This window comes from Prionailurus bengalensis, chromosome B4 (genome assembly GCF_016509475.1).
Source record: "Prionailurus bengalensis isolate Pbe53 chromosome B4, Fcat_Pben_1.1_paternal_pri, whole genome shotgun sequence".
Taxonomy (NCBI): Eukaryota; Metazoa; Chordata; class Mammalia; order Carnivora; family Felidae; genus Prionailurus; species Prionailurus bengalensis.
In genome coordinates, this window is record NC_057358.1 from 74,004,344 (window position 1) to 74,076,432 (window position 72,089).

At 43.9% G+C, this 72,089-nt stretch overlaps 1 protein-coding gene and 1 long non-coding RNA gene across 3 annotated transcripts; one reads left to right on the forward strand and one right to left on the reverse strand.

Moving 5' to 3' along the window:
- The first annotated feature begins 24,967 nt into the window (after positions 1–24,967).
- Positions 24,968–39,202, forward strand: PCED1B (PC-esterase domain containing 1B). 2 transcript variants are annotated; one of them, XM_043563602.1, is made up of 2 exons: positions 24,968–25,504; positions 37,563–39,202. In XM_043563602.1, the coding sequence occupies exon 2, from the start codon at positions 37,611–37,613 to the stop codon at positions 38,907–38,909; it is 1,299 nt and encodes a 432-aa protein (XP_043419537.1). In that variant the 5' UTR covers positions 24,968–25,504; positions 37,563–37,610; the 3' UTR covers positions 38,910–39,202. The 2 variants fall into 2 exon arrangements, with proteins under 2 accessions (XP_043419537.1, XP_043419536.1); XM_043563601.1 differs by lacking the exon at positions 24,968–25,504 and adding an exon at positions 30,214–30,345.
- Positions 25,510–29,976, reverse strand: LOC122473285. The gene is made up of 2 exons (XR_006294636.1): positions 29,287–29,976; positions 25,510–26,471 (listed from the first exon to the last, which is right to left on the reverse strand). It is a non-coding gene; the product is annotated as an uncharacterized LOC122473285 (long non-coding RNA).
- Positions 39,203–72,089: the final 32,887 nt, after the last annotated feature.

The window sequence follows — 72,089 nt, forward strand, 5'->3', positions numbered from 1 at the left end:
TCTCTGCCGCTCCAGGCCTGAGAGCCACAGAAGAGAGCTCTTGGGTTGGCTCCTCCAGCCCCAGCTGGCACTTGTCTCAGCCGTTCCCCACCCACATACCCACTTCAACACAATGTGCTCAGAAAGGTGCTTGAAGTGCACAGACTGGTTCAATGTCATTTGCAGGAATCTCTGAAACCCCACACAGAAACACAATGACAAGACCTCATGCACACAGTATTTTGTTGCAGAACAATATTGTCATACGCATGAGTTCGTGTAATCTTGAGTTGGACTTCTCGCCCAACAAGCAGAAACGCCTAAACTCAGATCAGCGAAAGCTGTCTATCCCAGCCTGTCCTTTTCTGTGGTTCAGGTTGGTTCATGAGAAGGCAGGAGCGAGAGCCCTGCTCCATGGGGCCCCATTCTCTGGGTCTCAGTCTCCAAAATGGGTGCAGATGTCCCCCCAGTTCCATTTGTTCTGACCCACTTCTTCCTCGCCCTGAACCCCGAGCCTGTGGCCTCGACACCTTCCCTCTGGCTCCTTTTCTTCCTTCCAGCTCCCTGCAGGCTAAGGGTGACAGGCTTTCTCTCAATGCCCTTCAACTTCTTCAACTAGAAACCTTTAGGTCTCCACCAGTTTCCAAGGCAAATCTTTATGAGCCGCCACCTAAATCCTGAGGCTGGGATACAGGATTCATTCACACAGAACCTTTATCTCTTTTTTTTTTTTTCAACGTTTATTTATTTTTGGGACAGAGAGAGACAGAGCATGAACGGGGGAGGGGCAGAGAGAGAGGGAGACACAGAATCGGAAGCAGGCTCCAGGCTCTGAGCCATCAGCCCAGAGCCTGACGTGGGGCTCGAACTTGCAGACCGCGAGATCGTGACCTGGCTGAAGTCGGACGCTTAACCGACTGCGCCACCCAGGCGCCCCACCTTTATCTCTTTGAAACAACAGTTACATTAACTGATGCCTATTCCTGTCTGTATGATAGCCACGGCATTCTGTGCTTTATGCGTATTCTCCCGTCTCATTCTTACAACAAACACGTAAGGGGGCTACGAAAAGTATGCCCATTTACAAATGAGGAAGCTGGGGCGCCTGGGTGGCGCAGTCGGTTAAGCGTCCGACTTCAGCCAGGTCACGATCTCGCGGTCTGCAAGTTCGAGCCCCGCGTCAGGCTCTGGGCTGACGGCTCAGAGCCTGGAGCCTGTTTCCGATTCTGTGTCTCCCTCTCTCTCTGCCCCTCCCCCGTTCATGCTCTGTCTCTCTCTGTCCCAAAAATAAATAAACGTTAAAAAAAAAAAAATAAATAAATAAATAAATAAATAAATAAACAAATGAGGAAGCTGAGGCTGAATTTAAGCCGCTTTCCCAAAAGGACCCAGCTGGCTTCACAGCCATGTGCTGTCTGTGTTCAGACTCGCTTTACCTCCTTATCTTCTGATAAAGGTCTGCTTGAAATCCCCAGGTTTCTCCTTAATGCCATACCCCAGCATTACCATTCAACGATCTACCAGATCTCAGGGGGGCGCCTTCCCCAAACCTTCAGCTTGCGCTTCCCCAGACAAACTAGCATGTTCACAGCCCAAGGCATCTAACTTACTCTCATCCTAGGCAACGTGGAGGAAGCCACATTTTCTTTACAACCCAGAAGAAGAAATATTCACCCCCAGGCCTGCAGCTCTCCACAAACACTGTGGAAATATTCGGGGCGCCTGGATGGCTCAGTTGGTTAGGCGTCTGACTTTGGCTCAGGTCATGATCTCACAGTTTGTGGGTTCGAGCCCCACGTCAGGCTCTGCACTGACAGCTCAGAGCGTGGAACCTGCTATGGATTCTGTGTCTTCCTCTCTCTCTGCCCCTCCCCTGCTTGTGCTCTGTCTGTCTCGCTTTTAAAAATAAAGAAACATTTAAAAAAAAAAAAAAGACGTGAAAATATTCATCATCTAGTCTTTGCCCTAAGGCAGAGGTTTTCAGCCCTGGATGCACATTAGAATCACAGGAAGCTTTCCTACAGCATGGATCCTTGGGTTCCCAGGCCCAAGGCAACTGATACAGGATCTCTGGGGGTGGGGCCTGGGTGCAGGTGGATTTTTCGTTTGTTTGTTTTTACTACCACGTAATTCTAATGAGAAACCTACATGGCCTTCTCTTTGTGATCCATATTCATTACATTTTCCTTTTTTAAAGTTTATTTTATTTATTTTGACAGAGAGACAAAGTGTGAGTCAGAGAGGGGCAGAGAAAGAGAGAGAGAGAGAGAGAGAGAGAGAGAGGGTATCCCAAGCAGGCTCAGCAATGTCAGTGCAGAGCCTGAGGTGGGGCTCAAACCCACAAACCGTGAGATTGTGACCTGAGCCACAGTCAGACACTTAACCAACCAGGCGCCCCTCGTTACCATTTTCTATAGCTGACTCAGAACCATCAGTTGATATATGGGGCACCTAGCACTTGCCAAAGAGGTGACAGTTCGCTCTCCGTATCTCCTCATTAGCTCCTGACCAATAGAACATCCATTCGCTCTGTCTCCTCCTGTGAATATATCCAATCTATCTAATATCATTGTGGAATATCTATCCATTGTTATAGAACTACTGTTTTCTCGTTGCATATAGATTTGCTTTACTTAAACAAACTGATAACTATCTCAAAGATGTAGACTATGCTTTATAATCTTTGCTTCTTTCCACAGGGCCTGCAAATAGCTTCGAAACCACAATAGGCAGTAAATGAATGATGATGATAAGAAAACCTATTCTTTTTGCTTTCGTTTCCCTTTGATATGAAAGGCAATTAAATAGGCTGCAGGGAACAGGGTGTTTAGAGGCTGAAATAAGAGAAATATGTAGCCTGGACAAAACCAGAAGATGTCCAGGAAGCAGAGACAGATAAAGGCTCAGAGAGGTTAAGTAATTGGCTCAAATGTGCACAGAAAGTAAAAAGTGGAGTCCGTTTTGCAACCAGGCATTAGACTGTCCCTATTCTGTGTTGGCATCACCATCCATCCAGTTGTCCAAACCACTTCAGAAACCCGTATTCAGTTAATGGGACAAGGAGGCCTTTAGATTGAAATAGCTTTTAATGCCATGGCAACCTGTGTAAGCAAACTAAAATCTAAGCCTGTAAATGCCTCAAGATTACAAAGTTGAAACCTAAGGGTAACCAATCACAACCGGCCAACTAGGCTTTAAGCTAGAGCCAATCAATGACTTCCTTGCTTTACTTTCACCTTTTCTCTACAAAGAAAGTCTCTCTGGGAGCTCCTGTTGGTGGAATTCTCCTGACCACTTCTGACTTGGTGCTACCCCATCAGAACTGATTTTTTGCTCAAATAAACTCTGAACAATTTTAATATGTCTCAGTTTATCTTCTAACACTGGGAACCATTCTCTACAATACTTCTCTGGCCATGACTCTTGTACCCTCCTCCAATTCCGCTCGCCATTTGGTTCATCAGTTTGCCCCCACCCCTCTCGATCACCACCGTAATTCAAGATTACTGCCTTCGCACGCCCAGATTACCCCGGTAGCTAGAGTCGAAGATTTGGAATACTGGCTGACCTCCAAAACAAAAAGATTAAACATTGGGAATGACTTTTATAAACTGTGAGCATTTCTTCTAATCTCTTTTAGAGACACAGACCTACTTCTGTACATGTAGTCCTTAATGGCTTAAATCATGGTCCACTGGGAAGTTACAATTGTCTTTTCACCCACTGACATAAATTTTGGTGTGAGGGTCAGCGCACCTGCTCTAGCCCTATACATCCCATTGAGGCAACCAGATAGTCTCGGAGATTCTAGTCTTGTTTGCTGATTGCATTTCACCAATGTATTTCATTGTCCGCCATTTAGGACATAACTGTGATGACTGCATTTGGTGTCTTGAGTTGTGGTTGCTTTTAACCCACTTCATTCCTCGGTTTCTCCATGGCTGGGGCCTTGTGTTGCTCTTGACCTCACTAACCTGAATTCCCGGGTTTCCTGCCTACCTATCACTGAATAAATATCCCATGCCGTGATACTGAAGTGTTTTTTTTTTTTGCTGTACTTTGCCACCTGTAGGGGCATTTGGTCAGGCTGCCTTAAGACCTCTCTGCACCACTAACTGCCTGCCCTTTGCTGCCAGCGTCCTTCAGATAACTTTCTCTATTGCCCCTCAAACAGATCTGCCTCCCCGCTGCCTTCCTCATCTCGGAGGTGGGTCTCCTCACAAGCGTGGGAACTAGTTTAGACCCATAAGTGTCCCTTTGATATCTACTTATTGCAAACACAAGAGAAACTTCTTCAGGGCAAAGGGAGCTGGTCATTTTTGGCAGACTGCTCAGGCTGTTTCAACAATGAAGCTTCTCCAAATATTACGGTCTCCTGCTCTTCTGGGAACCATGGAACAAAGTACTCTAGTTAATATTCTCAGCTGACCTGCCAAGAAGGAAGGTCACACCGGTAGGAGTTCCATATACTATTTAAAGAACAGACGTTCCTGAGATGGGAGAACAGCAATATATGGCCAGGATTTTAATGAGGCAGGGAAAGGTGGGATGTGGCAAAATGAGATAGCGAATGAAAATTCCCTTCGACCTTCACACTGGCCATTTATTCTGTTTTGTGATTCCATTTAAACTTATTGTCTTCATTGGGAGTATTGTGCATTATTAGCATTATATATTTAACCTGTTCTTTGAAGAAATGTGTACTTGTATGAGATAAAAGAAGCCTGCTTTAGTCTTTGGGAATTAGTCTTCGGGAGTATTCGTAAAAATTGGAGCTGTGCCTCAAGAGAGAAAATGAGGATGATGAGGATATGAAATGATCTCTCTCCGTATTCATTGTTTACATTTCAATTCTGTCTCGTAATTGGTGGTTATAAGGTTATTCCTTTCCCTCTACCTATGCTTCTTCCTCTCTGATTGTCTTTCTAAATTCATTTAGAGGCAGAAAATCCCCCCAAAAAACTACATGATCGTAGGTAGAGGAGAGTTGAGCATTACACTAGAGGTGTAGTTCTTGTAAGCAACACGATGCAGTGAGAGTCAGAAAGACGATTGCTCAGGGCAGCTCAGTCCAGTGTAATATCAGACATGGAGGCGAGTCAGGCAGATCAAAGAAAGTGGTACCTGAGTCCGTCCGAGTTGTCTCACCCACTTTTCCTATTCTCCACGTCTTCAACTTCCATTCACTTTTTTGCGTGTGTCGTTAAATACTTATTATACGCTTTACTATACTCATGCAAATAGCATTCATAATTTAATATTGCGTGCACTATGATTACTATTAAATTTCCTTATCATTTGCTTGTTCCCTGTAGTTAATAATTGTCTTTAAAAAAAAAAACTTCTTCGATTTCTTTCCCCATTACACTTCTTCCCACACCTTCTAATATTCTATCAGACCGGTTTTCCACAAGATTAGTCAAACCAGGGAATGTATCAATTCCAGTTCCAAAATAAATGAATTCTTTTAAGTTTGCGAGGAAATTTGAAAATCCTGCCATTTTTGAAATGGAGTCTGTACGAGTGTCTTTTTAAAAAAATATGCAAGGGGCGCCTGGGTGGCTCAGTCAGTTAAGCGTCCGACTTCGGCTCAGGTCGACTTCGGCTCAGGTCATGATCTCACAGTTCGTGGGTTCGAGCCCCACGTCGGGCTCTGTGTTGACAGCTTAGAGCCTGGAACCTGCTTCACATTCTGTGTCTCCCTCTCTCTCTGCCCCTTCCCTGCTCATGCTCTGTCTCAAAAATAAATAAACATTAAAAAAAATTTTTTTAAATAAATAAAAAAAATTAAAAATATGCAAACCACAAAAAATATAGGTAGAGCAGGCCATCTGCAAGTGGGAGCACTTCATTAGGGGTCAGTAGAGCTCAAGGGCTAAGTTTCTGGCATCAGAGTGCCGCTCTTCAAATCCTGGCTCTGCCCACCTGAAACAAGTTACTCACCTGTTTGTGCCTCAGTTTCCTCATCCATAAAATGGAGATAATAGTACCTACCACAAGGATTGTTTCAAGTTTAACTTAAATAATGTATGTAAGTCTCTTTATAGGATGCCTGACACATAGTAAATTATCAGCACATGTGAGGTATTATCTACCACAACAACAAAGGAAGAAAGTTAAACAAAATCAAGACTTTATTTAAAGTTTATGCATGTATATCTAAGACTAATATAATTCTGTACATTAATTATACTGGAATTAAAATGAATGAATGAATGTCGACAAAAAATCCGCATCTAACATCATACTTAACGGCAACTAGATGTGTTCTCCTGAAGATTAGAAATAAGGCAAGGATACCCCTCTTACCACTCCTTTTCAATATTGCACTGGAAGTCCTAAGTAATCAATAAGATTTTTTATCAAGGAAATAAAAGTTATACAAAGAAGGAAAAAATAAGCTGTGTTTGCTTACAAATAACATGACTCTCTGTGTAGAAAATCCCACAGAATCAACAAAAAACCTCTTGTGATAATAGCAAGGTTGCAAGACATAAGTAAATATACCAAAGTGATTGCTTTCCTAACACCAGCAATGAACATTTGGAATTTGACATTTAAAACACAACACCATTTACATTAGTACTGACAAGAAAATAAAAATCCAATGATAAATTTTAAAACAAATGTGCAAGATCTATGATGAAACATACGTGCAACACTCTGATGCAAGAAATCAATGATCTAAGTAAATGGGGGAGGTGTTGCATGGATAAGAAGACTCAATATTATCAAGATATCACTTCTTTCTAATTCGATCAGCAGATTCAACTCAATCCTAATAAAAATCCCAGCAAGTTATGTTTTGGCTATCAACAAATTGATTCTAAAGTTTATATGGAGATGAAAAACACCCAGAATAGACAACCTAATAATAATAATAAGAAGAAGAAGAAATTCAGAGGGCTGACACTATCTGACTTTAATTCTTTCTATAAAGCTGTAGTGATGTGGTATTGGTGAAAAAAACAGACCAATAGATTGATGGAACAAAATAAAGAACCCAGAAATAGACCCCCATAAATATAATCAACTTCTCTTTGACACAGGAGCAAAGGCAATTCAGTAAAATAACGATAGTCTTTTCAATAAATGTTGTTGAAACACTGTACATCCACATGGGAAAAGAAAAGAAAAAAAAAGAATTGACACAAAAATTAACCTTTCACAAAAATTAACTCAAAACGGATCACAGACCTAAAAATATGAAACAATAAAACTCTTAGAAGATAAAATAGGAGGGGCGCCTGGGTGGCGCAGTCGGTTGAGCCTCCGACTTCAGCCAGGTCACGATCTCGCGGTCCGGGAGTTCGAGCCCCGCGTCGGGCTCTGGGCTGATGGCTCAGAGCCTGGAGCCTGTTTCAGATTCTGTGTCTCCCTCTCTCTCTGCCCCTCCCCCGTTCATGCTCTGTTTCTCTCTGTCCCAAAAATAAATAAACGTTGAAAAAAAAAATTTTAAAAAAAAAAGAAGATAAAATAGGAGAAAATCTAGGTGACTTTGCATCTGGCAACGAGTTTTTAGATTCAGTATCGAAAGCATAATCCATGAAAGAAAGATCCGTAAGCAGGACTTCATTAAAATTACAAACTTCCGCTCTACAAAAGACACAGTTAAGAGAATGAAAAGACAAGCCACAGACTAGGAGAAAATATTTATCAAACACACAGGTGATTAAGAACTTACATCCACAAGGTACAAAGAACTCTCAAAAGTCAATAATAAGAAAACACCCTAAGTTTTAAAATGAGCAAAGTTTCTGAACCTCACCAAAGAAGATATAGATGCCAAATAAGCATGGGAAAAGATGCTCAACACTACATTTCATTAGGGAGCTGCAAACCAAAACAAAAATGGCACACCTATTAGAATGGCCAAAATCCAAAAACAATTACGACACCACATGCTGGTGAGGACGTACAGCAACGGGAACTCTTCAGGGTGTGTGGGAAGGCAAAAGAGTACAGCCACTGAAGACAGTTTGGCAGTTTTGTACAAAGCTAAGAGTTCTGCCAAATCTCTATTTTGTTTTTTTGTTTTTGAACGTAAAAGGCATATTGCTAAGTGAAAGAGACCAGCCAGGAAGGAAAGGCTATATATCCTGTGTGATTCCAACCATAGACATTCTGGAAAAGGCAGACTAAGGAGACAATAGAAAAAGCAGTGGTTGCCAAGGTTTCTGGGGGAAGAGAGGGTGAGCAGGTGAAGCACAGAGGATTTTTAGGGCAGTGAAACTTTTCCCGATGATGCTCTAATGGTGGATACAGGATGATATGTGACGCCATGAAACATGGTGGCTACAAATGAACATTTGTCCGAACCCATAGAATGTACAACACAGAGGGAACCCTAATGCAAACTGAGAACTTTGGTTAAATGATGTATCAACATTGATTCATCAATTGTAACAAATGTGCTACACTAATGCAAAATGTAGTAATAAGGGAAACTTTGGAGGTAGAAGAGGAATATGTATAGGAACGTGTACTTTCTTATTCGATTTTTCTATAAACCTGAAACTGCTCTAAAAATAGCCTATTAGTCAAGATACATTTTATATATATCATTTATGTATAGTGATACAACATGTTTCACCTAGGACGCTTCAAAATTACTTTTATATTGCAATATCCACTGTGAGGATGAAATCTATTCTCCACTCAAATATACATTGATACTTATACATTTATATATACAATTTGCGTGTGTGTGTGTGTGTGTGTGTGTGTGTCCTGCTTTAAAACCTTTATTTCCTCCTCAGTGCCCTCTACAAAACAATCCATATTCACTCCTATGCTTATAGAATCTGGCACGGTGCCTAGTTCCTAGCAGATACCCATTAATATTTGCTAACTCAATGTTTGTTGAATGATATGTCGAATATTGGATGTAGATGACTATGGATGCACTAAACTGTGCTATCATGTATCACCTACATATTTCTCCATCTTATTTATAAGGTTATACTGACAGCCATTTCCAACTGCCTTGCTGATATCAGGACACAATGTACCTATAGCATTCCCCTGGTATATCTAATCTCAGCTTAGCTTGTTAGAGTAGGTAGAAAAATAATAAGGACAGGTAAACAGTAAAGGATATATGACATATGGATTAAAAGGCAGAGTTGCTCATTTAAATTCTATTTCTCCAGTTTCTTAAAAACAGAATAGAGAATTGCTGGAAGTTATTTGGAAGGCTTTTTAAACTTCTCGGTAGTATGGTTATTAATACTGCCCTAACAGTATTACTATTCTTACAAATTACATACATATATTATTATATATATATATTATTATTGTTCCTTAACAAAGAAACACGTATTCTTAAGTTCATCTTCGAGTAAACCCGAACTTCCATCTGAAAATGGGCCATGGAGCTCTGCCCAATTTTAAAGAAATATTAAAAAACATTTGGATTGGGGCGCCTGGGTGGCGCAGTCGGTTAAGCGTCCGACTTCAGCCAGGTCACGATCTCGCGGTCCGTGAGTTCCAGCCCCGCGTCAGGCTCTGGGCTGATGGCTCAGAGCCTGGAGCCTGTTTCCGATTCTGTGTCTCCCTCTCTCTCTCTGCCCCTCCCCCGTTCATGCTCTGTCTCTCTCTGTCCCAAAAATAAATAAACGTTGAAAAAAAAATAAAAAAAAAAACATTTGGATCAACTACAATATCAATATACCAGTGTTAACAAATATCTGATTATCTATATTCATTGTAAGCACCACAAACAAAATAAAAACTATACCTAGAAGATACTTATGAAGCATTCAGGCTTTGAGAACCTGATTTCAAGGATCCACAAAGACAAAGAAATGAGCATTCATTAAAAACTCCATACTTCACAGAAAGGTTGAAATCTGGGATGCCTGGGTGGCTCAGTTCGTTAAGTGTCAGACTTTAGCTCATGGCACGATCTCGCAGTTCATGAGTTCAAGCCCTGCATTGGGTTCTGTGCTGTCAGAGCAGAGCCTGCTTGGGATTCTCTCTCTCCCCTCTCTCTGTCCCTCCCCCACTTGTGCTGTCTCTCTCAAAATAAATAAATAAGCAAACTTGAAAAAAAAAAGGGGGGGAGGGGAGTTAACATTTTCCACGGCAGGGAGTTACTGCTCTAAAGCACCATCTCAGCTTCCTTTCTTGGGTTTGTAAGACTCCGAAATTGTGCCAAAGTTGCCTATCAAGAAATGTTGCTACACTGCAGAAGCACGTGAGTTTCCAGGCTACGCAGACTGGATGTTGCCTGGGAAACCGTTACTGGCTTCTGCTACAGCTAGAAGGGAAAATGTCTGTTCCTGAGGCAAGAATGGCATCAGAATTCTCTCTGACCCTTCTGTCGTTTCTGCAATCCTCATGGCTTATCTGTCCCCTGTCCACAGCTCCCATTTGACCTGATTTTGTGTGATTCCTGATTCCCAGATGTTTGCTTGAATTTGACTCTCTCACTCTCTAGACAGAAGCAAAAACCTAATGACTGCAAAGCTGTTTGGTTTTACCTACATGGTGTATTTATTTATTTATTTATTTTGACCGATGTTTAAAAATCAGGATATATCTCATAAAAACCTTTACAGCTTTGCTTTTTGAAAAATTGGAGTACCTGGCAATAACTGAAACCATTTTCTCTCACAGAGCAGTCTGTTAGAACAGAAGGGCTAGTGCCTACTTAAATGGCACGTGTTCTCCATTTCGCCACAATCCCCACTATTCCCTATTGTCCCCGACAATGAGACTGCATATTAAGTTTTCATTTACCACTCTACTTTCGCGCTTTTTTTTTTTGTCTTCATGATCGAGAGGTATTTTTTCTCTTCCATTTATTCGTAAGAAGCGGCAAAATGAGATAGGAGAGGTTTAAGAACTTCAAGAAAAAAATATACAATACATTCTCGGAGGATACAAAGACTATTTCTACATGTTTAATATGGAAAATGAGTATACATCCAAGAACAGATCCTGCTTCACGTACTGTCTTATATCTCACGTCTAATACCTACAGCTATTGGAGTTTGTGGCTCCTGGTATAGTGTTCAGACATCCGGGTTTTCTTAAAGTGGTATCATGCTCTGGATGTATCCCCAATCCTAGCTTGCTGCCTCATTTCCTCAATTTGCCTACAGACCAGGAGAAGTAAGTCATACATCTACAAGTAAAGGTTCTGGGTGGCTCTAATTGCTCCTACTCATTGTCTACAAAGAAGCTGATTTCCACACATGGGCCATAGCGTTTCCTTCTAATTTAGCAATAAATGCTATATAGTCAATGATTCTTAGCATAAACGAATCTGGACGTCCTAGCTCACTGACCCCCTAATCATTTAATCTTTGTAATCGTGGTTGTGTGTAGATTATGCTAGAACAATCAACAACTTTAGCCGATAGTTTTTAGCTAAAGAGAAGGGAAGGGAAGGAAGGAGAGAGAAGAAAGGAAAAGGAACACAAATAGCACTCAACAAATGTTAACCGTAATATTATGCATATTATATCGATGCAGAGTACCCTTAGCATCAGGTTTAGGGTATTTTCCTCTCTTCTTGGTAATTACTTCAGCCTACTGGAGACAAGGCAAAAGTTTACTGCAGTTTTCTGCACTCTCTAATGAATTGATCATTTAAAAAAATTTTTTTAACATTTATTTATTTTTGAGACAGAGAGAGACAGAGCATGAACGGGGAAGGGGCAGAGAGAGAGGGAGACACAGAATCTGAAACAGGCTCCAGGCTCTGAGCGGTCAGCACAGAGCCCGACGCGAGGCTAGAACTCACGGACCGCGAGATCATGACCTGAGCCGAAGTCGGACTCTTAACCGACTGCCTGTCTTCATGATCGGTCGCTTAACTGACCGAGCCACCCAGGTGCCCCGATCATTTTAAAAATCCTAGGGTCGCCTGGGTGGCTCAGTAGATTAAGAGTCTGACCTTGGCTCAAGTCATCTCACGATCCGTGAGTTTGAGCCGTGTGTGGGGCCCTGTACTGACAGTATGAAACCTGGAGTCTGCTTCTGATTCTGTGTCTTCCTCTCTCTCTGTCCCTCCCCCATTCATGCTCTCTCTCTCTCTCTCAAAAATAAATAAACATTTAGAAAAATTGTTTTAATCCTAGGTTTTTAAGGACCTTGTTTGTTGGAAAGGAAAGCGAGGAAACAGACCTGCATGCGGTCACGGGATGGCAGCAGACCACCAGATACCCCAAAATCTCCTTAGAAGGAGCAGACCAAGGTTACCCTGGTGGCCTTCAGGGAAAAAGCTTCTCAGGTCCTAGGTGGCATACCGTGGTCAAAGCATCAAGTACATAAAGGGACCTTAGCCTGAAGATGACAGACCGAGGGCTAAATGGGTTTAAGTCTCTGTCCCCAAAATGTAAAATAAATGATTAGGATAGTCAGGGCTGGTCTGAATAGGCACATTGGATTGGTTCAGATGAAGCAGGCTCGTCTGTTACCACAGATGAGTCAAGGCTAGACACAATTAGGGCCATAAAAGAGGAAGCCCTGAGCCACTTCTCCAGGGCAGTCTGAGGCTTTGGGGACATGCCCTCTGGCTGGCTGAGGCTGCTGCTTCCGTCCAAGCCTGCAGGCAGAAGTGACGGCCCAGCACATCAGCAAGTGGCCAACAGGAGCTCCCGGCTGCCTTTTTCTGCAGGGGTGACAATGTGGCGTGCTTCCTGACCTCTCTCTCTTCCTCCTCTGTACCAAATGATGAAGGGACAGGACAATCAGAAAATCTTCCTTGTGCGAACACGGAAGTATGCATTCCTCATCAGACACAACCACAAGGTAAAGAAACCGCATCAGCCTTGTGGGCTGGGTCCTGGCCCTGGCAGTCAACGACATACCCACGCACTCTTGAAACATCCGCTGAGCGCTCACTTAGACCAGAGGCTTTTGCGTTCCCCTCCCCCCACGCTTGGGGGCTTTCCCATTTGAAGAACTAATAAACTCCCTCTCTAGTTTTCTTCAACAGACCAAGCACGTGACAGGCAAGGTCTCCGATTTTTTTTCTTCGCCTATTTCCTCCTAAAATTTAAGCCCGCAGTTAGCCACACTAAACTGCAAGAGAGTGCGGGCTAACACAGCTCTGTGAAGCATACCCCACGTTTTGTTGTTGCTGTTTTCCCGAGGAGTGCCAACAATCCGAATAAGATTATTAATAAATAAGGTATAAGGAATTTCCCCCAGGACCTCACATCTGCAATTCCACCCAACGTCAAGGACTTCTGAGCCTGCTGTCCCCAAACATATGCCTGAAACCAAAGCAGTGACATGTTCGGTGGTGAACTGGGTGCTGCGTCCTCAGCTCCAGTCTCTCTCTTCCCCTGATAATAAAACACCCTGCTTTACTTCACCACAAAGTTTGAATTGCCCTGTATGTCGCCATTCCCTGTGTGGCACCCCATAGGCGTGGAAGCCGCAAGGATCGGGAGGTGTGAAGGACCCAGTTTGGGGGAGGACAGACTGGGGGTAGGCTGAGGCAGGCTGGGTCTGCAAATTGCTACTTCCTAGCTGACTAGCGTGGCCTGACGCCCTGCAGGGTGGTTTAAAAAGTAACAGCTAATGGACACATATGTCTGGAATGTAAAGGAGCCGCCCAGTCCATGGCGCCAGTAATCATTGTTGCTGATTTTGTAAAAAGGGTTAGTATAAATTGTTAACATTCTGAGCGGTTGATGATGCTCTCAGTGTGCGTTCAGAAGGATCTACTCGGTATGCGCTTGTGATGTATTATTGTGATCTACGGGAACCCAGATGCCTTGTCAATTGGGGAGCCTCAGACCTCACCGAGGCACTGCTGCGTAGGTATTTGCCTAACATGCCTGATGAAGAAAAGGCAAAATGTTGAGTATTTTCAGAAAAATTCTGACAGGATGTAGCCGGTTAAACGCAGCCTCTGAAAGGGAAATGAAATTGTAAGCTACACATCTTTTTTTTTTATGTTTATTTTTGAGACAGAGGGAGACAGAGCGCGAGCAGGGGAGGGGCAGAGAGAGAGGGAGACACAGAATCTGAAACAGGCTCCAGGCTCTGAGGTGTCAGCACAGAGCCCGATGTGGGGCTCGAACCCATGGACCGCGAGATCATGACCCGAGCCGAAGTCGGACGCCCAACCGACTGAGCCACCCAGGCGCCCCCAGATGCACATCTTAAAAAGAGCATAGACTGCAGACAGAGAAGGGGATGGAGGAAGAAAGGAACACCTGTGGGAAGATAAATCAGGAAGGCACGCCCGGGTTTCAGATTCGAACCCAGGTAGCGGCATAGGGAGAGAAGAGGACAGATCACAGAGTGGTCCAGAAAGGAGAATGGACTCCACGCCTGGCGGCTGAAGGCAAGGAGGGAATCACAGACGATCTTGCAATTTCTGTCATGGAGCGATTAAGTAAATATTGACTTCACTTACTGAGAGGAGGAACAAGCTTGGGGACTAATATAATTAGTTTAGAATTTACTTTAAATTGGATACTTACGTCATCGCGGAGTTTATTCAACCAGGAACAAAGAGCCGTTTCTTTCTTAGCTATTTTTGTCATGTGTTTTAAGACTGCCCCATGATTTAACTAGCATGCATCTCCAAGAATAAACGCGTATATAGAAAATAAACACGGTCTTTTGTTCTAATACAAATATATAGGGTGACTGAGTCCACAGTTATGCAACACCTAGAAATCATGACTAAGAAACTAGAACATTGACATAGAATTCAAAGATTTATGATCAGGGGTCAGTAAAACTGGTAATCATCAGATTCAGAGAAGTGAAAGTCATTTAGAGTTCTCCCTTTTCATTTGTTTGAATATATTTCAGAGATTCCACAACCAACTGTTAAGCAAAAGAATGTCCTAAAGGAGAAAGAGGAAGGTAACAAGAAGAAAGCAGTAACACTAGTTTTGTAAATAATAATTTGGAAAAATGTCAAAAAGTCTACTATTTCACTGGTAGAATGGACTAGTGATCAACAACTGATTTATAAAACAAACAATGCAGGGTGCCTTGGTGACTCAGTGGGTTGAGTGACCCACTTCGGCTCAGGTCATGATGTCGCAGTCCGTAAGACCTGATGTCGCAGTCCGTAAATTCCAGTCCCGCATCAGGCTCTGTGCTGACAGCTCAGAGCCTGGAGCTTGCTTCAGCTTCTGTGTCTCCCTCTCTCTCTGCCCTTCCCCCACTCATGCTCTGTCTCTGTCTCTCTCTTTTCTTTTTTTTTTTTTTTAATGTTTTTATTTTATTTTTGCGACAGAGAGAGACAGAGCATGAGCAGGGGAGGGACAGAGAGAGAGGGAGACACAGAATACGAAACAGGCTCCAGGCTCTGAGCTGTCAGCACAGAGCCCGATGCGGGGCTTGAACCCACAGGCTGTGAGATCATGACCTGAGCCGAAGTCGGATGTTTAACCAACTGAGCCACCCAGGCGCCCCTGTCTCTGTCTCTCTCAAAACCAAATAAACATTAAAAATTTTTTTAAAAAAATAAAATAAAATAAAATATAAAATAAAAACAATGCAATTCAGGTCAATCATTATAATTATAAAGTAAATATTCATTTGAAAAGAATCTGACCAGAGGCCACTTTTTCCAGAGCTATTTTCAATTATTTTATTTTTAGTAAAATTTTTAGAATCCCTTTTCAGTAATATAAGTAATATCCCAACATAAGGCCATAATTGCATTTCCAACAATGAATTGTAGTCATCAGCTTCTGTTTTTTCCCTCACTGACTGTGAGCTTCTGAGCACAGAGAACATGCCTCCGTCGACCTTGTAGCTGGATGCCAAGCACTGTGCCTGGGTGTATCTAAGCGAAGGAAGAAAGGGAAATTAGCATGCATCAAAAATATTAAGCAACGTCTGCCTTCCTGGGCAAAGAAACTTCATGTTTAGCAATTTAGCAGTTAATATCTCTTAAAATACTGGAACTTTTTCTTTATAAATAGAGTATGACCAGGTTTCAGACAGCCTTGAAAATAAAGCAAATTATTGCATCCACAATCCCACCATGCAAATATAGGAAGGGTTAGCATTTTGATTTAGAAAGAAAATAAAACTAGCAGTTAGAATTAATCTATAATGCACTTAAAAGCATGCATTTTTTTGAAATATCCAGGTGTTTTCTTTAATTGACTCTGTTGTGGATAGCCCCATATGATGGTGCGCCTGGGTGGCTTAGTTGGTTAAGCATCCAACTCTTGATATTGGCCCAGGTTATGATCTCATGGTCATGATCTCATGGTCTTGAGATCGAGCCCTGCATTGGGCTCTGTGCTGAGTGTGGAGCCCTGCTTGGGATTCTCTCTCTCCCTCTGTCCCTGTCCCTCCCCAACTGGTGCATGCACATTCTCTCTCAAAATAAAATTTTAAAGAATTTTGAAAAATTAATTAATTAAAAAATAAAATGCAAATCATGAATGTGAAAGGAAGATCCACTCAGATCCTTCTGGGTGGGAAAGAGATGATGCTCCCAGCGAGTCTAGGATGGAGCTTCTTTATTTGCACAGTTTATGCCAACACAGATCGAGGAAAAGAAGTGTTGTCCCTCCTAAATAACTAAGACAACTAACCCGGAACATGAAACATCTCAAATAGAGTTTTTGAGAGCTTCTCGCCTGGGATTTGACATAGCTATGTTCTTACACATGGTAACTGGGTGAACTGTGGTGAACTTGGCAATGGGACATTATTCAGCCTTTAGAAAGAAGGCAATCTTGTCACCTACAACAACATGGATGAACCTTGAGGACATCACGTTAAGTGAAATGAGGCAGTCACGATAGACAAATACTGTGTGATTCTACTTGGGTGGGGTATCCAAAGCAGTCACATTCATAGAAAGAGAAAATCCAAAGGTGGTTGGTTGCCAGGGACTGTGGGGATCAGCAGAGTCCTGCTTTAATGGATATAGAGTTTCAGATGTGCAACATGAAAATGCTCGTGCGATCCGTTGCACAACAGTGTTGTGAATATACTGAACACTACCGAACTGCACACTTACAAGTGGTTAAGATGGTAATAAAAAAGACAGAGAAAACTGGAATCAGAAAACTAAGCCAGTGGTTTGGAGTCTTCTAATTAAATTTGATTATTATTTAGAGGTAAGGGACATTGTTACATGAATTCAAAGCCCCATTCTCCTAGGATATTACATTATTCTTTGTGAAAAAGGTTTACAACCTTTTTTTTTTTTTGCCCCCCTGAAATTCATGAACTGTGACTCTGGGACTAGGAGACCAGGACTCAGGAGGCCTGATCCTTAGTCCAAGCTCAGTGGTTAGCCTGGCTGTGATTCAGGCAGTTGCTTGACCTCCCGGAGCCTCAACTTGGCCTAAGCCCCTGCCATCTTCCCCACTTCTCAGGTCTGTTCCTGCAGGGATAGGGGCATACCGGTTCATAGAGCTGTGCCATCAAATGGGGTACTTGCCAGTATTTACATTTTATTCAATGTCATTTAAAGCCTATTTTTTATAACTAAATTACTAACATAATTTACTAATTATTTTATATTACTAAAGCATGGATACATGTATACTAATTTCTAGAGTAAACTGAGCATTTACTTAGCACTTTGCTTATTCAATCTCCTCTGCTGGATTTGGGCCAGAGAGGCTAAGTAACTTTCCCCAAATCACACAGCTCCCAGGTTTCAGACTTGAACTCAACCTTTCTGCCTACAAAGGCCCTGCTCTGAAACCACTAAGCTACATACTGGAGCAGAGTAAAAAACTTGCACAAAACATAAGAATTCCCGGAAAATTTGCAGACAATTTTAAGAAGTCCTCACAGAAAGAGGTCTTTTATAAATTCGCCTCTCATTCCATCCGTCCTGCTGAAACCACCAAGGTGGCTCTTCTCGACCTATAACCTCCCAAACTCCAATTCTAGCCTCACTCCTCAACAACACAGAGATTTGCAGGTACTGACTTAGTGCAGAACTGAATTCGGTTACTAAAGTGAATTTGTTACAAGTTTTAATCCAGTCTCAGAATTCTTAGTACACGATCAGAGAAAACTTCGTGCCTCAATAGAAACAAATTATTCGTATGTGCCTGAAAGTGCTAAATGCAAGTGCCTTGAAGAGAAATTATCGAGAATATGCAGACTGTTGCAAGTCATACAAAGAAAACGCATACTGTTTTGTGGTTTGCCAAATGTGATCCTTTTTTAAGGTAGCCACTCATAGATTTGAGCATAAACACACAGCAGTTTGTTGAAATACGTGTATTTATAAGTACATATTCAGTGGGTTGATTTCGGGCCTGCTTGAAGCACTCCATTCCAAGAAGATAAGAAAAACCACAGTGTTCCTGGAAATAGAAAATGTGAATAAAATGATATCAGCTCATAGAAAGATTAGTTTACTTTTAAAATTTTTTTTAATGTTTATATATTTTTGAGACAGAGAGAGACGGAGCATGAACGGGGGAGGGGCAGAGAGAGAGGGAGACACAGAAACGGAAACAGGCTCCAGGCTCTGAGCCATCAGCCCAGAGCCCGACGCAGGGCTCGAACTCACGGACCGCGAGATCGTGACCTGAGCTGAAGTCGGACGCTTAACCAACTGAGCCACCCAGGCGCCCCAAGATTAGTTTACTTTTAAAAATTGTTTTTAATGTTTATATATTTTTTGAGAGAGAGACAGCACGAGTGGGGGAGGGGTAGAGAGGGAATCCCAAGCAGGCTCCACACCATCAGCACAGAGCGCAATGCGGGCTTGAACTCACAAACCACGAGATCATGACCTGAGCTGAAATCAAGAGTCAGTCCCTTAACCCACTGAGTGACCCAGGCGCCCCAAAAGATCAGTTTAAATTAATCTATGGCCGGAACTGTGAAAGAGCTGTTAATATTAAAAGAACATTATTTCTGTCCTGATATTCATAGTATTTTTCACTGTCTAAAATACTTGGCTTTCATGGGTTTGCTTCTAAATAAATCACAGTTTAAAATACATTATAAACCTGTAATGGCCTATTAACATACATTAATAGAAACCAAAAGGCAAAACCTCATTCCCGACTAAATACAATTTTTGTCTACTCTGCTACCTGCAGCCCACGGGGCCAAAACAGACTAGAGAAAACCAAGCATCCATGCTGAGCACTCTCGGTTCAAATAGAGGCTCGCAGCCCCAAGTGAGCCTCCATTCTGTGTGGTAATTACAGCCTCCGTCATCTCCCAGATGATGATTTCGTATCTTCTCCTCTCATAGCACCTGCCTCGGGTTCACGCTCAGCTGGTGACCTAGACTTTGCTGCCTATTTCACTGAGAAAATAGCAGTCAGGAAAACTTCCCAAGCTTGCGCCCCCACACCTACCCGTACTCCGGCATCGTGCTTCTGTACTCAGCCTGATATCTAATGTGTGCTCCTATCCAAGGCCAACCCATCCACTTAGGCACTAGATCCCAACCCTTTCACCAACATTGCTCCAGTATTCCTCCTGCATCACCTAGTTTTCCCCATTTACTGACTCATTTCTATAAGGATATACACATACTATTACTGTTCACATCTCAAAAAGAAAGTTAAAAACCTCTTAACCATCCTTCCCCCTTCTTGGGGAAGAAAAATTTTACTCTACCCGTTAAGATTCTCCTGGGTGGTATAAGAATGTTAAATGAACATGAGACAGATTAACGGGGTCTGGGGGAATTAGTTCCTACGTACAGAGGTGTCATAGATACGGGACCTAAGAAGTGACCGAGACAGGCAGCTTTATACTTCCTAGACAAAGAAACATAAATTTACGAAGAATGGACAGGACAGGGGCGCCTGGGTGGCGCAGTCGGTTAAGCGTCCGACTTCAGCCAGGTCACGATCTCGCGGTCCGTGAGTTCGAGCCCCGCATCAGGCTCTGGGCTGATGGCTCGGAGCCTGGAGCCTGTTTCCGATTCTGTGTCTCCCTCTCTCTCTGCCCCTCCCCCGTTCATGCTCTGTCTGTCTCTGTCCCAAAAATAAAAAAATAAATAAATAAAAAAACGTTGAAAAGAATGGACAGGACAAAGAAAACTTCTGTTTGGGAATTGTCAGTTAGTAAGGAATCTAAACAGTATTGGGCCGAGGTAGTAAATTAGCAAAAGTAACAAGGTTTGTTTGTGTAGGCTTCTTCAACCTTGAGTTCCCTGTCTCTCATGATAAGGATGTCTCTCTTCCTCCTGGTGTAGGGAGCGTACCTTTCACATGGGAGATTTACGACCTGCTTTGCGGACGGAGGAGGGTCAGACTGTTTTTGTTACACTGGCTGTGTCTTAAATAATCTTAATTTAAAAAAGCATCATGCCATTGTGGCATATTTGGGGGCAACCTGCCCTGGGCTCCCACACTCTCCCGCTGACTTCTCATTCTTTGCTTCCCTTTATTTACAGTAAAACTCCTCCAGGGTGGTACTGTCTCCGATTCTTCTCTTATTCTTTCTTACCCACTCCAATCAACCTTTGTCCGTACTACTCAGTCAAGTCACCAATGTCCTACACTGTCCGTACGCTATAGCCAACTGTCAACTGTCCCGCTTGACTTACTGGCTGTCTCTGACACAGACACTCTCTCTTGAGTCCTCCCTTGAAACACGTTTTCCCCTTGGCTTCCAGAACCTCATACTCTCCTAGTTTTCTTCCCGTTTCACTGACTCTTCCTTCTCTGTGTCCTGTGTGAGTTCCTCCTCAGCTTCCTGACCGTCTACACCTAAAGTGCCCCCGGGGTTCAATTCTCAGACCTCTTTTCTTCTCTATCTTCACCTTCGACACTGGTGACAGCATCCAGGCCAAACTGATAGATCTCCGGCCTGGCCCTTTCCCCTCAACTCCAGACTAGTATATTCACATCACCATTCAACATCTCAGTTTAGATGTGTATAAGGAATGCCGAACAAGCCCCAAATCGAACACTGGACCTCCACCCCCAAACCGGTTTCTCCTAAATTGTCTCCGTCTCAGTAAACAGCAACTCATCTTTCCTGTTGCTCAGGCCAAAAACCACAGGGCTGGACCTGCCTTCTGTCCTTTTTTTTCTCACACCCCATCTTCTCTCCACAGCAAATCCTAGCATCTCCACCTTCGAAATAGATCTGGAGTCTGACCACCTCTCACGGCTCAGCTGATGTCACTCTGGTTCAAGCCTCACCTCCTGGATCATTTGATGACCTCTGAATTGGTCTCTCTGCTTCCACTCCTGCTCCACACAGTCCATAATAAGGTGGTGGACGTTTTCTGCTCAAACCCTTCGTGACGGCTCCCAGAGTAAACACCCAAGTCCTTTCCATGGCCCGCCATCTACCTCCCTTTCTTCTCTGACTCGATCTCTTGTGTCCGACTCACTTGTTCACTCTAAGCCAGTCACACTCACCTCTTTATTGTTCTCTCTGCTTGGAGCTGCCTTCCCCCAGATTTCTACATGGGGTTTCCATCACCTCCCTTCAGACTTTGCTCAAATCTCATCTTCTCTGGGAAGCCTTCTCCAGACCACTGCTGGTCCCTTCTGCCCTTTCCAGGTGCTCAGCTGGGTCTCCGTAACAAAAGGCAGATTGACAAGAGAAGAGCACGCAAATTAGCCTTCAGAAACAAATGACGCCCCCAAACAAGGTTAAGCCGGAGTGTTTTCTTACTCTGGGTTCGATGAAGACCGGTAGGACAAAGGGTACCAGCTAAGGGTGGTGAACTGGGGGAACTTACCCACAGCTGTTTGTTTGGATTCCTTGCTGAGTCCTGGTGTCTTCAGAGATAAGGATGTTACTTTCTTCCAGGTAAGGGGAGGGCACCTCTCCCAAGCGGGCTTTACGACCTGCTTTGGGGGCGGGGGGCTGGGGGGGTCATAGAGTCCTTCCAGCACCTGCCATTTCACAAATTCCTTCAGCTTACACTATTCCGTATGAGGGAGTGCCATTCTGAGGTGATGTATCTGGAACCCTGTCACTACCCTGTTGAAAATTCCAACCCACAGCCCCTGAATCTTCCCCATCCAACAATCACGTTCCTATTCTAGCTAACATATTATTTTACTTATGTTTTTTAGTTGTCTGCCTCCCCCCATCCCAAATGTCAACTCTATAGGGGCAAGGCTTTTATTATTTTTTTAAATGCATTATTCACAGCTGTATCTCTAGCACCAAGAACGGAGTCTACCACGGTATTCCTCCTGCATCATCTAGTTTTCCCCATTTACTGACTTATTTCTATAAGCATACAAACGTACTATCACTGTTCCCATCTTAAAAAAAAAATTAAAAATCTCTTAACCAACTTTCCCCCTTGCTGGGGAAGAAAAATTTACAAAATTTACAAAGTCTACAAAATTAACCATGGGCCACGGTTAATGATGTGGACATATTTTATTATACACTACTATATCCTTGGTGCTCTGGGTGTATTTTCTCATTTAACCATCACATCTATATAGTGGTTATTAACATTTTTTTAGTGTGTTAATTTTTTTTAATGTTTTATTTTGGGGAGAGAGAGAAAGACATTTCATGTGTTGATGTTTTTTTTTATGTTTTATTTTGGGGAGAGAGAGAGAGACAGCATGAGTGGGGGAGGGGCAGAAAGAGAGAGGCAGGCACAGAATCCGAAGCGGGCTCCGGGCTCTGAGCTCTGAGCTGTCAGCACAGAGCCTGACTCGGGGCTTGAACTCACAAACCGCGAGATCATGACCTGTGCCGAAGTCGGCCCTCAACCGACTGAGCCACGCTGGTGCCCCTATGTAGCAGTTATTATTGTCACTATTTGGTAGATGAGAAGATCAAGCCACAAGTCACTTCAGTGACTACCGATGTCATGCAGCCATAAATGACAGAATTAGTTTTCCAACTCAAGTCCGTGTGGGCCTCAGAGTCACTTCATTCACAGTATCGTAGCTCTGGTTTCAATTCACACTGTCAATACACATGCAGGTGCCGTATTCCAAATCCGTATCAAGGTTTAAGTGGTCCCCAGGCAGGGCACGAGGGCCCAAGTCAACTATAGTGCGACACCACAGGGAGGGCTTCGCCTAACTCCTTTAGAAGCTGTTGTGAGTCACAAGTTTTCCGTACCATTTCAAACATCTGGATATTGGGAACAATCTGGGTGATCGGTTTACCAAAGCCTTTCTGCAGTTTAGCATCTGCTCCGAGTGGGTTTCGTATTCGTTCCAGACGTCTGCCTTAAGTAAAAAGGGAAGTTGACTCTTCAAGAAAGAAGGAAGGAAGAGAGAATAAAATACTTCCGAGAGATATAGGTTATCTGTATAGAATATTTCTGGTAGAATAGATAAGCCAGTGACCATATTGCTTCTGGAAGGAAGAATGAGGGATTAGGAAACCAGAAAGCGGGAGGGACTTCTTGCTCATACCACTTGTACCTTTTCAAGTTCTGTGCCATTAAATACCGTCCCAAAATAGGCCGAATAATAACAGCAGGGCGCCCTTTCTGGCCTCCCGCTGAGAGGGCAGCGAAGAGGACACACTGTCATCATCGTGCCCCCGGGCTCTGGGCACCCCGTCAAGGTGACAGTCATTCAAGCTCTCTCCGATGGTCTCGGCTTCACCATCTGCAAGGTGACCATCATAAGTAAAGTTTGCCTTGCTTTACTAGCGGGGTCTGTTGTGAGATTCCAAGTGTAAAACCTTATACACGTGTAAGTGATCACGGCTGTTTAGGAAAAGTGTGGTGGAGAAGAACGCAAGCCAGCTCACCGAGCTACGGAACACGGAATGGGGCCAGAATAGCAACAGTAACGGTCTCCATAGATAAGTTCTTGGAAGTGGGAAAATCTGTAGAAAAGCTGTTGTGTGGTCTCAAGCAGTGTTCTGTTAAATTCAAAGAGTAAAACAAGATTATCATTTGCACGGTGCCGGCTCTAGGCTTGGAATTAGGCCAGTTTGGGTCATCCTCCCTCGAGACCTCACAAGGGCTCTTCACCCTCACGGTGCACAGACTAGCCGGACTTCAGAGAACCGGAGCGGTTGAAAACTCATTTATGGAAATAAACAACGGCAAACTTTCAGTTATAGGACATACTAGCCTGAATTGTAAATATCTAGATGCAGCCTTGCCTTGAGACACAATAACGGTTGTAGTAAAAGTCATGGAAAAAATGCAAGATAACTTGCTTTATGGCTACTGATAAGAGAATAAAAACAATGCGTAATGGATGCACTTTTTGAGCCACGCTTTGGGTCGTCAATGAAGTGAAGGAAAATGGCATTTCTCAAGAAAAGGCTGCTAGGTTGTTTTTTAGGCCAATTTACCTAAATAGCACGGTATTGATTTTTAATTGTTTTAAGCTTACTTATTTGAGAAAGAGAGCACACGAGAGCGAGCAGGGGAGGGGCAGAAAGAAAGGGAGGGAGAGAGAGAGACAGAGAGAGAGAGAGAAGCCCAAGCAGGCTCTGCACTGACCGTGCAGACATGGAACTCGAACTCACGCACCGTGAGAGCATGACCTGAGCCAAAATCCAGAGTCGGACGCCTAACTGACTGAGCCACCTAGGCGCCTCTAACTAGCATAGTATTTAAAAAACTAACACAAACTAAGTGCACAGGGCACATATTTCTGGACTGTTCTGGAGCCCATTACTCTTGTTCATTAGTTATTTTATGCCATGGAGAAACGCTCTATCCTAAAGTGCTTAATACGCCGATAAAAGGCTCCCGGTTTGGGGAAAAACTTTTTTAGAGCTTCGTGTCCTTCTTCTTCTTTTCCGATTCGTTTCCTCCTTCTCTTTCATCTTGGTACCTGTAGGGAAGGGAATATTCCTCGGCCTTCAGATCACAGACAACAAAGCACTACGTGTATCTAACCAATCTAAAGACCGCTCTCCAGGTCCCTGCCGGTTTCCCGGCGGAACAGCAGAGGAGAAATCGGCAGGTCCTCGTGGGTCGGCCACTGTCTGAGCTTACTGGAGGCCTGTAGTTCTCCATAGTTCTGGGATGGGCTCTTCCACGCACAGGGCGGCGGGAGGGGAAAGGAGAGGATTTGGAGGCGTTGTGTCAACTAATGCAGCACACGAACGTGCATCACAAATCCATTTGAAGAGGGAACCGTCTGCTTCTTATCATCCCCTCCTGTTCTCTTTTCTCACTTCCCCTTCCTCTCCCCTCTTTCGGTCCTTCCCCACTCTGCCTTTTCAGCGGGGCGCAAGCTACAAGGCAGGAAGAACCGAGGGTCTGAGTTGTGAAAACAAAACAAAGTTTAAGAGTCAGTAAATACAAGCTACACCCAGATTACTGAGAAAAGTGAAATAAAAACCAGCTCGGAGCCAAATTCCGGGAAGATGCTGGATGTTGGACTGACTTCGTGTTTTCACATTTGTTGCCTTGAAGCTTTGGTCATTAGTCTTCCGGTTCCTAATACAAAAAAGTAAATGCTGACTCGTGTCATTGGCCTCAGATACCACCGGAAATGGCATCTTCTCCCCAGCCGCTGGCTCATAAGCATAGAAGCACCCAGGGGTGAACTTATCTGCCTTCCAGCCCAGGCCTGGCCTTCTGATCTACAGCCGAGAAAGGAGCCCGTCTAGGGAAGAGATCTCGGATCAACTGAGAGGTACATTTTCAAATCACCAGTTACTGTAATGAGTAAGTACTTTCCAGTTTTCCCATTTTATTTTAAGTATTAATTAGGATCCTCATTTCTTGGGCACTTACTGTAGAGAGGAATCACCGTCCTAACCCCCTTCACCCTACCCCCACTTAACTGGACAGCCCTGAAGAGACAACTGTTATTTTGTAATAAGAAAGATTTATGAACAATACTCTACCCTATCTCTAAAAACGTACAGTAAAAAGAGACAGCCAGTTGTGAACAGGAGAAAGGATGTGAAGCATCGGCTGTCTGTGCAATCTTGTATGTTGTGGTTGACCACAAAGGCTTGGCATCAGTTTTGACTCCCAGCTCTGCTTTTTATAAAACAGACGACCTTGGGCAGACAACTTCATCTTCCAAACTTAATTTTTGAATGTGTAAAATGGAGAAAAATAAAATACCAATGTCACAGATAACCAGGTAAAACACTTGGTATACTGGTGGAGTGGACACCAAATGTTACTGAATAACAAGTGAAGTTAGCATTTCTCAGTAATAAATTAAGTCCTTCATTTGACTGGAAAGCTCTCTTAACGAGCAACATCCCAACCCTTGAACATGCAGACGTGGCTCGAGAATAACAACAACGAACATGTGCAAAGTTTACAGAGCATTGCATCTGATTTCCACAGTTAACCCTGGTGAGTGCAGAGCCGTTGACATGATTTTGTCACTGAGGGATAGAGAAGCCGAAAGCCCGGCTGAACCTGGCAGCAGGAAGGGAAGCTCACGGGTCCAAACTCGGAGCTGAAGGGAGGAAAACAGGACTTGAAAAAAGCCAGTGTCAGAGTGAGATTGCCCGTTCCATTCTCCAGGCGAGCTTCTCTCCTCTTGGACCTTGTCTCTCTTCTGGTTCCAAGCCCTGCAGCTTAAAACTGGCAAAGTCCTTGGTCCCACTGCTGCCAACACACGGAGCGGTGGGAACGCAGGTCTTCCAGATCCGTCTATAGCATAGTGTAGCTAGGGAACAAGGCGGACGAGAGACTGACTCTTAGAATCCCATTTAATTCAACCTTTTTATAGGGCCCTGGGGTGGCTCAGTCGGTTAACCATCTAACTCCTGCTTTCAGCTCAGGTCATGATCTCATGGTTTGTAAGATCAAACGCTGCATTGGGAGCCTGCTTGGGATTCTCTCCCTCTCTCTCTCTCTCTCTCTCTCTCTCTCTCTCTCTCTGCCCTTCTTCACTTGGTCTCTATCTCTCTCTCAAAGGACAAAAAAAAATTAAAAGCTCTTTCCTGTGATCTCCTTAGAGGAGCACTGGAGGCCACTTCTCCCATCTGAATGCTGAAAACACAGGAGATGAAGTGAGCTCAGAGGTGGGAAACCCCAGCCTGCTGACTCAGCCTAACGTTCACATCACTGCTTAAAATGGCTCTTGTGGCCATTCCTGGAGACAGAACTTTCAGAATCCAAGCTGTTCATCTGTTGAAAGCAACTTAGTCTTTATTGGCTCCCCATCACCCTTCCTTTCCAACCATGGGAAAATTTTATTCAAATACTGGTTAGAATCTGGAGTAGTCAGCATAAGTATAAAGAATTTCTAAGTACAAACAGAGCTTAGCACAGCACTGAGTTTTCCACTGACCCATTAGGAGGAGGAATTAACTATCAGTGAATGAAAGCTGAACTGAGTTAACTTCATCCCTGCTGTTTCCTCATGGAAAAATTTAAAGCTGTGTACAAAACATTGCTTTGATTTGTTTTTCAACAGGGAATAAAAAGGAAAACGGTATGCAAATATTATTTTTCTAGATAAGACTATTTTTTCCTCTTCATTTCAACAAATATTTATAGCTGGGGTTAAAAGCTCAGGTTTTGGAGCCATAATTCCTCTTAAAGAAACAAAACAATATCTTTGGCTTATCTAATCAATCAGAAGATTCATTGGCAATGACAGACTAGTTATGCCTTTTCCTAGCTGCACCATCTTGGGTGATTTACATAACCTCTCCAAGCCTCAGTTTCCTTATTCATAGAGTGAAGATAATAATAGTCCTTACCTCATGAGTGGGCCCGGCAGGCAGTAACTGCTCAATGAATGCTAACCATTATGCAGAGGGGTAGAACGGTGGGGTGAGACCCACCCTCCAGGACTAGGATATACTGGGGTAGTTAATTATAGTACAAAATAGAACCAAGGACTACGTCAGGGCATCTGTCAGAAGGAGGAGGGACTTTCCTGTCTGGGGAAAAAAGGGAGGCTTTCAGACAGAACTTCATTTGAAACTGGATCTTAAGGCAGAAACAGAATTTCAGTAGAAGGGGTGCCTGGGGGGCTCAGTGGTTTAAGATTCCGACTTCAGCTCAGGTCATGACCTCAAGGTTCCTGGGTTCGAGCCCCGCATAGGGCTCTGTGCTGACAGCTCAGAGCCTGGAGCCTGCTTTGTATCCTATGTCTCCCTCACTCTCTCTCTCTGCCCCTCCCCCTCTTGTGCTCTGTCTCTCTTTCGCTCAAAAATAAATAATAATAGGGGCGCCTGGGTGGCGCAGTTGGTTGAGCGTCCGACTTCAGCCAGGTCACGATCTCGCGTTCCGGGAGTTCGAGCCCCGCGTCAGGGTCTAGGCTGATGGCTCGGAGCCTGGAGCCTGTTTCCGATTCTGTGTCACCCTCTCTCTCTGTCCCTCCCCCGTTCATGCTCTGTCTCTCTGTCCCAAAAATAAACGTTGGAAAAAAAATAAATAAATAATAAACATTAAAAAATTTAAAAAAAATAATTTCAATAGAGGAGGGGGTTAGGGAGCACTGATGCTGAGCCACAGAGCAAACACGAAGAGGTGAGAAAAAGCTCAGAGTATACACAGGCTCTAAAATTCATCCACAGGCATTGGGGAGCGGCACAGAAGGAAGGATCCTATCTTGGGTTAAAAAACAAAGTTTATAAATACAACATGTTGGGCTTATGCTAGCATATCAAATGAAAGTGAAGATACAAAATTCAAAAGCCTAGATGATCACATTTTATGTGAGAACACGGAAACTAAAAACCATGCCATTTTAGAAGTCTTCAAAAGTAAAAAGACACACTTTCTTTATTTCTTATGTTTATTCATTTTTGAGGAGAGAGAGAGGGAGGGAGGGAGGGAGGGGCAGAGAGAGAGGGGGGACAGAGGATCTGAAGGGCAGACAGCAGTGAGCCAGATGTGGGGCTCGAACTCACGAACCAGGAGATCATGGCCTGAGCTGAAGTTGGACGCTCAACCGACTGAGCCACCCAGGCGCCCCAAAGACACACTTTCTTAAGAATTAAGAATAATTTACGGAAAGTACAAGAGGTAATCATAAAATCTAAAACAGAGGTGAACTCGATCGCTGTGCTCAGCTTCCCAAAATATATTGCAACACCCTTCTCCCTAAAGCATATCCTCAAGAATCCCATCTTATTTTTTAATGCCAGGAAATAGTTGAACGGTTCTCCGTCCAGGCTCTCATTCAAGGATTTTGAGGTTTCAGGAAGAGTGGAGACAGCCATATTCAGAGGCAGAGGTGATTTCCACCTGGTTATCCCCAACCAAAGTGGCAAGCCTCAATGATACATCAGCTCTCTGAAAATGCACAGCAAGAATATGCTGCCGTCATTCCCACAAAGGATCTGATATTTACCTTTAGGAAGATTGTCCAAAGGTCACAAGAGAATTATCTTAGGAATTCAGCCATGGTTTGATGGTAGGATAAATTGGCGTCTAGAGAATTTGAAAGTGATAAGAGGCCCACACAGAAGGTTACTCGTTGCCCCCTCCCCTTCCCCACCCCCTGGGAACTTCATTCCACTCACCTGAATGCGTCTGGACCTCAGGAGACAAGTTTGGGCTGGCTTAATTTATTGAGCACTTAAAAACGCGGTGGACCTCACGCTAGTGACTTCGTTCATTTAACCCTCGCTTCTAAAGAGATTCGTGGTATTATTCTCGTTTTGCTGATGAGGGTTCTGGAGTGCAAAAAAATGACTTAAACGGCCCTGGGTCTCAGAGGCTCGTAAGCGGTGGAACCGGATATAAACCCGGGGAGCTGATTCCGAGCCCCCCTCTGAGCCACTGGGCTTTGCCGCAATTCAGGAGGCATCTGCATACAAATGGTGATTGATAAGGAGACTTGGATAATTTGTTTCCATCCGAAGTGGGACTTTTTCTGGTGGGGGGAAGGGTGCTGTGAATAATTGCGCTGGAAAAACAGGGGGCAAACCTGAACAGTTTGGGGCAAACAGAAATGTGAGAGTGGAGGGATTTACCCAGGGAAAGAGTGTTGAAGAAAAGAAGAAAGGAGCCCATTAGTAGGTCTTGAGAAAGACCAACAGTAGAGGAGTTGCCCGAGAAAGAGAAACTCACACCGGATCCTGGGGGAGGTGAGCCGGGATACTGGAGTGTCAGCCTGGGGCAGTTTTCCTCAGGGAGTCACCTGGGGCGCCCGCAAGACCCCAGGAGCTGGGAAGGCTTTGGGTGATAAGGCCCACGAGGTGGCCTTTAACAGGAGCGGCCGGGAAATCACTGGTGATTTACTGACCAACATTTCTTGGGTTTGGTGGAGTTGGAAGCCAAATGAAAGTAACAGGAGTGAGTGGGAGGTGAGGCCCCAGCCACAGCCCGTGCAAATAACCCGTTTCCAAAGTGGCCTTGGAGGGGAAGCAAAAGATAGGACTGTCCTGGAGGTGGAGTCAAAGAAGTTTCCTTTCTTTTTGAAAGCAAGAAACCAGAATGCGTTTAGTGCTTAAGGGAAGGAACCGGCCACAGGAGAGGGAAGAAAAAGTAGAATGCGTAATGACCCCCTCTCCAGGGGACAGCGTGGAGCAAAGTTCCTGAGCCGCCAGAGCTGAGGAATTACCTTTACACCTGAGCAGGTACAGCTGTGCCTCTGCGGGAGGAAGGGGGCACCGTGGGCTGGAGGGCTTGATGCAGGGGAACGGGAGCGAGGTGCCGTCTGCGGGCTCGGGTTTTCTCTGCCGTCCCAGCGGGGAGGGGTTGTTGTGCGCGCCAGGCGCTGTACTAGGCCCTTGACAAACAGTGACGTGATCTCTTTTCGTCTTCACGGCGGATCGGTGATCGGTAGGCGATCTACCTCACTTTACCTCCAGAGGAGGCGGTGGCTCAGAACGGTAGGCAGTCGGCCCAAGCGCACACGGCTGCTTGGGGCCAGAGTCCACGCCTGACTTGAGTGTCTCCAGGGAAGGGAAGGCCGGCTGCCTGTCTTTCCGTTATCTTTCGGTCTCAGAGTAATAAGAGGTAGGAAGTTAGCGAATACAGTTTAAATACTGATTGGAGACCGGAATGTGGAAGTTTGTCATAGACTGCACATGATTGAAATAGTATGTTTGTTTATAGGGATTGCTTTGATAGTTTTACCCTAGGAGATCCTTTCGTAAAACAGGAGTTGTTTCTTTCTCTTTTCTTTTTTTTTATGGGGCTATTGAATAAAAGCTCCATAGTTTGTTTCGTTTTTATAGAAGTCACCTGCATATCAGGTATTATGAAGCCACCCTTCATTTGTAAAGGATGCTACCTGCATTTCGTTCTAAAATCCGTAAGAAAATTTTATATTAGACTGTTCCCACAGGGAAAATACGCTGCCTGGCAGATTTTTACACTTGGCCATTTTTACACTCTAAAAGTGTGTGAAATTCTTCTGTGGATACTTTATTGCAAAAGAATCCCAAATTTAAGATTGTGGCCCCAGGGGGATGGTGCTGATACACCTCGATTATGTCCGCGGTGAGTCCTGCCTCCACCAGGAAAACCTGCAGCCCACTTCGTTGCCTGCCTTCCTTCTTCCTTCCTTCCTTTCACCGTTCACCTTTATTTATTTTTGAGAGACAGAGTGTGAGCGGGGGAGAGGCAAAGAGAGAGGGAGACACAGAATCAGCCTCCAGGCTCCAAGCTGTCAGCACAGAGCCCAACGCGGGGCCCAAACTCACGGACCCCGAGATCATGACCTGAGCTGAAGTCGGACACTTAACCGACTGAGCCACTCAGCGCTCCACGTGGAGCCCACTTTGAAGATCACTATTCTAGGTTTCAGTTTTCCATTTCCGTCACTTGTGTTTGAGATTTTAGATGTGGTGCATAAGGATTCATTCCCTGAATAGCCAAGTAAGAAATATGGGCCATATAGGGATGGGGTAGAGGAACCTTGACAGTAGTTGGGGGATGTGAGTCACTTTGCAGAATGACAACTGTCACAGCCCCCAGATAGACACAGGTGATCTCCAATTTGTACTGAATTAATTCATGGGCTGCAGAGCTGAGGCCTATTTTAGAGGGGAAGTTACCTGGAGTGGGGGATTAGAATCCCAACTTTCTAGGGGCTGATATTTGCAAAGAATTTGCGTTCTTTACCATAGTAAATTATTTACCGTAATATTTCACACTATTTTATGTATTTTTTAAAAATTTGCTCTCAGGGGCACCTGGGTGTCTCAGTCGGCTTCAGCTCAGGTCATGATCTCACGGTTTGTGGGTTCGAGCCCTGCATCGGGCTCTGTGCTGACAGTTTAGAGCCTGGAGCCTGCTTCGAATTCTGTGTCTCCCTCTCTCTCTCTGCTCCTCCCCTGCTCATGCTCTCTCTCTCTCCTTCATAAATAAATAAATAAATAAATAAATAAATAAATAAATAAAATTTGCTCTCAGAACCACTTTTAAACATAGTAGGCCGGCATTATTTTCCCCTTTTTTGTGTTATATGGAAAAGAGTGTGTGTTAACGGACTTGCCCCAGATCAAAAGAGCAGTCTCTTGAGAATCAGCAATCCTCAGGCCATTCATTAAGCTTTCCCAAAGAGAAGTTTGAATTGTTTGTTTTTCTTCTTAGAAAACTTACTGTGACACACAATTTAATTTTTGACAAGTTTAAATCCCGCTTAGAAAATTCAGCAAATGCCAAGACACAGCGGTAAATTCGTGAAAAATAATAATCTTATTTGTACTATCTGTTCCGTTTAAATAGATGTAAGGGGATCTTGGAAAGTTCCACACATTGATTTGATTACGAAAAATGCAGGTAGAAGAAAATGAACTATTTATATTCCCAACATAATGTTGCATTAAGATGGTTAGTCTTATGCAAGAAATTTTTTAACTAGTTGCAAGTACTTCCTATAACTAATCAAAACAACATCCTAATTGTTAGTGTTTACCTCTGATTTAAGGCTTCTCTGCAGGGTCTCTAGAGCAACTGACCTATATCTGTGTCTGTCTTCCTGTAACTAAAGATCAGTAAGAAAAGAAATTAACCTAAGTTCTACAACACGTTGATGAATGAAAAACAAATGTTATGTGTTTGGCTCGTGATAGTTATACAAGCAATAGTCAGTGATTTATAAGTCTTGGTGCTTATGAAGGTATTAAAAAATTAAATTACCCCCAAACAGAAATCTAGGCAAAATACTTGAAAGTAATTTATTGTAGTAGTAGCCATTATTAATGCATATTTCTGTAAGAGTGTTAGTCAACGTCCAAATAGAAAGCATGGAACTAGGGGCGCCTGGGTGGCTCAGTCAGTTAAGCGTCCGACTTCGGCTCAGGTCATGATCTCACGGTTCATGAGTTGGAGCCCCGCGTCAGGCTCTGTGCTGACAGCTCGGAGCCTGGAGCCTGCTTCAGATTCTGTGTCCCCTCTCTCTGACCCTCCCCCGCTCATTCTCTCTCTCACTCTCTCCCTCTCTGTCTCAAAAATAAATAAATATTCAAAAAATTTAAAAAAAGAAAGCATGGCACTAACTTATGATTTGAGGAATCATCATCAAACTCTTTAAAAAAAAAAGTTTTAATTTGACGTTGGAATCACACCTTGCAAGGATCACCCAAATACCTCCTCTCCCCCTCCTGACTCTTCCATCTGGCTTTGGCGCTTCGTTTACATATATCCACTGTAGCCACTGGCACCTTCTACAATACTTGCCTTTCTGAGTCCGTTTCCTTTCCCCTCCTCTTGAGAGAAGAGACTGCCTTTTTATACCTAGTCCTTCCATCTAGCACAATAGCTGGTTCTCAGTGACCTTTACTGAATGAATGAATGAGTGAATGAATCTATCTATAAAACAGCTACCAAAACTAATAAGGGAGTTGAGCACATTTGAAGCACATTTTTAGCCTAGGCTAAAAAGCCCCAAAATCTGTTTTCAACTCCCTTTTTTGTTTCATTTTTTTTTTTATAAATAAACACTTTGAAATTGGAACGTACCAGCCTTTTTTTTTTTTTTTTTAGAACAGAGAAGATTTAACTCTCAAGTTTTCTTCCTTCACTACCTCCACCCCCCAGAAGTCACTTTTGTTTTTGTTAGGTTTTTTTTAATGCTTGGTATCTTAGTTTAAATGATTCTTTCCCAGGGCGAGAATCCGAAGGGTGTCTGATTTGCTACTCCTGTTACAGGGGTGGCGCTCTTTATCAAGAATTTCATGAATTTCCTTTCAGTTTAGCTTCTGACTGGAGTGCTCTTTCCCAGTCATTTTCTCCCCTCTTCTTTTCCACAGTCTGATCTGCTCACAGGCTCCATTTGCAGAAGGACGATGAGAAATTCCCAGGGAGACGTTTTGCCCAGTGTTGACGCTGAACCCTTGTAGCTGCATTTGGGTGGGTTAAGTTCACTGGTGGGGACAGAGGGCAGCCAGAATTCCTCAAACACTGTGAGAGGCCTGGGAGTCTGCAGAATTTTGTTTTGGTTGTTCTGAAATCCAGGTCACTTAAATTTTTGCGTGTCTTTTGGTTGAGATCAAGGGATGGGATGAAATATGTATACTCTCACTCACAGCCCCCCAGCCCGAGTAGGCATAAACCACCTTTCTCCGGCTCGCAGAGGAAATAGTTGCCTGCCTTTGCATAAAGACCTACCAAGGCACTCTTCTCTCCTGTCTTCAAATATCTCCGGGACATGGGCCAAGATCTTGTATTCGCACCAGTCCACAGGGCATTCTGTTGTAAAGGATGCAGGGCATTCTGTTGTAAAGGATGTCTCCTACCGAGAGACCAGAGACCGACTTTGGCGTTCATGGCTTTAAATTTTAGCTCCATCAGATCACATAGGAATATCCTTCCCTGTAAAACGGAACTAATAAAAATTATCTCATAAATGGGATTACATTTGTAAAGCTACTGGCATCCAGTAGCCACTCAACAAACACAGATTTTTGCTTTTCTTCAAAATCTTTCACTTAGGTCATATCATTTGCTCTTCACAGAACCCTGCTGGGCAAACGGCACACGTTCTGTAAGCACCCCCCACCCTTTTCATAGATGATTAACCTGGTGTTTTGAAACTTGCTCAGTAATAATAATAACAACGAACTCTTATCCATGCTTGCTACTTGTCGGGCATTGTTCTAACCATTTTACATTTAGTCCTCACAAGTCTATGAAGTGAGCGCTAAAATTCCCATTTCACAGATGAGGACCATTAAGGCAGTGAAAGGCTACGTCATTGCCCAAGGACAAAGAGCTGGCAAATAGAATAGTTGAGATTCAAACCCAAGTAGTGTTGCTCCGAAAGAAGTGCTCTTCACCAGTATACTTCAGTGCCCCTCTTTCCCACGGTTTTTAACTAGTAGATTGGATTCCCATCTGTGAGTCCCAAGTCTAGAGCACACTTCAGACTCAGAGGAGGAATGCATTAGGTCCAGTAAACAAAATACCCTCCTGGAGACAGCACCAGGTTATCCGATCTGCCAGCCGGGACTAGGCACACAGTAGGACCAGAGAGCCAGCCCAGGGAAGGTGCACACAGCCCAGCAGCATGAGAAGCTGAGACGCCCTGGGAGGAGATTTCCCTCTTCACTTTGCCCTTTGGAGACTGGGGTCTAGGGCAAAGGAGGACTATTTGTTCACAGAGACCCTGAAGGTCCACAGCACCTGTTCATTCAATGGTACTTAGCGCTCTTTGTATTGTACTTAGCCGTGAATATTTCTGAAGGGCTCCTGAAGGGCGTGACCAGGTTTTACTCATTTTTCTACCCTCCATGTGGAGCCCATAGTAGGTACTTAACAAGTGTGAGCTGGATGAATAAATGGTTGCAAACCAAGGGACATCCCTGAGCCCCAAAGGGATTTGGGGTTTGCTTTATGTTTTATTTTGTTGCACCGCAATGAACTACATCTCATTTTTAAGCTTTTTTTTCTGATAGCGAAAACATTTAAATGAAGATTCTTTGGGGACAAATAAGCCAATATTTTCAACTCTTCTCTTAGGGCAACTCTTTTATATTCTACCCATTTTCATGTTTTTATGTTTGTACATTACCCATTTAAAACCACAAATAGTATGACTTTTAGAAACTGAATGTGTGATTTAATAATAGCCATCCACCCCCACCTATTAAAATGCTTCCTAATGCATACAAGCCTACAAATATCAAGCCACAATGGATTTTATTGACTTCTGTGTAAGTGTATGAAGTGGATGCCATGTTCCTCTCCATCTGAGATTTGTTGGTAATATTGGACTGTGTTTCTCCCTTGTAATCATTAATGGGCATGGTTGTAAATGGCAGCTTTAAAATAAACGTAAACTGGGGTGCCTGGGTGGCTCAGTCGGTTAAGCGTCCGACTTCGGCTCAGGTCACGATCTCGCAGTCCGCGGGTTCGAGCCCCGCGTCGGGCTCTGGGCTGATGGCTCGGAGCCTGGAGCCTGCTTCCGATTCTGTGTTTCCCTCTCTCTCTGCCCCTCCCCCGTTCATGCTCTGTCTCTCTCTGTCCCAAAAATAAATAAACGTTGAAAAAAAATAAACATAAACTGAAGTTTTGAAGATGAGTTTCACAACTCTTAACATTTTATTCAATGTGCTGAGGAGGAAAAACTTTTCTTCTACCCTCTTAGGTTCAGTATCTGGGGCCCTGTGAATTAAACAGAGACAGGTTAAAAGGAGAAAAAGCACACCATTTTTGTTAATATTTATGTGTGCAAGAGTTCACCAAAAAGAAATGAAACTCAAAGAAGCAGATTCGGGGGCTTACATATTATTTTAACAAAGGCAAAGGGGCTTGGGCTTCATGTGATGATGAATTGTGGGGAAGAACTCAGAAATATATAGGGGGACTAATGGAAAATCAGGGCTATTTTAGTAAAGTCTCTTTATGCAAACTCATCTTGGTGTCGACAACTCCCTGTCTTCTTCCTTGACTCTTCTCTCCCTGGTGGGGGAAGGATCACCTGCGCCAAAGGGAAATTTGTACACTGCTTTTAAGCAAATAAGGGAAGTTCTGAGAACACTTCCTATGTCTGTTGATTCTTAATTGCTTTCAGCTCAAAATAATCCTTACACCAAAATGGCATCTTTGGGGATGGTGTATTCTGATCTGCTTCCTACGGAAAGTAAAGAATATTACAGCTGAAACGTGTGCATTACTTCCAATGTTACTGCCTTTTTCACAAGTCCTATTTGCAAAACAAAAACAAAAAAACCACACACACACACAAACAAAAATCCAGCAGCTTCCTTGTTAAGGAAATCTGTTTTCATATGTTTTCTGACCTGGCACCTGTACTTTTCTGTTGTTTGTGGCATTTCCGTGAGTTCTTTTTAAATTATTAAAAGTAAGGTACAATTATATAAAGTCTATTTACAAAAAAGGGGAGAAGGCAAGTCATCCATAGCCGGACCTTTTCTATTACGAACTACGCTTTTGCATATTTTCTTTCAGTGTTATCTACATGCTATAGTTGGAGTGAGGCAGGGCATGTAACATATCACCACAGGCTCTGTGCTGTTGCTTGCTCACTGTGCTCATTACTGAGCAGCTGCAGGGTTGACCTCAGCACTCTTCAGTCCTCAGACACCTGAGCTGCCTGCCCAGGGGCAGTCTGACTTCTAGCCAGGGGACGAGGGCCTGTGGGGTTGGCCGCCTCTGGCCCGGTGGAACTTGGGCCTCCAAGAGCCGCTGCAGAGGCTCACAGGTTAAGGTGAAGCCTGGCCGATGGGCTTATGGCTCCGGGCTCCCTTCTTGCTCTCTTCCCACTGCCAGGCTGAGGGGAGTGGACTTCCCAGGCCAACCCTCCATCCCCTTGCCTGAGTCTTGCCACACGAGGGCCCGCCCAGGGTGGGTCCCTCCCAGCCACTCTCTCCTTCTGTCCTAGCAACCTGAAGACCTCCCGCGTGGAGAGGAAAGACCTAGGCAGCGCACCATGGCCGTCACGGCCCACCTGCTGGCCGCCGACGTGCAGCAGCTGCTCCACAACAAGTTCGTGGTCATCCTGGGAGACTCTGTCCAAAGGGCCGTGTACAAGGACCTGGTGCTCCTGCTGCAGAAGGACCTCCTGCTCACTCCCACCCAGCTCAAGGCCAAGGGGGAGGAGAGCTTTGAACGGGACAAGCTGGTGGACGGAGGCCAGCGGGGCCCCATGCACAACGGCACCCAGTACCGGGAGGTCCGCCAGTTCTGCTCCGACCACCACCTGGTGCGCTTCTACTTCCTGACGCGCGTGTACTCCAGCTACCTCGAGGCCATCCTGCAAGAGCTGCAGTCCAGCCAGCACGGCCCCCCGGACGTGATCATCATGAACTCCTGCCTCTGGGACCTCTCCAGGTACGGTCCGGACTCCTGGAAGAGCTACCTGGAGAACCTGGAGAGCCTGTTCGAGCGCCTGGGCCAGGTTCTGCCCGAGTCGTGCCTCCTGGTGTGGAACACAGCCATGCCCGTGGGCAAGAAGATCACCGCGGGCTTCCTCCCGCCGGAGCACCGGCCTGAGAATTCCTCCCTGAGAGACAGAGTCATCGCGGCCAACTTCCACAGCTCTGTGGAAGCGAAGAAGCACGGCTTCGATGTGCTGGACTTGCACTTCCACTTCCGCCACGCGGGGCGCCACCTGCAGCGGGACGGAGTGCACTGGGACGAGCTCGCGCACCGCCACCTCTCCCAGCTGCTGCTGGCCCACGTGGCCGACGCCTGGGGCGTGGATCTGCCCCGGAGGTACCCGGTGGGCCCCTGGATCCGGGATGGCCCCGCGAGGACCGGACCCGGCCGGGGAGTTGAGCGGCAGCCCCAGGCCAGCCCAGATCAACCGTCCATGCCTCCTGCCGGGTACCGACCCCTGCTCCCACTTCCCCATCTACCCCCGCCCCCGCCTCCCCTCCTGCCCTTGCCCCCACATCCTCGCCCGTTTCCCTTTCACCCTGTGATGACCAGATTCCTGTTAGGTCCCCGAGATCACTTTTCCGCCTCAGACCATCCTTTCCAGTCAGATCAGTTCTCCTCAAACCATTTCCATTCAGATGTCCCCTCGCCTACCCAGACAGGATTTTCCTTTGAAGATGATCCCCAGCCACCCAGGCCCCCTTTCCCCACACCCTACCTGCAGCGGGCCCCTGTGGTTCATAGGGGGTTTCCCCGGCATCTACCTCGTGGCCCCTATGTGCCCTGGGGTCGGCGGCCCAGATCTTCCAAGAGACAGGCCCCATCCCACCCACAGCCAAGGCCTCAATAAACTGACTTGGGGGCCTTACTCCTCATGGTGGACATGGACTGGGCAGATCATCTGACTCTCCTGAAACAGCCTGACCTTGTTAACAGAAGCCTTTGGTCCCTGCTTGGACTTCTTTTTGGTCATTGATGTTGCTAATAATGGCCTAGAAGAGCCCTTCAACCATTTTTGTTGGCTGTGGCCTTTTCCTCCAATCGCTGGCGGTGACCAAGCATTATTCCTGCCTCTCCACTCCCTGTCCTCTTTGTCTTTTTGTAAACCTAAAATTGAAATAAAGAAGTAGTTTCACAAAAGTAGTTGTAGATTTTGCGTGTGTCTGTATGTAATGGTGCCTCCCCTTTCCATTAAATAATTTGCTTAAAAAGCAAGGACGGTATCTGTTGACTTGAGTGTTTATGGCATCTACTTGGCAAACTATTCAAAGTGGAATTTGTCTAAAATCATTCTGAGGCTTTCCATAAAATACACCTGATTCCTTACGAATAAGCAGAAGAACTTTAATTTTTTGTGGGCTTTTCTAGAGATTCTCAAAGACTCATTGGATTTTAAAACTGGGAAGACTGGGGGCGCCTGGGTGGCTCAGTCGGTTAAGCGGCCGACCGGCTCAGATCATGATCTCGCAGTCCATGAGTTCGAGCCCTGTGTGGGGCTCTGTGCTGACAGCTCAGAGCCTGGAGCCTGTTTCAGATTCTGTCTCCCTCTCTCTGATCCTCCCCCGTTCATGCTCTGTCTCTCTCTGTCTCAAAAATAAATAAACGTTAAAAAAATTTTTTTTAAATAAAAAATAAAACTGGGAAGACTGAATATATAATATTTAATGCAAACAAGGTAACTGCAGCTAAGCATGGTGAGTAACTTGTTCTAGGTCACGCAAGAGCCCTCATCCACCAGTCTTTCCTACTTTATGGTATAACTTTCAAACCACAGGACTAATTTATACCAACTAATACCAAACCAAGAAGGACAGGTTACCAAACATGGTCCTTCTATGAAAATGATGGTGAAAACCCCTCATAGCTCCATAACTCCAGAAGTTTATTGGTTAGGTGTGCAATGAATTACATACGTACACTAGAGTGGATGGCATGCTTGTGACTTTATGATTTTTTGGACAGTCTTGAGTTCGCGACTTGAGAAAATTAGAAAAAAGTAAGTTGCATTCAATGGCAATGTCTATCGCCATCACAGAATAAAACTACCAGTGGGAAGGGAACACGCAGGACACGACTTGGACAGATGGCCATGGCCAGCTCTTCTCTGTTTTGTGGGAATGTTAACATCACCAAGACTTTATGTTCTAGGCCCTTTATCACCCTAGACTAGTGAAGTGTTAGCACTTAGATAAAATAGCCCAAACAGGTCATGACTAACATTGAATGATAGATTATTTCATTGGGTTGATTTGACTGGTTTATGAGCCCTCCCCTGGACCATTCCTGAACTTGACAAGTTCAAGTGTCAGAAAATGTTATCCCACAAAAAATGAAATTTGTGAAATCACACATACACACACACATATAGATGAGATCAGCTCTCTATAGAAGAAATACACAGCAGCTTTTAATCTACTAAAAAACCATGAAATTTGTGGGGAATAAGACCTTCGTCTTACTTACTTTGTGTCTTAAATCCCAGCGCAAATGTATAGCACTTAGTAAGTACTGAATACTGTTTCTTAAATAAATTAGTGAATGAATACGGGGTGTATAAGTCTTCCTGGTGAAACTTACCCAAGTCTCTGACATCTAATCACCATAGCACATCTGAAGGAATATTGCTGAAACAAACACGATGACGACATTCCAGGACTCTAGAAAGGTGGAGTCTGCATGTCAGAGTTTGCCAGAACATACCAGCAAACTCAGGACAGAGAGTACCTGTCCAACCAATGTAAATGTGCTAATCCCAAGGAGGAGATTAATGCACTGGGCTGTAAGATTTGGTGAAATTAGCCATCGATATGAGTCCGTTGCCTTCTTCTGGCTTCACATTCCCCAAGCAAGACAAAGCAGTGCTTAGTGATTTGAGTAAGCTCGCTCATTTAGTATTTATGTTTCCATGGATAAACAAATCAGTGGTGTGGTTTATATCTCTTAGGAGTCAGGCCAGTGTGTACTATTCCTCTTTAATCTGATCATACCTGACGAGGCAAGGGGAATGAGTTCTCACATATACATATATGTGAGAGGACCAGACATACACAGTGCTGAGGACCAGAGACCAGACACTGAATCAATGATGAATCCACTATAATACGACATGGATTAAACTGCACCAAGCACTTAACGGTCCTGTTTCTCTCAGAGGAATAGGAGTGCAGGTAGACTCAAGCAGGGACAATCTTTTCCTGCCCGGGTGTATTAATTTCCTGGGGCTGCTGTAATGAAAACCACAAACTTGGCGACCTAAAACAACACATACTTATGCTTTTAACAGTTCAGGAGCTCGAAAGTCCAAGCAGAATCTACCCAGGGTCCCGTGCCATCCCACAGGATCAGGCCTCTGCCTACCCCTGCCATGTCATCTTCTGGAACTCTCTTCTTTGCTGTTCACACTGGGCTTCCTTCTGTTCATGTTCGACATGCCAAGCTCTACCAGAAGTTGAGTCTTTGCCCTTGCTATTTCCTCTGCCTGGGATATCCCATATCCCCTGCCCCTGGTTTCTTTGGATATCTAACTCTTCATCCTTCCATCCACATTTTCCAAGTAACCTCCAAAGGCCTTTTAGAATCATGCCATCTAAAAGTACCATTAAGATCTACCGTGGCACTCGTTCTGTCCTTGAATTGCTTACCCGCCCCCCAGCAGTGGCTTTGGTAGCTGGCTGTGTGTTGGCCGCTCCCATTAGAAAGTAAGCTCTGTTGAGTCTCGTTCACTGTTGAATCACCAATGTCTAGTAGCACAGTGCCTGGCAAGGAAGGTGTTCAAGTATGTTTACTTTAGATAAATGTTCAAGAACGTTAATTCACATTGTGTACTCATGAGAATGCAACTGATATTAAAATTGAGCTGTAGAAGACCACTTTTTTTTTAGAAAATGTCTATAGAATTCTCCCTTTATCTAAGTCATTCTGGGTGGCTGGCACCCTTGAACTTCTTCACCCCCATGGGATTAGCCTGACAGCACCTTCAGTGCGAATTTCATACATAACGCCGAGCTTTCTTCTTTGCCTATTTTTACTTGCTACCTTGCTCCTTAAGTCAAGAAACCTAGCAATGCAATCAAGCCATTGTCTGGGAAGAAGAGCCTAAATTATTCAACGGTTTATGAGAAAAAATATTGTTTCATTGTTAAGACTTAACAATGCAGGGTCCATTTGGCCTAGTCTCCAGCCTCAAGAAATGACAGCGCTCAAAGCTTTTTATACTTGACTCTTGTCTTCTGGAAAAAGCAAAAAAAAACAAACAAAAAAAATAATAAAATCAATGATTAAATTAACATTATCCAAGCAGCCTATGGTTCTCACCTTATTCTAGAATCAGGTATATACTGTTATATCAAAGGACAAAATTTCAAAGCTATAACTATTTTTCCATAAGCACAATGCAAGGCCCAGCATTGGAAATCAAATGGAATCTTATAGCCTTTCATAGGATGGGGATCAGCCCGCTCTCCCCTGGTCAGCCACAGAGCTCTTGTTTCCACATCCCCCCGCTCCCGCCCTGCATTGCCCGTTACTTCCTCTGAGCTATACGTGGCTGCAGCCCCATCTATGAGAGCTTTATGTTCATGAATTCTGCAAAGGTAAGTTATTTGGATCATTAAGGCTCATATCTAAGGGATTTGCCATTATTTTAAACTATTAGATGCTTGTCTTTAAAACTCTAGGATCAGTATCTCATTCTTACCACTTTAAAAAAAGGCTTCTTGTCACTGCACCCTTAATTCATAGATACGGTTTTTCAAAAGACTTGACTCTACCCATTAAACTTTAAAGAAAGCTTTCCTAAAACATGTCTCTCTGCGCCCTAATCTTTACATGCATGCTGTAGGCAAGGATACTTGTAAGGATTTGTTCTGCAATTGCCCCATGTGGAAATTCACAATGACTGTTAATGGATTAGAGGCTCTGAGAGGTTCTGCGTGAAATGAACTGGATTAAACATGTTCAACCTGGTGGTTTCCAGATGTATTCAACCGCATATGAAAATACCTTTCCATATGTATGATCTCCGAAAAACATGTTTTGGGAAGTATTGTTCTAGAGAATGCCACGTAAAACAGCCGGTGTAAGTGCAAAGAAAGCTCGTTACTGACATTTTACACACGAAGCCCCTTTTCAATGGAGCATTATAATAATCTGGGCCAAGTATGAGATCATATTCATTAGGTAGGCCTGTGACAAGTCTGAGATTGGCTAGTTGAGCGAAGTGGGATGAAATGGACCAGGAATGATGGCCTTCCTCTTGTTGTAAGGTGGGAGGCTGGGGTGAGAAGGGGGCTGTGTGGCCAGTCCAGACGACACAGCAGGGCACGCAGCGGAGGTAATAGTCATTCAACACAGCACCCTCTGTCAGCACTTAACAACAGGGTAAGAGGCAGGCCCCAGCTCTCTAAGAAAGAGCCTTTCTTGGAAGAATGAGAGCACCCACAGAAGCTGCTGTGGCCATGTCATGGGGTCTGTGACACGTAGTCTGGGCCCTGAACAGCTTCCCCTGCATCATGCTGCAGTGATGCCTCTCCGACCTGGGTGGTACCTGGTTTCTCATCTTTACTTCCTGCTCCCATGTCTATGTCACATGAACTAGCATTTGATCTTATCTTTCATCTCCGTGATTCTATCACGCTGCCAGATGGATCCTTTCCCTATCATTCATTTGTCCCTAACCACACAGTGCCCCAAGGCACTGGTTCTCAAACTTTATTTGGAGTCTGTCAGAATATCCCGGAGGGCTCGTGAAAACATCGCTGCCACCATCTCCTTGGCAGAGTAGAGCCCTAGGATCTGCATTTCTAGTAAGTTCCACACTTGGAAAACCACCAAAGAAACAAAAAATGTAGAAAGAAGCATGTAATCCTACTGATGTAGCCATAACCTAAATTTATAACCATTGTTAACATTTTGTTGTATATTATCTTTTTTCTGAAGTATTTTAAAGTTGGCTTCTTAATTAATATTATATTGCTTCATATTATATTGCTTCATAATATTTCACCCCTAAATATTTCGTATGTGGGAAAGAAGGACATTTTCCTATATAACCATAAATATTACATCTAACAAAGCTGACAATAACTTGCTTGTATCATGTGATACTGTTAGGGACCGAATGTGTGGGACCTTTGGAAGACAATTAGGATGAAATGCGATCCTGAAGTTGGAGCCCTCATGAATGGGATTAGGGCCCTGATAAGAGTCACAAGAGAGCCTGCTTCCTCTCTCTGCTCTTGGCTATATAAGAATGCAATAAGGAAGAGCACCTGAGTGGCTCAGTCAGTTAAGGGTTGGACTCTTGATTTTGGCTCGGGTCATGATCTCATGCTCGTGAGATCAAGCCCCCGTAGGGCTCCGTGCCGAGCATGGGGCCTGCTTGGGATTCTCTCTCTCTCCCTCTCTGTCCCTCCCCTGCTCGCACTGCACAAGCACTCTCTCTCAAAATAAATTAAAAAAACATTAAAAAAAAAAATACAATGAGAGGTAGAAAAAGAGTGTTCTCACCAGAATCCAACCATGCTGGCGTTTTGATCTTGAACATGTAGAAAAATTTGTTTATCAATTCTAAATTTCTGTCTCTACATTTATAAATTTCTGTTGTTTATACATTTCATTTGTTTTATTGTTGTAATAAATTTCTATTGTGTGTAAGCCACTGGTTTATATACCAAAGTCTGTGGTACTTTGTTATAGGAGCCTGAATTAAGACAGATGCCCATTCCCAAAAATGTTTTCTATAGATATCCAGACTGGGATCCACTGAAGAATCACACACTGCATTGATTATTATGTCTCTTGAATCTTTTTGAGTCTAGAAGAGAACCCAAACACATTTTTTTATATGACATTGACTCACTGAAAAGACATATCCGATAGAGTGTTTTACTTTGAGTTTATCTGATTTCTGCTTGACGCCATTTCATTTTTACTTTATCCCCTGTGTTTCCTATAAAGCAAACATTAGCTTCAAACATTAGCTTCAAAGTTCTGATCAGATGCAAGCTAAACATGTTTGCTAGAATATTTCACAGGCAAGGCCATGTGTTCACATCGTCTCACAACAAGAAGCATATAAACTGGTTTCCTAGTATTCAGTATGAAGATTGATCGCCAGATAAAAGTTGACGGCCTAAGCCTCCAGTTTGAAAGTTATATTTTTCTGCTTGCAGTCAGCAAGTGTCCTGTGGCTGATATGCTGGTACCATTGCCAGCATTCCAGTTCCTCATCAATCTTTCAACTAGACAGTTTTAGCAACCACTGATGATTCTTGCTTGAAATGGTGATTTCATTAGGGATAGAGTGCTGGAAACCAAGCTATCCAACCAGCCTGATGGCAGGGCCCGGGCGGCGGATGGGTCGGGACTGTAGGGCGGCCCACGACAGTGAAGCTTCTTGTACTCCCGCTTTTAAGTAATTTGGCCTTAACGTTGGTCAGGGCAGCCCCACGACCAAAGTACCTGGGGAATTGTGTGTTGGGGAATTGCCCTCGATAGGCCCCCTGGGAAAAGAACCATTGGGGAAAGAAATAAGTTTCCACAAGGAAATTGTGCGGCCCTACATCTAGCCCTTGCCACCCCCTATAAAGACTCCTCTACCTAAAGGAAGGATAGCCCCATATATTTCCCAGCCAAGGAAGGAACAAATGGATTTGAGAGCCCCACTCCGGCAACAAAGGAGTGTATCTATGGGCACAAGTTACTCCAACCCCTAGGCCCACTGGGCCCCCAGGAGGCATTCCAGATGATGACTGAACCTAGTCGGTTAAGGTACAGAATGGTTCATTAGTTCCTAGGTGCATTGTCTCTCTGGGAATGCATAAAGCGTGGCTTCCTAAGACCCTCTTGGCCCCCTCCTGGCACCTCGGACCGAGGCGAATACTTTTGTTCCTCAAACCACAAATGGCTCGGGGAAACAACTAAGAGGTCATGTCCCTGTAACTGTTCCACTTGAGGTGTTGAGAGATAGATGACCTTTCATGAAAATAGCAAAGCAAATGCTTTATAGATTATAGATAAACATAGATACATAGTGAAAATAATGTAAGAAATTAATCAATGAGCAAAGGGCAGGAGGGAACGTTATGAGAAAATAACCATGTTGTTCCTTAATGGGTGATTACACAAAGGAACATTTTTAGAATTAGGTAATGCCAAGAAACATAGATGACGCACGCTGCAAGGAAATTGCTAACAAATATAATGCCACGTTTGCCACAATAAATCGGCCAGTTCAACACACTGCTCTTGCCTGTGTCCGTTTTATTTTTGTTGTATTGCATTTTCACTTTTTCGCCAACGCCCTCCATCCTTCGGGAACCCCTGGGCCTGCTGGAGCTGGACCCCAGCAATGGAGAAACACTGATTTTCTGGTTTCGCCATTCCTGGTACAATTCTTAGCCAACATTCTTTTGTAAAAGAAATATTTTCACCAACCGGAGCGACTTGGTTCTCTGAGACACGCCTCCTACAGAAAAGCCTGGCTACCATAAGATATGACAATGGGTACAAATGGGTTCTATTCTCAGATTCCCCCTCCCAGTCAGCCGGGGCTTCACTGGCAAGGACCCAGATACAGAGAAAAAGAAATGACACGGCCATCTGAAATGTGGTTTTGGTAAGAAGCCAGGTCTTTGAAACAAACCAAGAACCCCAATATTGACATGAGGAAATAAGCTCAGAGCTAGACTAACGGCAAGGAGATAGACCAGGTGGAGAGGACTACAGATAGAACACAAGTGTGCTTGGTTTTGCAGAAGGGAAGGAGGCGAAGTCTCCTAGAAAATTCTAGAAAGACTCTAGAAAACCAACCAATGGGCCAGTTAATAAATGAATGTTCAAAGTGGGAAAATTGTCTTTGCCTGTGAGTCATCTTCATTTGGGGACTGTATCTTTCCTAGTTGACCAATAAATAAATTATTGCATATCAGAGTGGGGGTATTTATGTACCCGTGTCAATTGGCAAATGATATACTAGTCTCCTATGGTTTATTGGCAAATACATATTTCTTAAAAAAATGTTTGTTTTGTATTAGGCAATACATTCCATTTTCATTGCTAGAGATAAACTTTAAATGAGAAAGAGAAATTATATAATATTATTCCAGAAACTTGCTACTTGGGTGGATTAACTTAAGAATGCTTTACTGACTGTTTTTTTTTTTACAGTGCCAACCATGTGCCAATCATAGTTGTAAGAACTTACTACCAAATTCGCAGTTTTTCACTGAAATTCCTCTAATGGTGGAGAAGATTGAACCTCTGCTTCTGTCTGTCTGTAGCAACTGACCCCACAGATCAAATGTATTTTACACCTCATATTGAAATATTAACTGAAATTCTGTGTTCAAGTCCATACAGCATCATAATTTGTTTTTGTTTTTGTTTTTTAATTTTTTTTTAACGTTTATTTATTTTTGAGACAGAGAGAGACAGAGCATGAACAGGGGAGGGTCAGAGAGAGGGAGACACAGAATCTGAAACAGGCTCCAGGCTCTGAGCCGTCAGCACAGAGCCCGACGCAGGGCTCAAACCCACGGACAGTGAGATCGTGACCTGAGCCGAAGTCGGACGCTTAGCCGACTGAGCCACCCAGGCGCCCCTTATATTAAGAAAAAATAGTAACAATGCCCTTCAAAATGCTAAGTAGAATCAATGCTACAAAAATACTGTGGGATTCAGGGTCCTAATCTATAGAACTGGGGGGTGAGGGCACTATCTCATAGGATTATTACAGATATCAATTGAGGAAATATTTACAAAGTCCTTGCAGCTGTGACTGGCACATAGTTGGCTTCACCAAGAATATTTGTTTAAAAAAATTAAGGATTTTTGTCCAAGTTCATCCTGTTGTTTTACCTACCACCATAGCTCCCAGAATATTAGGAACCCAGTTTGAGCGTGATTTTAAAATGTAAGACCATAATTATGGTTGGAGTAAGTGAATGCGGAGAATGTGATTGTTTATTTGGGCTAAGTTAGAAAAGGAATCAAAGAAGAGAAGGAAATAGACATGAAGCCGTGGCCATGGCCGTGGCAGAGAGTGTTGGTGTCCAGGCAGGTTGGTGGTATAGCTTTTAGCAAATGTTTCAGAGCACCAGCCCCAGGCTGAGGGCCAGGCACTAAGGACTATGGGAACTACCAATAGTTGTTGAGATGATGTAATGCAGGGTTTCTTAGACCACTTGCATCAGAATCACCTAAGGTGCTTGTTAAAGAGTCTGCAGACCCAGCCTGGATATATACAATCAGAATCAATGGGGGTATCCAGAGGTATCAGGATTTTTAAACAAACACCAATTCCTTATGTAGCTAGAATGTGAAAACCATTGTTTCAGGGATATTTCCCAAGGGTAATGCCCTTTTCTCTTTACAAAGACTAACTTTAAAAAATCATTTAAAAAGTATAATCTGTGCACCAGGTCAGAATAGCCTAGAACTGTTGGCCAGAGGACAACGTAGCAATCAGGTAGTTCAGTAATTCCTAACTCTAGTGGCATGGTTTAGTAACCTGGGCAGTTAAAAACAAACAAACAAACAAATGAAACAATCCACAGGCCCCACCCCAAAACAATTCAATCAGAAATTCTGGGGCAAAAACCTGGACATAAGTGTACTTAAAAGCTCTCTAAATGTTTGTAATGGGCAGCCAGGACTAAGAATCACTAATCTGGTCCAGCCTCATCTTGCAGATGAGGAACTGAGGACTTCGGAAATTATTATTTTTTTTTAAATTTTTTTAACGTTTATTCATTTTTGGGACAGAGAGAGACAGAGCATGAACGGGGGAGGGGCAGAGAGAGAGGGAGACACAGAATCGGAAGCAGGCTCCAGGCTCTGAGCCATCAGCCCAGAGCCTGACGCGGGGCTTGAACTCCCAGACCGCTAGATCGTGACCTGAGCTGAAGTCGGTCGCTTAACCGACTGAGCCACCCAGGCGCTCCTGAGGACTTCGGAAATTAAATGGCTTGCCTGAGATGGTAGAGCTGTCTTTCCAAAGGTAATTGTGTAAGATACACTTGCTGTGTGCGAGTGCAGAGTTCTTCAACATAAAGGCAATGACCCAATAGTGGACGGTGAAAACAAACTAGTGCATCCCGACCAGCAGTCTTTAAAAATGGAAGTAGAAGATATCAGAAGACTTATCAAGCAGTAATGGTATTATTTCATGGTGTTTGTTCTGCGACTAGATGTTAGACGTGATTCTCACTTTCGGTTGTTGTCCCAAAAAGTTGGAAAGTTCTGCTCTGGACTTATAATTCTAATATCTGAGGATAGAAGCTTTCATCTGTGTACAGGAGGGGTAAAGCTGCCTCCTCTGCCCAGCGAGTAGTCCACAGAGAGGGTCTGATGTCATTAGGTCAAGAGCACATGCTTGGGGGTGCAAATACCTCCAGATAAACTGAGTCTGTCACCCTTATTGATGATGAAAACATGTTCAAGAAGCAGACTCTTTAGGGCTCAGCTGCCTAAACTTAAAAATGAAACCCACCTCATAGAAATGTTAGCTTTAAATAGCACAATGCCTAGAAAGCATTTAGCACACCGTCTGGCATATAGTAAATTGTCAATAAATACATAGAACTAAAAAGGCATTCATGATCTAGCATTTCCAGACTCTGAGACGAAATGATCTAAAAATGGACCAGGGGGGCTCCTGGGTGGCTCAGTAGGTTAAGGATTCAACTTCGGCTCAGGTCATGATCTCCCGGTTTGTGAGTTCGAGCCCGTTGTCAGGCTCTGTACTGACAGCCCAGTGCCTGGAGCCTCCTTCGGATTCTGTGTCTTTTTCTCTCTCTGCCCCTCCCCACCCTCTCAAAAATAAATAGACGTTAAAAAAATTGGGGGGAAGGGCGCCTGGGTGGCGCAGTCGGTTAAGCGTCCGACTTCAGCCAGGTCACGATCTCACGGTCCTTGGGTTCGAGCCCCAAGTCAGGCTCTGGGCTGATGGCTCAGAGTCTGGATCCTGTTTCCGATTCTGTGTCTCCCTCTCTCTCTGCCCCTCCCCTGTTCATGCTCTGTCTCGCTCTGTCCCAAAAAAAAAAAAAAAAAAAAGTTGAAAAAAAAATTTGGCGGGGGGGGGGGGGGTGGCACCTGGGTGGCTTAGTCGGTTGGGCAACCGACTTTGGCCCAGGTCATGATCTCATGGTTCGTGAGTTCGAGCCTGGAGCCTGGAGCCTGCTTCGGATTCTGTGTCCCCACCTCTCTCTGCCCCTCCCATGCTCATGCTTTTGTCTCTTTCTGTCTCTCAATAATAAATAAAACATTAAAAAAATTTTTTAAAAAAGTTTTTTTTAATGTACCAGCATCAGGATGGTATTTGGAGGGATGTGTGTTCTTCGACCTGTTTATTTTAGAAAAAACAAAAGTTTAAAAAATAGCTGAAGTGATTGCTTCAACAGGCAAAAAATTAACAAGAACAATTTTCTATTTTCACAGAACTGGAAATCATGGTATCCCAAAGATAACTGTTTATCTTGGAGACAAAACATTCCAATTTTTTGTAAGGAACTCCTTGTCTCATAGATGTACATCAACTATGTGATGTCATAACTTTAGTTTCATCCTTAGCTTCTTTCTTTCTAGAAAGATATTATTCAGCGTTGGCAGGCAAAAAAAAAAAAATGTTTTGCATTTGTTTCTGGTAGCTGGATCCCAAATAAAATGAAAAATTAGGCTGATGGACCCAAACCTCCCCACAGTTGCTCATGGGCCTCACGTGCTGCTCAGATCCTTTGCATGAACACAGACGTGTCTCAGGTACAGCTCTCCACTTTTAATATGCACCTCCTCAACCAAGAAATAAAACCCCGTCATACTCACCCGTGCTTCAGCCTCCCTTTTGTGAAGAGACAGGAGCTCATCTGGTCCTAAAAAGTAGACGTGCCTGGGATATTAACATCTGTATGGCGGCTGGTAAAAATCTTGACTGTTCTTTTCTCTTATTCCCGTGAAGGCGTATGGATGGTCTATAATGTCATTTGCATATGGGCACATACATACATATGCACACGTACGTACACACGCATGTATGTACGTTTACACGCATAAAAAAGACCACAAATGTCTAAGTTTGTAGGACATAAATGTATTGAGCTAGGCATTGTAGAAGATTTAGAGATATATAAAGACCAGCCCTGTCATCAAGGAGCTTATAATCCAGTAGCGAAGATAGGACGGGTGCACAAATAACTCCAGCCAGGAGAAAATGCAGTAAGTCCAGAAGAGACAGGACAGCACTGCGGGGGGTTGGAAGGGAGCGATTGCAGGCATCCAGCAGACTCGGGAGCAGTAGAGTCTGTGGCCGAGGAAGCATCCCAGCAGCATCCTGAAAGACGGCCAGGGCTCACCTCTGCTGACATAAGGTGGCATGGTCGTCCCCATGAGGGAGGCCATAAAGGAGGCCTCCAAGGAGGCCATAAAGGAGGATCCAAAAGTACGTAGGAAAGTGCCCAGGGGCCATTGAGGAAGTCACTTTGGCCACAGCACAGAGCCCACAAGAGAGAGAGAGAGAGAGAGAGAGAGAGAGAGGTTGAGAATTCAAGGTTGAGTTGTCTTGGCCGCTGTAACAAATTGCCACCCGCTGGCGGATTAAGATAACACAAATACATTATCTTACAGTGCTGAGGCAAGAAGTCCAACCGGGGGCTCACTGGGCTCAAATCAAAGTGTCCGCACGGCTGTTTTCCTTTCTGGAGGATTTAGGGAGAACCCATTCATTCCCTTGCCATTTCCAGGTCGAAGCTGTTCCCATTCCTTGGCACCTGGCCCCGTCCCTCTTCAAAGCCAGCAACGGCCCGGTTGAGTCTTTGTCGCACCATACTTAATCACATCACTCCGACGCTGCCTCGTCTGCCTCCTGCTTCCACATTTAAGGATCTTTATGTTTTTACCCTGGGCCCACCCAGATAATTCAAGATAGTCTCCCCATCTCAAAATCAGCAATTAGCAACCTTATTTCCATCTGCAAACTTAATTCCCCTTTGCCACAAAACCTAACATGTTCCTGGGTTCCGGGAGATAGGACATGAACGTCTTTGGGTGGGGCATCGGGGAGGAGTTGTTCTGCCTACCATAAACTGGAACCACGGATGAAAGAGCCCCGAGTGTTGGGTTTGTCATCCCCGTTTCTCAAGCTGGGGCGGAAAACACAGGGTCTGTTTTCAGATTAAAGATGGTTTCTTTAGAGCAAATATTTTCTTGCTTTTAGCCAGAATTGCAGCAATTCAGTATAGTCACCCACGTTTTCTCTTATTGATTGAATGTTCCAGTTGGCAGTTATAGATTACTTTGATTAATAAAATATGGGGAAATAAATTAAATATTGATAAATGCAGGTTGGTATGTTCAGTTTTCCAAAACACAGCGCCCAGAGGGAGAGGAAATCACAAAAGAGGATCTCAGTATTGGAAATGTTGGGAACAACCGCCTTAAAACATATAGCCTCTGATTATTCCAGTTGGTTCTACCTGTAGTATATTAGCATTTTGCTCTATTATTGACACATCTCTAGGATCGCAGGATGAAACGTCTGGAGAAGATTAACAAAAATAGATTTGGCAAATGCACGTCACCTTCCAACTCGTTGATGGATTGATCAATAATTCATCCCTTAGCATCTGTTTCTTAAAGACTATCTCGTCTGTTGTCTTTATGGACGACAGATTAGGAGACTGAAAAAACAAAACGCCTTCTTTTTAAAGCACACAGCATCTCAAATGAAATGCCCCAAATGTATAGTGTGTAGATAACAGAAACAAATGGCATGAAGCTGTACAACAGGAAGAGGGAAGAAATTCTGATAAAGCAGGAAGCACAAATAAGAAAACAGAAAATCCATCTGGGTTTGGGTATGGAGCTGTTCAAATGGCCCTTATTTGCTTAGCCAATGTGAAGTTTCTTCCTTTTAAAATACCGTTTCAGGGTGCTTGGGTGGCTCAGTTGGTTAAACACCGACTCTTGGTTTCGGCTCAGGTCATGATCTCACGGTTTGTAGGTTCAAGCCCCACGTCAGGCTCTGTGCTCGCTGATGGTGTGGAACCTGCTTGGGTTCCTCTCTCTCTCTCCCTCTCTCTCTCCCTGCTTGCTCTCTCTCTCTCTCCCTCTCTCAAAATAAATAAACTTAATAAAAATTTTAAAGTAAAATAAAAAAAATACCATTTCAGTTCAAACGTTCTACCGTGAACTACTGGAGCCAGCCTGTTCATGGCCCTGACCACGGATTCCTTTCTATTCCAGCTGTTTGTGTGGCATAGATTTCCAATTCCTAGAGCTTGCCTTTTTGATCTGAATTAGAAGTGGTGAAAAGGCAGAACAAACTAGTTCTGTGAAAGACACATCTAGGCAGGGAAAGGGGTGCCAGGTGGGCACACAGACTTGAGCACTTACTATGTGCAAGGGGCTGTGCAGAATTCCTGACCCTCATAGCCACTCCGTGAGCACTGCACTATTATTGATCTTATTCCTGCGCTACTAGTAATCTTGTAAAGAAACCAAGGCTTAGAGAGGTTAATTTGCTTGCCACTGTTAACGAGGGAAGGAGTGGGACCCCCATCCCTGGGCAATCTCCTAAAAACACAAATGTAGTCATCTTATTCTTCCGCTTTGTAAACATTGTCTCCTTAAAACTCACAATCTTGTGGTTCTCCACGTTGGCTTGGCATTAGAATCACTTGGGGACCTTTCACAAAATCCCATTGCCTGGAATCCTTTCAGGACTTAAAAACAACAACAGTAGCACTCATGGGAGCAAAACTTACATTGGGCTTACAACGTGCCACACCTTTTCCCAGGTGCTACGAATATTCTCATTGAAGTCCCCCAAACAACGCTGTGATGAAGATATCCTGAAGTAGCCTCAATTTATAAGTGAGGAAGGCGAGGCCCTGAAAGAGTAACTGCTTAGCCCCAAGTCATGTGACAAAACTGAGATCCTGATCACAGGCAGTCTGGCTTCGGAGTCTGTGCTCAGAAAACAGAAATAAAACGAATTCAACAACCACAACAAAAACCCTCACTGATAACCTCTGAAGGAAGCTAGAGAACCAACCCACTATTATTTAAAACGGAAGATAAACAGGTAGAATTAGGCATTTATCCTGCCTTTATATGTATAAACTGTACCTTCCCATAACCAGTAGATTGAGATGTAACCTCTCTTCGTAGGAGAACTTCGACCAACAAATGAATGAGTAATAAAATTAGAATATCATCATTTTGCACTCCTCAACAAAATAATGAGTGTATGCCATGATCATCAACAGATGCCGATTTCTCATAAAGAGATGTCCAGATCCTTCCATATAGAAGCACACTTCACCTCCTATGAAGTGTTCTTGCTAGAAAAATCAAGACTCTTCAAGCTTCTATAACTAAATACCATTTGGGGATAAAACAAGAGACCAGAGGAACATGTCACATGACATTGTGGGAGCATAATCAGCAAAATTCAGCCTGTGGAGAACTTAACAGACAATACATTTAATTTTCTTTACATGTAAGTTGGGAAAGAGACAAAGAGGGACGGAACCTATGGATTGAAAGATTCATATAAACTAATTGCAACGTATGAATGCATCACGTTTGGATCCCGATTTCCTCAAATGCGTGTAAAAAATAAAATTGGGGGACTTTTGAACGTTGAATAGATATTTGATGCTATTAAAATAATTATTAATTTCTTTTTCGTGTGATAATTGTCTTGTGGCTATGTTTTTAGATACGCACTGAAATAGTTACGGGTGCAATGGAAAATATAGAGCAATAATTACTACTTAAATAGATATTTAAAGGTGTGTGTTTGAAGCGGAACTGATTTGACTCCAAGTTCTATCCAGCACTTTTACTAACTTCCTCCATGACTTAATTGAAATCATAATTCTCATCGTCATCATTTTATAAAATATCCTGCGTGCAGCAGGTTCTTAATTAGTGTGTTTTTTTTCTTAAATTAATGATAGCAATAACACATGATGCGGGATTAGAGTACAACACCAAATCCTTTTCTGAAGCCCCCTAAGAGAGTGCAACTCAGAAATAATTGTCAAACTCATACACGCTTCTGGAGACTTGTCCTCACTGCTCAGCCATCTTGACTTGACCTTTTGTTGGCTTCTCTATCACATTCCCCAGGTGGCTGTTCTGTGTCTTAGCTACTGTTTACGATCTCCCACACCTCCTCTCAAGACGCAATTCTTATTTTTAGAAAGCTCCTTTTCTTCCCCTCTGTACTCTTCAGGAAGTCTCTGTGCTATTTTACCTACGTTTTCACTCACTTACTCGTTCGCTCGCTTATTCAAACGTGCTTAGTGAGCTCCTATGTTGTGCCAAGAGTAGGTGTGAGGATACAACGGTGAAAAGACACAGTTCCTTCCCCGTGGATACGCAGAGACTGTTGGAACATTTCTCGGTATGTTTACCATCTTTTCCTCCTCTCTGCCTTCCAAAGACCAATGGCTTTCCCTTGGAAAACTTAGTCTCGCCAAGTAGAAAATAAAAACAAAAACACCCCCCCGCCCCCCCCCAGGCTTAAGAATTAAAACTGATCCAGGCTCAAATCATGATTCTATCACGTGGTAGTTACACAACACGGAGCAAAGATCTTCTCCAAGCTTGTGTCCTGATCTGCAGAGTAAGAGTAAGGGCACCTAAGCCATAGCGCTGGGGGACGATGAAAAGTAAACAGAGCCCAAAGCTGAGTAAAACCCCTGGCGTGTGGCAGACACTTGATGACAGCGGTTGCCGCTATCATTGTCGCACACCGTCGATCTTCCCCGCTTTCACAAATACCTTCCAATTTTCTTTCTCAGTGGGTTTTTTCTCCTCTATCGGCAGAAGGATGTGGCCACACCACACAACGTTGCCCAGAGCCATGCAGGGACATCTCTTCCCAGCTCCCAGGTAATCCCCGCTTACATTGGAGAAAAGGCGTTCCCTTCCTGAACCTTCCTCAGAACCACACGTTTTCCCATCTCTTTCACGGGAAAGGATGAAATGCTGATGACAAACGCATACACACAGGGCCTCTGGGAGCCCCGGGACCTCAGACAAAGAAGCCTTACTTTAGCGGGTTCTCACCATGCTCCACTGTGCACGCTTGGCCTTTTTTGGTTACGTGGAAACAACGATCAGCACACGAGCCACAGGGCCTTTATCTTTCAACATTCGAGAAAGTTCACGATCGTCCTACTATCGTCCACTCACGCTCCACCAGGAGATTCATAGAACTGCACTTGCTGGCCTCACTTTGAGTTCCAGTTCGGCTAAGCACCTTGCCCAACAGCAGGCAGGATGGTGGTGGTGGAAAGGGTTGTGCCACTCTTTCTGGAGTCCATGCACCAGAAAAGAATTTCCTCTTCTCCAGTCATATCACATACCAAGAAGTTTGCTGCCTATGGAAAAGAGTCCAAAGGGAGAACGAAGTAAAATAAGAGGACAGAGATTAAAGAAGGGGGAAGAAAAATCCGGGTTTGAGAAATAGGAGGAAAAGGCTAAATCAGCATTTTTAGCAGATGGTCTTGGGTTGCTGCACCAGACTTGGTGTCTATGTTCCGTCTGCAGATCCTTTTAAACATCGCTCATTCATTCATCATCAATTGCTCCCCTAAGGGGTGCCCCCTACACTAGGGCTGGGCTTACAGGTGCATAAGGAAGTGAGTCTACATTCCAGATCATTCCCTATCTCTGGAATTTTGTTATAAGCGTAAGATGCTTCTACTCAGTCTGCAGGGCCTCTCTGTAGAACAGTCACAAATGACCTCACTCATCAGGACGGGGGCCAAGAACTCCACTGCAGCAGAGTTCCAATCTGTGTCTCAGCTAAGTTACCTCTTGTCCTGGAATCCTGGCCCCATCATGGGATTCAAAGAGAATGGTGAAGAAATATGCTCTTTTGTAAGATATTCTTATCTGACTTCATTCCAAGAGCTCAAATTTCCTCCGCTGCACTCACACGAATTGGCCAAAGAGAATGGAGGATGGAAAAACAGCCCAGGTGGTGTCTAGAAGGCAAGACTCTTCAACCCTGGGTTCAACTTTTAAAATACACGTTGGCACAAGGTCATTTGGCTGAGGCTCAGATGCTTCTGGAGAAAGTTTAATATGTATATTTGAATCCTTGATTTACATGGGAGCTTCCTAGGAAGAAGATTTGAGTCATGTATACCCAAGGGGATTACACACACACACACACACACACACACACACACGTGCACACATGTGCATGCGTGCACACGTGCACGTGTGTATTCAAAGCATACCGGTAGTTCCAAAGCAGCCAGATTACAAGGAGAACGATGGGGACCACTGAGGGAGAACACTCCATGAGGAAGGAAAGTCTTTGGCCTTGGGAGCTCAGGGCACTGGTGGTTCTAGGAATCACAAGGAGCCTTATACTTCTTACTAGTCAGTATTACTGAAACCCAAGTATAGGACTCTATCTCTAACAGCAAAAATATATGGTGGGATTCCAGCCTCAAAGGCAGATGTCAATTTTGGTCCCATCAACTTGGCTTTAGGAACAATATTCTAGCTCCATGGCGCCACTGTAGACATGTCAGGTGAGAAACTGAGAAATCAGGAAGTCAGCAGTAAGCAGGGCTGATCCATGGACATGCGTGAGCCCAACTAGAGTGATCCAGAAATTGCTGAGGAAGGGAACACTGTCTAATCAGCTAAGACCAGATTCCCCTGCCATTAGCCTTTCTCAGCTATTTTAACAGCTAAAAACAAAAAGCACAAAAACCCACAAAACATCATAAATGCAGTTCCCAAAAAAGTTGGTGAATAATGTTAAGATTTGAAGGAGCCTCAATAAATAGCACTCCTCTTCCCCACCTGCGTTCTGAACAAGCTGAGGAAGTAAAATACAGGTAGAACAAATGGGGATCAACTTTGTTACTGCTAGAGACCAGGCTGGAAGACTAGGCTTTCGGTCTGATGGTCAAGTGGGCTGAAATTAGACAGACTTGCCCATAGGCAAGCATTTGCTGGACCAGGACAGGCCCGGGCAAGACAGACAGTACAAAGAGATATTGTACTCTTTTGGAAGGTTTGCTCCAAAAAGGAGGAAGCAGAGCTGAACCAAGAGGCCCCGTAATTCTTCCAAAATTATGATCAGATTACCCACTCCAGTGCCCCAAGGGTGGAGTGAGTAAAAGGGTAAAGAGAGACAAGGCCTCTGTTTAGGGAACTCCTCGTTATAGAATCTGGGAGAGGAGAAAGGTTCCTCTCTCCTGTATCAATCACGGTTCTTCCAGGAAAGCAAAACCCATGTCAGGGTTATTAAATACAGGGTAGGAAACGCAGGGAATTGGTTACAAAGGTGTTAGAGTGGCTGAAAGAATATCCCGGATGAAGGAAGCATCCCAAAGACTAACAACTGGGAAGCCATGACCCATCGTTAGGGCTGGAGGGACAAATGAAGAAGGTGGTAGTATTTGAGCCCAGGAGCTGGGGCCACCTGGTAGACCCTTAGCATCATAGGGACCTATTTAGGCAGGAGCTGGAGCCACACAGGAGTTACAGTTATTGCTGGATAGGCCTCAGGAGGCAGAGGAGAAGGGCGAGAGATACCCCGGCTTCTGCTTTCCTCCCCAATTCCAATCTCCAGCCACACCTCTGGCTGGCAAACCTAGTCTAGAGCTGGTGGTCAAGAGGGCCTGAGAATCAGAGCTTGTGACAGTCAGACGGATGGAACACAGGCAGGGAATGGGTCTGAGTACAAACGGGCAACTTGCCAGCACAACCTTTAACAAGGAGGAATTTGATTCACATTTTTGTCCATAGATCAAAGAGGGATTCGTATACCTATCACACAACAAAACCTTCCTACGTTCTCTTTATTTCTTCAAATTTCTCTCCTGCAGCAGTCGCCATGGCCATGACTCTCCCTATCTCTCCTCCCTGCTGAGCTCTCTCTCTACCTCACTGGCTGTGCTCTGCTCCCCCACCCCTTTCTCTGAGCCCCCTCCACAAAAGCCTTGTCCAAAAGTCATGGGGACTTCACCTTCCCTATCAAAGCTGGCTCTCCTTGGGGCTCTCCTGGTGACCACTCCGGGCCTCAAGATTGGCTAAATGGCACTAATGCGACCAACCCGGTCATCACAGTTTAGTCAAGGCAGTGAAATTACCCAGCGAAGGAGGGGGTATTCACCTGCTCAAAATAAGGTCATCAGCAGGAACCCTGCTGCCTCCCTTTCCCCTCTCAGTTGAGAGCAAGTGACCACTTTGTTACCCTGGCTAACACCTAAGTCCAAACGCAGCCCCTGAAGCCCCCACCTGGCCCACATAGGTGTTTGCTTTGGATTTAATAGAACTGGAAGGACCTCTCTCTGTTTCCTTTTCCTGCAACCACAGAATTTAGACATCCGTGGTGTAGGTCATGGGGTCACTGTTGGAGGGTGGTGATCACTGCTATTTCAAGGTGGATGAAAAGAATTAGAATGGGGCCTGGGACATAATAGGAATTTGAAAACCGTGTTTTGCCAGCACATAGCTAGATTATATATGATTGCATTAGTTTGCCATGGCTGCCGTAAAAAGGACCACACCCTGGGTGGCTTAAACAACAGAAATTTATTTTCTCACAATTCTGGAGGCTAGAAGTCTGAGATCAAGACTTTTTTTTTTTCTGGCCAGGGTTAGTTTCTTCTGAGGTCTTTGTTGTGTTGATGGCTGTCTTCTCCCTGTGTCTTCACGTGTTCCTCCCTCCATGTAAATCTGCATCCTGACTTCCTCTTCTTTGGGGACAAGAGTCACAGTGGATTAAGGCTCATTCTAATATAGCCGATGTCCAAACAAGGTCCCATTCTGAGGTAGCACGTGTTAGGGCTTCAACATATGAAGTTTGGGGGACGAGAGTTGCTCAAAGTTATACTGCATCTCATGCAATAGATGACTAGTATTATCTTATTATCTGAACCACAGAGGACAACATGAATATTTACATGGTTAACTTTATTGTTGGTAGTGACAAGACCAGGATTAGATTATGGGTTTCCTGGCACCCTAATCCATCCTTCCTGGCTCTGTTAGAGTGTCTTTCCATCCTGCAGGGATTACAGTGCAGTTATTAGATGATCAGGCTGTATAGCCATAGACCCATGGATCCAAATCCCAGATCTGCTACCTATTAGCTACTTGACCTTGGACCAGCTCCTTAACATCTCGCGGTTTAGTTTTGGCATCAGTGGAATGAGATAAGAGCAGTACCTTCCCCACCGAGAGGGATGAGGGTTCAGTGAGATGATGTATGTTGTCCGGGAAGAAAAACTTTCTGTCTACACTCTTCTGTTTTATATTTGGGGAACTGCGAATTAAGCTAACAAAAGGTAGATTAACAAGAGAAGAGGCACATCATTTTTATTAATATTTACATGCATGGGAGTTCTTAGAAAAGGAGTGAAGCTCAGAGAAGTGGTCAGACTCGGGGGCTTGCCCACCATTTTAACTAAGGAAAGGAAGTTTGGGCTTCAAAGAATGATAAACTGGGGGAAAGGAACTAGGAGATATGTAGGGGAACTGATGGAAGATGAGGGTTATTTTAGCAAGGTCTGTTTACGCAGACTCGTCTCGGTGTTGATTTTCCATTTCCAGAGATTACAGGCTAGGGATGGGGGGCAGGGGACAACTTCATAAAGGAAAACTTATGCCACACTTTGAGACAGACAAGTGGAGAGCAGAGAACTCTTCCTGGATCTGTTGATTCTCAGTTGGCCTTCAATTCAGAGTAACCTTAGGCCAATGTAGCACATTTTCGGGTGGCGTATTCTGATCCCTGTCGGTGTAACGTGCTTAGTACAGGTGTGGTCAGTCCTGGATAGTCACCTATCATTAGAGTCGAATGTGCAGTTCTGGAGCCCAGCATGGCAGGGCAGCATGGAAAAGGGAAGAAGCAGTTTTGTCTTTTCCTCAGTTTTTCTATCTAGTCTTCCCTACACACCAGCTTTTGCACATTTAAAGCATATCCAATTCCACCCTGAAAGTTCACTCAAGTCTGTCCCCTCCTCGGCATCCCTTGCCACAGTCCTGGTTTAGGTTCATATAGCATAGACTGCCTTCTGTCTACCTTCCTTCCACCCTCTCGTACACCGGGAAAAAAATGCAGAATCCTTCATGGGCTCCCCACTGCCTTCAGAGCAAAGTTCAAGTGCAAAGCCCAGCGCCATCCACCCTGCGCATAACTTTTCCTTCTGAATCCCCTTTTGCCTCAGGTCACCACTGAGACAGTAGCCATCATTGATCGGGGGTGCACTCTCCTGCCTCCGGGCCTCTGAGGCGGATGCTTCATGCCGTGCCCTCTCTCCCTGACTCGCTCAAACATTGTCTGCTCTTGGTTAATATTTCTCAGCTTCTCTGCTGCCGACCCCCTTCCCATTCTGGCTGATTGAGAAGCCCCTCTGTGCCCCCTCTGCACTCCAGAACTGTTATTGTGCATTTTCCTCGTGGTCTCCGCCTTTAAGTCATGAGGTCTTTGAAGAAGGGCCCACATTTAGTTCAGCATCCCAGTGCCCAGCACAGGCCTGCCACAGTAGAGTGGGCCTTCCTTGTGTGCCTATTGAATGTATGATGCCACCTAGTCCGCCTCTGTCTGTGACGGCACAAAAGTCCACAATAACTTAATAGCTTCATTCCTGCCTCCTCAAGTTCAGGGTTTCTGTAAAGAATATGTGAGGTGACAGAGAGTGATCCTACAAAAATATATGGGTGAAAGAATGGGTATAATGTAATGGAACAGTCTTTCCAAGTTTCCCCGAGGAAGATATATGTTAATTTCCCAAATGTATGAGCATCTGTGTATTTTCATGGAGAATATAGCGTCTTTTCTAGCACCGAGATGCCTGAAATGGGATTATTTCCCTTCCAAACGAAAACCAATTAAATAAATTATATTTTTTCCCCGTGGTGCTTACGAAGCGTGGGAGTTGTTGCCAAACATTACTAAATGTTCTAATTTAGTCATAAATGGGCTGAAAGAATGTAGCATAATTACTAAGTCCAAAGTAAGTTGTTCTAAATATTTTATCTTGTTCAGCATATGCTGTTAAAAAAAAAAAAACTTCTCAAACTATAATTGTCAACATTCGACTCACAAAAAGTAAACAACAGCTGAGTATAATGGGATGATAAAGAATCTGTCGTCCGTAATTCCCAACATATGGGAAAGAGTATGTCCATTTTGAAGTGAAAGATGATCACGTTGATCCACTGAGCTATTTTCTTTCTTTGAATTCTTCCCATTGGAAAAATATCCCTGGGAATACTAGAGGCATATTCCTAACATGGACGGGAAGACATGAAAATAATGTTTGATCTTGGGCAGGAGGAACTCAGACTCGCTGGGTGAAGTAAAAACAAAACAAAACAAAACAGCCATATTTCTGTACGAGCAAGCATTCTAGAGATATCACGCATGAAATGAACAAGCCTATATGGAAATTGTATAGATGAATTTCTACTTATCAGTTTTAGTTTCAGTGAACAAACTCTGACAGGTAGAGCCCATGATGTAGCTTGTCTTGAGTTGGATTCATTGTACAGGCTGGAAAATATTTCTAAGGGAAGGCTCCTAGGAAGCTGCTTGAAGTATCTTTTTCTGGATCCGATGTTTTGTGTATGTGGATTTCAAGCTCAAAGGAGACATTTAGAAACCTTGTATCTTCAAAGTGCAGCACTAGAGGAGGGGCTTGGGGCAGTACTCCACAGCAGCCCTAGTAAAGAAAGATGTGGCCCGTCTCTGGAGAACAGGCCTTGCTTGCTGGCTTAGACAAGGAACAGAAGCCCAGCTTGGGGGACAAAGGGCTTTGCGAAGAAACGCGGAGGAACAAGACTGTCCCTTTGTTTATCCCCATGAATAATGACAATCTGCCTTAAATGCTTTCTGGAGTGAGCAGCAGCATTTGGGAGTAGGTATTGAGTGATTATATTAACAAGTCATTGAACTAATTAGTTATTAATAACCACATCTAAGCAGACAGAAATGAACAAGGGGCTGGCTCACTGGGAGCTCTCTGAGGAGGAAAAGGCATGTTCTATACCGTCCAACGCGGGGTAAAATACAGCAATTTGGAGGCAAAGAACTGCTTTCTGAACTTCAGTTTTCTGGAGATGATAATCAGGAGTATTGGGAATATGTCTGGCAACTCTAACACCCCATAAAGTGTTACATCTCATTCTGCCTGTCTTCTTGACGTGCTGTTTTAAAAACGATAGCGTGGGGCGCCTGGGTGGCTCAGTCGGTTGAGCATCCGACTTCAGCTCAGGTCATGATCTTATGGTCCGTGGGTTCGAGCCCCACGTCAGGCTCTGTGCTGACAGCTCAGAGCCTGGAGCCTGTTTCGGATTCTGTGTCTCCCTCTTTCTCTGCCCCTCCCCTGTTCATACTCTCTCTGTCTCAAAAATAAATAAATGTTAAAAAAAATTTAAAAAAAAAAGATAGCGTTCTAATTAATCAGATTAATCTCACTGAATAAAAAGAAAGGCTGCCTTTTCACAGAGTTCTTCATTGTGCCAGGCAGTGTATTTGTTCACACACAGTGATTCTTTCTGCACAGAGACTCTCTCTTGGACTTCTAGGAGAAGAGAGGTGGGAGCCATAGAGACAGCTCAATAAACAGGCACACAAACACTGCTCAGCTCTTTAAGGCTACTCCAAGGAACATAAAACAGAAGAATTCTGAGAAAACAAGGGCACTTCAGAGAAAAACTCAGGGTGACTTGTTTGAACAAAAAGTCTGTAAAGGTCATTCGATGAATTCTTGATGTAAGAGAAGGCATTCCCACTCCTGAGACACAGAAAATGAAAGTGAGGATTCTGGAAGGAAAACATCCCTAATTATACGGCTGAGTCAGTTAAGCGTCTGACTTCGACTCAGGTCATGACCTCGCGTTTCATGAGTTCAAGCCCCGCATCGGGCTCTGTGCTGACAGCTCAGAGCCTGGAGCCTGCTTCGGATTCTGTGTCTCCCTCTCTGTGTCCCTCCCTCTGTCACACTCTCTCCCTCTCTCTCTCTCTCTCAAATGTGAATAAACATTAATAAAATACTGACAAGAGACCTGTGTAACCAAGGTGTTTGATTGGTTTCACTTCTGTCAGTATCTTTTGAAAGCCAACGACGTTGCTCAGCACCGACCTGGAGGAGTTGAGAAAAGCAGGTGGCAAGCGTAAGACCCAGAATGGCTTTCGGCATGATGGAGTCATAGGAAGCACGCCACACCCAAGGCAGTCCAGGACCATTGCCAGATGGAACAGAAAGGGTCTTTTTGGAGAGAAAATAAATAGCAATGGTAGCTGAAGTAGCAAGAAGGAGCTTTACTATGCTAGCAGGTAGACATTATGACCTCTCTTCTTATGAGGCACACAGTAATTCCTTAAACATTGACGACACTGCCGATGACGAAGGAAAGAAAGTATCTCAAAAATAAAATGAAATGAAATAGGAGGAAATGGTGTGTTTTGGTCCCCACCCCACATTATTTAATCAGGAGAAATAACTGGATTTCATTGAATGAAGCATTATAGGGACACGGGATTCATGGTATGAATCCTGAAAGCAATATCCTAGTCATTGTCTTTCTTGAACGATTTTGGTCATTTTGATTCTTCCCTTTAAGATGTTCCTTTCCGTCTGTTATCTTGTCTGATGGCACTTACCTAACGACTAAGTGTTGAGTTAGGAAATGGTAATTAGATGCCACATCTATTCTCCTGGTTTAACTTGACCTTTTCTTGATGAGGTGTTTTCTCCCCTTGGGTACTGGCATGTGATGTCACCTAGCCAAGCTATTTTAGGTTGTTCCTTGCAGCAGAATTTCTCACATGGAGGGTTTCAATGTGAAAACTCAGACATTTCATTTTTTAAAAATTACCATTTTGGCTGATTGAAACAGGTTCTGCCCAACCACTAGATCAAGGCATAGAACATATGTGGATATTACATGACAAATAAGAATGCTTCCGGAGAATGTGAATATAATTTAGGTTCTACATCTTTCCCTTGCCTAATTTTTCATTACTTACCTGAGAATCGTAGCGATCTTCTTGTTGATGAGATATTGCTTTTTCTGATTACCGGCTTAAGATTTATACTGACTTAAGGCATATATTTTTGGGAAACGTTTGTTTCTGGTAGGAAGGGTGAATTAGCTACAAGTTTTCTCACTGATTTTTCATGAAAGATTCTTCCTCATCTCATTATCCTCAGAGAATTGTTCATGCTGTGATTTGTATTTTTCAAAGCAGATCCTTAAGTTGGCAAAATAATGATACTTGCATTTGTCTTTTATGCCTAAAAAAAATTGACAGCACTTGTGGAATATCCATATTTCACATTGACTAATTTGATTATTGGGGATGCTCAGTTTTTTGGTCTATGGGGTTTTTGTTGTTGTTGTCGTTGTGTTTGTTGTGAGAAGGAGGTCAGTGGGGCACAGAAAGTCCCTTCCCTGAGATTGTTAGAAAATAGAATTTAGAGCAAACAGTTTCAGAAAGATTTATACCTATCCCTTTTCAAAAATTATATCTGTAGGCTCGTAGGAAAAAGAGGTCCAAACAGGGAAAAGAGGCAGATTAGTTTCTGAGGAAGAATATGTGTTTGGATGCCTCTAGAACTTATGATTTTAGGATAATTTGGTACGACCATAATCACAATATGACCGTAGATTTTTCGACATAGTAACACCATACTTTAGCTCAGCAAGATTTACAGATGTTTGCAGATTCCTGCAGCATCTAGAGTCATTCATAAATACTTAATGAGCCCTATCTAGGAGCAAGACACTTCAGCACTATGCAAGAGACACTTTTATATCAAATCTTAGTTGGTCCTAGTTAAGAGCTAATAAAGAGAGTTAGGCCCTACCCTTATGATGTTTATTACATTGTTCTAACGTCTAGCATACATCTGCAATTCCTAAATAAGTGAACTCAAAATAATCTTACCATAATTTAATCATTCTGTATAGCAATTTCATCACGTTCAATGTTGTGGTCCTTCTATCTTGACAGTAAGTTTGCACATAGTAGCCACGCAATAAATATTTGCGGATGGCAGACTGACTGGGTGTAGGCATAAAAAAGGTTAATACCCCACCCCACGCCCCAGTGGCCTGCACAGTTGATTGCACCATCATGGGGCTTCTTAACATTTTCTTCTAATGAACTCTCAGTAGATACCAAAGAAATGGGCCCTAGCTCACCTCAAATCCATGTTTATAGCTTTGGCCAGATTGACTATCACTCTTTAAGTGTTTAAGCACAAAACAGTTAAAATAGTAGAGCCCATGGAAACAGGAAGCAGACAATTTTAACCATAGCTGCTGAGGGGGGGATGGGTGGTTTGGGCTTTACTGTGCAAGACAGGAAGCATCCAGAGAGAAGAAAGGGCACGGACTTGTGTCAAGTGCTAACTCTCATCAGGCACCATGCCAGCTGCTTGCATGCACCATGCTTGGGTCTCATAGCAGTCCTGAGCCATAGGCATTTCAAGGGAGAAAGGATGAGTCTCAGAGGTAGTTAAGTAAATTGCCTAAATCCTCACAACTCACCTTTGGTAGATTCTGGACTGCTGTTCAGACCAGTATGCTTGAAGGACCATGCCTTTTCCACTTGGCTCAGCTGTGTCCATCCTACCTTCTGTGGTGAGGGGACACCTGAGTGGCAAGCTAACCATTTGAGTTAGGCTCTTTCTACTTTAAGAATAAGACTCAGGGGGCGCCTGGGTGGCGCAGTCGGTTAAGCGTCCGACTTCAGCCAGGTCACGATCTCGCGGTCCGTGAGTTCGAGCCCCGCTTCGGGCTCTGGGCTGATGGCTCAGAGCCTGGAGCCTGTTTCCGATTCTGTGTCTCCCTCTCTCTCTGCCCCTCCCCCGTTCATGCTCTGTCTCTCTCTGTCCCAAAAATAAATAAACATTGAAAAAAAAATTAAAAAAAAAAAAAAAAAAGAATAAGACTCAGGTCACTCAAACAACGGAGAATGTGGAGAAATGAGGAAGCAGGGATCTCGGCCTCATGGCCAAGTCCCAGAGAACCCAGGAAAAGCAGAAGAACCAAGTTTCAGGAAGCATAGAAGCGACATCAGAATTAGGCTCGAGGAGACTGAAATGAGAAAGTCATACAGATGCCGAGACCATTCTGGGAGCTCAGGTGGTGGAATCGCTTGGTCTTCTGGGAGACCCCCACCAGTAATGTGACCAATTTATTCTCTGCACTTTGCTTCTCTGGGCTTCTCTGATTTTCTTTCACTGTCAACTGGTTTCCCCACCTTTCACTCACCATCTTTTCATACAGTATCTCTGTGCCCATGGATTCTGCCTTTTCTCAACTTCAACTTGCTCATGGGTCCTCCTGGTTCCCTTTCTTCTTCAAGGCTCTTTCTTTTGCATATTCTGGACAATTCGCACTGCAAACTGCCCCATTCTTTTGTTTCTCAATTCTAACTCCTGAAAGCTAGACGGCCAGAGCCAATTTATCCTTGTTTGGAAAGGCTTTTCATATCAGAATACCTCATGGGCCGTTACCAGCCTATAGACTTTGACTGCCCCTGTTAGGGATCCAGCTGGATCTAGTCATCCCAAGAGAGCTCAGGAACACCCGGTTCCTCCAGGAGTGCCTAGGGACATGTGGGCAGGGTGGCTGGAATGTTGGCAGTGACTGACCAGAGTGGAAATTAATCTCCCATCATTGTCAGCAGTGGAAGGGGAAGATCGAGAAATGCAGTGACACAAGGTGGTAGCTTCGTAGGGTGTGGGGGACGAGAAGCAGCACTAGGAAGAGACGGAAACACAGCCGGTTGGGAACTGAGAGTGTTTGAGGAATGAGCTGCAGACCAAGAGCCATCAGTGAGACACCTGCTGGGAACAGCCAGCTTCGCACAAAGGAATCACCACAGACGTCCAGGAACACTTCTTCTCTTACTTGTGAATTTCGTGAAAACGTGTACGATCTCACCGACAGTAGAGATTTTCTTACTTCCCTGGTATAGAATTTGAGAATACGACATTCATGGTGTATTTCCTCTCTCTCAAACTTCTTTTGTGAAATTATTTTGTCTTTAATAATTGATATAAAACATTGTATTTATTTCAGGTATAAACCACGATTTGATATAGATATAGATATCAAAGTGATCTTTACAACAAGTCTAGTTCAAATCCATCTCCGTACATAGTTACAACGTTTTTTCTTGTGTTATGCGGACTTTTAAAGTTGACTCTCTTAGCAACTTAGCAGTATTATTAACTACGGTCACCAAGCTGTACATTACATCCCCATGACTTACTTATTTTAGAACTGGAAGTTTGTGCCTTTTGACCCCCTTAACTCATTTTGCCCAACACCCATCCCTCACCACCTGGTCTCTATATCTATAAACTTGGTTTGTTGTCATTCTTTTTTTTTTTAATTTTTTTTTCAACGTTTATTTATTTTTGGGACAGAGAGAGACAGAGCATGAACGGGGGAGGGGCAGAGAGAGAGGGAGACACAGAATTGGAAGCAGGCTCCAGGCTCCGAGCCATCAGCCCAGAGCCTGACGCGGGGCTCGAACTCACGGACCGCGAGATCGTGACCTGGCTGAAGTCGGACGCTTAACCGACTGCGCCACCCAGGCGCCCCGGTTTGTTGTCATTCTTGTTACGGTTTTTAGATTCCACATATAAGTGAGGTCATGTGGTGTCTGTCTTTCTCTGTCTGACTTATTTCATTCGGTATAATGCCCTCAAGGCCCATCCATGCTGTCACAAATGCCAAGATTGCTTTTATTTTTTTGGTACGGCTGAATAGTGTTCCATTGTATGTATATACCACAACTAGTTTGTCCACTCATCCTTCTATGGACACTTGGGCTGCTTCCTTATCTTGCCTGTTGTAAATATTTCAACGAGCATGGGCAAGTTCGTGTTTTTTTGTTTTCCTGGGATAAATACCCAGAAGTGGAATTGCTGGATCATAGGGTAGTTCTATTGTTTTTTTTTTTTTTTTAATGTTTATTTCTTTTTGAGAGAGACAGACAGACAGAGCATGAGCGGGGGAGGGGCAGAGAGACAGGGAGACACAGAATCGGAAGCAGGCTCCAGGCTCTGAGCTGTCCGCACAGAGCCTGACAGGGGGCGTGAACTCACGAACCGTGAGATCATGACCTGAGCCCAAGTCGGACGCTTAAACCGACTGAGCCACCCAGGCGTCCTGGGTAGTTCTATTTTTAATCTTTTGAGGAACCTCCATACTGTTTTCCACAGTGGCTGTACCAGTTTACATTTCCACCCACGGTGCACAAGGGTTCCCTTTTCTCCGCATCTGCACCAACACTTGTGATTTCTTTTCTTTTTGATACTAGCCATTCTGACAGGTGTAAAGCGACATCTCATTCTGGTTTTGATTTGCATTTCTCTGACGATTAGTGATGTTGAGCATCTTTACATGCATTTGTTGGCCATCTGTTTGTCTTCTTTGGAAAAACATCTACACAGATCCTCTGCCTATTTTAGTTGGATTGTTTTTGGTTTTGGTTTCTGCTATTGAGTTGTAGGAGTTCTTAGCGCATTTTGGATATTAACTACCTAGCAGATACATGATTTGTTAATATTTTCTCCCATTCAGTAGGCTGTGTTTTCATTTTGTTGATGGATTCGTTTACTGTGCAGAAGCTTTTTAGTTTAATGGAGTCGCACTGGTTTTTTTGGTTTTTTTTTCCTTTGGTTGCCCTTGCTTTTGGAGTCAGATCGAAAAAATCATCACCAACACTGATGTCAAAGAGCTTTGTTCCTATGTTTTCTTCTAGGAGGGTCATTGTTTCATGTCTTACATTCAAGTCGTTAATCCACTTTGAGTTCATTTTTGGGTGTGGTATAAGATAGTGGTCTAGTTTCATTCTTTTGCATGTGGCTGTTCAGTTTTCCCAACACCATTTATCTATTGAGGAGACTGTCCTTTCCCCACTGTATATTGTTGGCTTCTTTGTCATAAATTAATTGACCATATATGGCGTGGGTTTATTTCTGGACTCTGTTCTGTTCATGGATCTATGTGTCCGTTTTAAGGCCAATCCCGTATTGTTTTGGCTGCTATAGCTTTGTAATATAGTTTGAAATCAGGGACCATGAGGCCTCCGGTTTTGTTCTTCTCTCTCAAAATTGCTTTTGCTATTTGGGGTCTTTTGTGGCTCCATACAAATTTTAGGAGTGTTGGTTCCAGTTCTGTGAAAAAGGCTGTTGGGATTTTGATAGGAATTACACTGCATCTGTAGATTGCTTTGGGTAGTATGGACATTTTAACAATATTAATTCTTCCAGTCCATGAGCACAGAATACCTTTCCACTTATTTGTGTCATCTTCAGTTTCTTTCATTAATATCTTATGCTTTTCGATGTATGAGTCTATTACTTCCTTCATTAAGATTATTCCTAGGTACTTTATTCTTTTTGGTGCATTTATAAATGCGATTTTTTTTAATGTATCTTTCTGATAGTTATTAGTGTATAGAAATGTAACAGATTTTTGTATATTGGTTTTATATCCTGCAACCTTACTGAATTCATTTTTGGTTCTAACATGCTTTTTGGGGCAGCCTTTAGAGAGTTCTGTATATAATATCATGTTATCTGCTACAGTTTTGTCTCTTGCTTTCCAATTTGGATTGTTTTTATTTCCTTTTCTTGCCTAATAGCTCTGCCAAAAATTACTTTATTATATAACTAACATACAAATGTATTCTCACTATGAAAAATGCAAACAGTCCAGGTAAAGCCAAAGTCTGCCTTGACTCTATTTCCCAAATCCTGCTTCTTACCCAGAGGGCATTCTGGGTAGCCTTCCAGATCTGTTTCTATGCATATGGGGCATTCCATTTGATAGTTTTGTATAAATGAACAGCCCTATCCAGCACTTAGCAACCTGGAACCACTTAAACCAAAGTAGGTAGGTGAGATTCTTCACATCTCAGAAATACGGGCATCCAATTTCCACACGCAGAAGGCCGAAGGCCATTAAGGGTTAAGAATTTAGCAGATAATTCAAAGGCCAAAAAAAAAAAAAAATCATTTGGCCAAAGGATAAAGAGGCACTTGGATGGTGTTACCCCTTATTCTGGAAGCAGACATGATCTATGGCTTGGCTGCAGCCTGGTTTGGTGCTGTGAACTCTGTACACGTTGCCTGATAAATAGCAGCTGAACTGAACCAGGATAGAGGCCAGGGTCAGCTGATGACAATGGAAGTTCCCTCACCACAAACAACTATAAAAAGTCACACAAGACAATAGTAGGAAAGTGAAGACCTAAACAAACAAATGAAAAATTGGATTCGACAGCCCTCCTGGCCCCAACAATTATTGTTCTTTCCATTCTGGCCCCATCACCTAAAACTCTTCAGGGGAGGGTTGAATCAGGAATTTTACACCGCGTGGAATCCTCACTGGTTTATAATTTAAACATTCATGAATTTCGAAAAATTGGAAAAGTCTCCTTTTCAAAACTCCCTTTTCCGAAGTGCAGTTTAATTGCTGGTTGTATGTAGCAACTTAACTAGTCTAATTAGGATCATTAGGGTTTTTTTTGAATGATTGGCAATCAGGGAATCAATGAGCAGTATCGATATAGGAACATCTGCTGACACCTATTTGCTGAATTCAACACAATTCAAGCACTGATGAACTTGGATTGCAAACCACAGGAAGGCAAGGATTCTATTGTTCTATTCCAACATCCCTCCCTTGCCCCCTGCACACACGTATACACAGCGCACTCACTATATCCCGTACGTGCACTTACAATAAATGCACATTGACTATCAAAAACAAACAAGGCAAGGCCCTGCAGATACAGGAATGAGTAAGACAGACTTGCCCTCGCACTACTAACACCGGAGCGGTTGGTGGAGACAGAAAATAACATTAACATTAAAATCATCTCAGATGGTGATCAATGAATGAAGAGAGCAAACTAAGGCAAAGGGAGAGATTGACTGGAGCTGGGTGTATTTTAGTTCAGAGGCACTGGGAAGTCCTCTCTCAGGGGCTCGTTTAAGTTGAGACATGAATG

Excerpts from the sequence above, each read along its gene's own strand:
- PCED1B (XM_043563602.1), top strand. The coding sequence starts at position 37,611 with ATGGCCGTCACGGCCCACCTGCTGGCCGCCGACGTGCAGCAGCTGCTC.